The sequence below is a fragment of the Manis pentadactyla genome, chromosome 5 (genome assembly GCF_030020395.1).
Source record: "Manis pentadactyla isolate mManPen7 chromosome 5, mManPen7.hap1, whole genome shotgun sequence".
NCBI lineage: Eukaryota > Metazoa > Chordata > Mammalia > Pholidota > Manidae > Manis > Manis pentadactyla.
This window is the reverse complement of record NC_080023.1, coordinates 163360799-163432558: the sequence shown is the minus strand read 5'-3', so window position 1 is coordinate 163432558 and position 71760 is coordinate 163360799. Positions and strand designations below refer to the sequence as shown.

The 71760-nt window shown below is 47.3% G+C and overlaps 2 protein-coding genes across 4 annotated transcripts; one reads left to right on the top strand and one right to left on the bottom strand.

The window, feature by feature from the left end:
* The first annotated feature begins 26899 nt into the window (after positions 1-26899).
* GTSF1L (gametocyte specific factor 1 like) lies at positions 26900-28020 on the top strand. Its single transcript, XM_036900576.2, is given in 2 exon segments — positions 26900-27916; positions 27918-28020. Coding segments are annotated over 2 exon segments (486 nt in total). The 5' UTR covers positions 26900-27533.
* Positions 28021-34425: 6405 nt separating this feature from the next.
* Positions 34426-69661, bottom strand: MYBL2 (MYB proto-oncogene like 2). 3 transcript variants are annotated; one of them, XM_057503009.1, is made up of 14 exons: positions 69453-69661; positions 58195-58288; positions 54166-54237; positions 53103-53195; positions 52675-52895; positions 50520-50682; positions 48813-49100; positions 45710-46123; positions 43544-43683; positions 39137-39236; positions 37760-37873; positions 36900-37004; positions 35524-35670; positions 34426-34963 (listed from the first exon to the last, which is right to left on the bottom strand). In XM_057503009.1, the coding sequence occupies exons 1-14, from the start codon at positions 69644-69646 to the stop codon at positions 34835-34837; spliced, it is 2274 nt and encodes a 757-aa protein (XP_057358992.1). In that variant the 5' UTR covers positions 69647-69661; the 3' UTR covers positions 34426-34834. The 3 variants fall into 3 exon arrangements, with proteins under 3 accessions (XP_057358992.1, XP_036758120.2, XP_057358993.1); XM_036902225.2 differs by lacking the exon at positions 69453-69661 and adding an exon at positions 61929-62098; XM_057503010.1 differs by lacking the exons at positions 34426-34963; positions 35524-35670; positions 36900-37004 and having other exon boundaries at positions 37800-37927.
* Positions 69662-71760: the final 2099 nt, after the last annotated feature.

The following is a 71760-nucleotide window of genomic DNA, read 5'->3' as shown; positions in this document are numbered from 1 at the left end:
CCTTAAAAGCATGCGCTGCACATCAAAGGGGAATGGGAGCTCATTATTTTTACATTATTTTGCAGGCAAATAGATATTTTCCAATACACATTTCTTTTCTAAGTTGATTTTCTTGTTCAGTGGAAATGCACAATTCTTCCTTAACACTTTCCTGCCTGCAGGATTCAGGGACTAGAAACCTAAGTTCCTCAAAGCAGGAGGGAGAAAGCATTTCTCTGCTGGGCTAACCATCCCTCAGCTCCCAAGGCTGTTGCAGCTCCTGAAAGGTGGTTTGCTCTAATTCCCAATTTAACTGCACCCAGAAGTTCTAGAAGAGGCAGAAATTCTCACTGTAGCATAGATACACCTTCATTGGTCTGCCTTTATTCTAACCAAGATTTCATAACAAGTGAAGCTAATTATTTAAGGAACCAAATAAAATCCAAACCAAACAAAAATGTTAACCATTTGGGACAGAGATGTTTCTCAGGGTTTTGTTTTCTAAATCAGAGGGAACTATCGGAATTTAATAGGTCCCTTTAAGTGAATGTCTAGCATGCCTTTCTCCTCTTACTAGCTCGTGAGCCCCATGATTTCTGTCTTTTGGCCTCACTGCTTTATCACCAGCACCCAGAACAGTGCCCCAGCCTGTAGGTGCCAGTAAGTATTTGGACCAATGAATGAATGTACTGTAAGCACTGCCTCGTATAACAATTCTGCAAAGAAAAGGATTATCATCTCCAATATACAGATGAAGAGCTCAAGGCCCAAAGAAGCTAATACAATAGTAATATTAATAAAAATAATAATAGCTAACATCTTAAACTTTTTATGGACATATGCCTAGAGAAAGGTATACCTATTAAGTACCCAGCTCCCTGACTTCTTAAATTGCACCCCCTTGAGTAACACCCAGACCAAGAAACAAAACAGTTGGCAGGAAGGAGACCATGAGACTGTTCTCTGGTGGCCTTATGATAACCTACTACTAAGCTGCAGCACATCTATCTTATGTGGATTTCTGTATCCATTCTATTTTACAATGAAAAGGTCAAAGCCCTCTTGAGTTACTACCCCTCATAACCACTATCATGACTTCCAGTGTAGTAAATTAGTTTTGCCTGTATTTCTGTAAACAGAACTACAAGTGGGTCCCCTCTTATGCCTGACTTCTTTCCTTCATCATCCTGTTTTTGAGATTTGTCCATGTTGTGGCATATGGGTGACCATCAGTCACGTCTCTTTGAGTAGCAGTGAATTTTAATGAGCATTTATTCCTGTAAGCTCATTGAATCCTCCCAGAATGCTTGGATAAATATAGTTGCAGGCAAATGAGTAGAGAATTGAACCCAGAGCTTTATAGCCCCCAGATTCCTGTGGTCAGAAACCTCTTTCCTGGATGACTCAAGGCTACCACTAAGCTGATGGCTGGGCTGCGCCAGGGGTGAGTGGAGAGCTCCTTGCTCCAGTGTGACATGGCCCCAGCATGCTATGTCTCAGCCTCTTCTAACTTCTTTTATATTTCTCCAGCTTCTGACCTAGCAGGCTCTGGGCTGCTCCCTTCTGCTGGTGTTAACATGCCCACCAACAGCCCCACCAACAGCATTTCTGTTAAATCTAATCCCCTATGACCAGGAAGCCAAAAATACCAGGGTTATTAGAATCATGGGCAAAGCAAGGGATAATGGCTATGATCAAGGGCTTGCCAGCACATGAGTTTATAGGAAATCGTATCTGTGATAGTTGCACTTCTGTTTGTTTCCCTGGGTCCAGATCGGTGAAGTTTCTAGATAAGCCAAGTGCCATTCCAGTGAAGTTTTTCACTTTTTGACTGCTTCAAGAAACAGCTTCTTGGTTTGGGGTTTGAGAACTTCACTCTTGTAGTATTCCTGTGGCTAGTGCCAATGGTCAGTACCTGACATGCTAACGCAGATGCTTGGAGTCCTAAAGTGCCGCTGGACAAAGGAGCTAGGAGAAACAAAGGCCCTTTGCAGGCCTCAGGTCTGAGGCAGAAGTGGGCACTGAAGCGCTGTGTGCTGCTGGTTTCTGGCCCCTTGGCAGAGCGGGTGTCCTGTAATCCTGGACTTTCACCGGCCTGCTCCAATTCCACTGTCTTGGGAGCTGGCCTCCCATCCCCTCATGTCCCAAGGTCAGTGGTGCACTTACCCCTGATTCTGGGCCTGTGCTGGGTGCTGGGGACACTGACACAAGCAGGAGAGGACCCCCCCAGCCTCATGCCCTCATGGCTTCCTGCCGCTCTGCTGTGCAGCCCTCCTGAATGGACACCAGGTAGCATGGTCCCACTCTAGTCCCCCAATCCCAGCCATTTATCCCTCCATTGGAGCACAGATCTCCCCTGGGCACTTGTCATTTTTTTTTTTTTAATGAAAAACTGAACCTTCTCTCCACCTGCCTTACCCACCTCAGAAGAAGCCAATTTTGCATCCATTAATCAACTCATTTCCACCTTCCCGATTATCTGTATTTATGTCTGCTTTCTGGATTCTCTTTTGAGCCAGTCCTTAACACCCTAGTGTGTCCTTCAGTAATTAATGGGTAAAAAAAAAATCATTGACATGTTTTAAAAAAAGAAGCAAAAGAAATCTGTCCCTTTGGGCTACCACCATGAGTGTAAGCATTCAGTTTTCCTGAGTTTCACACTCCCCTAAATCCAGGACCTGACACCAAAGAGTTCCCTCTTCACAGACAAGGACAGCCATTCGCTTGTTTTCTGACACTTTTTGCAGATGCCTTGATGGCTGTGCTGTAAAAAGCCACTCTACCTTGGGCCCACAGCTCACATTTGGCAACTGTGTCCCTTTAATGGATGCACACGTGTCTATTGTGAGTACAAACATAATGGTTACCATGGACACATGGTCACAATGACTAATTAGACAAAAGAGTGTTTTTCAAAACCCTGAAAGACATCCTGGATGTAACAAATGAACCTCATCTTATTCAACTGATGTATTCCTTCTCATTTCTCCCTAGAAACATCAATAAATGGTCCCAGGTGACTCAACCCTATTACGGACTTGGGCAAGCTCAGCCACCCTGTGAGAGACTTCAGATGCTCCGCCACAGGACGCTGGTCCTGGCACGCATTCCAAGCAGCCACAGGGGCATTCATCCACTGCTGGCATTTCCAGACTGGGTCGTCCCACTCCAGTCCCACCTGCTCACTCATATCATGGCCATTAAGGAGGCAAGGGATGCTTGCCTTTGGGGACCTTGTCTAACCCCCTCGTCACAGCAGCCTGACAGCCATCAGCCGCCCCATGGGGCTTCCCCTACCACCTTCATGTACTTGTTTCAGGATGTTGGATGTGACTTTTCTTTTTGCCACCCCAACAATGTTGGGGGCAATGAGTTGAGTATCAACTATCCGACATTCTAAAGAGAAGTTATCCTTCTCCCCAAGGCAATACACCCTAGCATAATGTACTGACAAAATCTCAGACGTGAGAGAGAGAGCAGCCCCAGGTGTTTCTTCCAGTGACTGTACGCTGATCTGAATGAGCTTTTCTGTTCTCCTGCCCCTCCTCCCACCATGACCCCAGGCTAAAGAAAAAATGTGCAGAATACAAAATACCCAGGCCTCGGACTATCGCTTGGCAGGGAAAACACCTGTCCCTGATGTCCTGAGAAATGAGTCCAGAATCATACTATGTAACAGCAAAAAAGAATATCTGGATAGAAATGCCTGAGAGCAAGTAAGAAACAGATGGTAACTATGCAAATATATTCCAACACCTCAAGAAAAAAATCACCCACAAAGAATCCAGTCTAGAAGTAAATATAACCCCAAAACCAGAAGAAAATTTCACACAAGTGCTTTCTGCTATACAACTACAGAATGAAACTGAGTATTTTTAAATCTTAAGTTCTCAAGAACAAATAGAAGAGATGACAGCAAAGAAGAGATGTCATCAAAATTTGGAATATAAAATGTGAATGAATGAGTGGTAATTGACCCAGAAACAGAGAAAATGGAGACCTATGTGCACCTGCAGGGTAGAGAACCTGCAAAGACAAAACTGATTGGAGCCAAAGAACTCTGCATCAACCCAACTAAGGTTACAGTACAAGAGATGCTGAGATAGAAGTGATCTAGAGTCTGTTTGATGAGCACTTAGAACTCCAGATCCCCTTTCTTGACCTTGCAGAGTCAGGTAATGGTGCCTACCACCCAGGAGAAGGTGGAAAGTTTACTCCCTAGAAAATTTGAAGCCAGGGGCTCAAAATTGAACATCCATCACCGCCAATGATCTGTACAAAGTGCCCAGAATTAAGTGCAAGTCTGTGCACTAAACAGCGGGACACATAAGTCTTTTCCCTATTTAACCCCCAAAACAGGCTAACTCCTTAATGCAGGAAAGCAAAGGGCTCCTCTGGCCCAAGAGAAACTAGCCCAAGTGAAAAAATACTTAGAGATATTGACATTGGAGGTCTCCCAGTGGCACACCGTGACCCCTGCCTCTTGACCCCGAAGTGAAGCCTACCAGCCAACAAGCCTACCAGCCAGCAAGCGCCTCCCAAACTCACTCAGAGTGTCCAGTGAGCCTTGTAGTGCCTCATTCTAAAATATAATCAGACAGCCGGGGATCCCCAGATCCTTGGAGGAAACTTGAATTGTGAAAAAGAACAAAACAAACAGAAAATGGCCCCCAAAAACCCAACCTGACACACAGATAAGGAGGAAAAAGATGAATGTAGGTATAACTCAACAGAGGATTCCAAAATGGAAAAAAAATTAACATACAGCAATGTAACCCTGTTATTTAGAAATACAGAGGTAAAACTGAAAGAAACAACTTAAGGATTTGAAAGATGTTATCAAGAATGAAGAAAGGTAGGTAGGAGAAAGTTGATTTTCCTTATAAGCCTGAAGGGTACAATATGACTTTTTTAACTACATGCATTTATATATTTTTAAACATAGAAATCGTTTTTTGAAAAACAAACTTTGAGTTAATAGATTTCCAGGCATTCCAGAAGAAAAAGCAAATAATCTACAAATGACAAAAAACATCTGGACTCAGACTTCTCCTCAGCAATGGTCAAAACCAGAAGATCTTGGGAAAAGAATGCTTTAGTTCAAGAGCCAAGATCGGTGAGCCAAGATCAGTCTATCCTGCATGAATGTTGTTCAAGTATAAAGGCAATAGAAAGACATTAGCTAATGAACATTTGCAAACATAGCTAACTCCGAGTGTACCTTGCTTATGAATCTTTCTTGGAAAAACTACTTGATAATAAAATCCAGCCAAGGAAGAGATAAATAAAAAGATAGAAACCTCAGTGAGGGAGACACCGTGGCAAAAGGACGGGGCATGAGCAACGAGTCCATCTAAAATTAGAGTTTATGCCAAAAAATATATTCAGATTGCTACTTCATATAGATATAAATGCTTTAAAACTTAACAATGTAAAAATAATAACGAAGATAAGAAATGACATGAGAGGAAGCAGGAGAAGATTGATGTCCTGTTCTTTAAAACAAGGAGCTCATCCATACTGCCTAACATGTAAGCATGTCATTTACACAATTCCCAGGGAAATGCAAATGAAAACTACAATGACATACTAACATATATCTACTAGAATGATCAAATTTTTTTTAACTGGCAATGCCCAGCGTTGGCAAAGACACAGAGCTGGACCCCTCCTACTCTACTAGTGGGAATGCAAAATGCTACAGCCACTTAACAATTTGGCAGTTCTTATAAAGTCCAACATTTACTATAAAATCCAACAATCCCAATCTTAGTTACCTAAAACAATGAAAGCTTATGACCTCAAAAAACACTAAATGCAGCTGTGTAGAGCATCTTTACTCATAACTGTCCCAAACTGGAAACAACCCAAATGTCTTTTATCTGGTGAGCAGATAAACTATGGTACGTCTATACAATGGACTTAGCAATCAAAACCATGTAACATGCTTCATCTCAAATGCATTAAGCTAAGTGAAAAAAAGTCAAATTGGAAAGGCTGTCTTCTGTATGAGTTGTATGATTTTCTGGAAAAGGTACAGAAAAGAGCTCAGTGGTGGCTAAGGTCCAGGAGTAGAAGTGGTAGGTTGACTACAAATGGGCACAGAGAATGTGGGGGGTCATGGAACCATCATGCATCTTGACTGATTGTGGGGTGATTATGTGAGTATGCATTTGTCAAAAGTCACAGAACTGACTGTGAAAAAAGCATTAGGAAAGGAAGGAAAAGGTTAGTTACAGACGTCACACACAATATGCCCATGTCTTTTGATTTAATGGACAACTTTGTGCTGCGCTCTCAAAAATTACATTGTTGGATTAATTTAACTATTTTATCTGACAATAATACCATTTTTAACTGTGCTTATAATAAAATACATGGAATTTTTTAAACCATGTAACTCTAACCACAAAGTTTCCCCTAATCTCTTGTTAAACTTGGAGAGATCTTTTAGGATACAAGCCCATTAGTGATGATGTAATATTTATTGGAGGTTCAGAAATTCCTTCGGCTTTGTTGGTTTCCTTTCCTTCTGTTAATGTCGAATAGAATTACATTAATGACTTTTACTTTCAAAAGTACTCCATTTTACAAAAGTATTCCTGTCTATCTCTAGAGTTAGAAACGCCACACAGAAACATAGTTTGAAGGACGGTTTTTCAGAGGGCCTTCGTTTCGTCTTATTATTGCATCTTTCTGTATTCTTTTGCATTTTAATGCACATGCACTTTTACAGACAGAGTAAATCATTCCCTGACCCCACCTTGGCTACAGTCACGGATCCCTCTCTTTTCTCCCATCATACACGTCACTCTCCTTACTCCAGAGAGGTCTGCTGTGCCTGGCCCACCCACCTTGTACACTGCACATTTTTGAGTAGCAAGAGCTTGCTTGTGCTCATGTCTCACTCATCCTTACATCCCATGCAGTGCCCCAGTCCACACAGTAGGTCCTCAATACATGCAGCCAGAATAAAGGAGACCACTTATCAAGGAGGCCAGAGGAGACATCCTTCATGAGTTTGAAAAATAAAATACATCTCAGAGTATTCCATCCTGACCTCAGGCAATAGATTCCCATTATCTACTTCCTACAACGCGAGAGAGGAAACCAGGAAGAGCATACATGGCTGCAAGTTTAGCTCAAGGACACTGGGAGACCAAACATGGCCATCTCACTGCCTAACATCTACTGACATCTCTCTCCTCCTAGAGAGAGATGGAGCCTTTCACAGAAACCCACTGATTAGGATCCTAGAACCATGAGTAAACAAAGAGAACTTAAGAATGTTATGTTGCCATGGAAGCGTACAAGACACCGAAGTGAAGCAGAGATTGAGTAGATGAATCCAGCAGACTCCTTCGCATTTCTGAAATCAGTGTTAATCATTTGTAAGCCAACCTCAAACACCATGGCATGAGATCATTCATTATTTCATTGAGGAATGAATTCAAATTATGTGCACTGCAGACCTGGAGAAGGTATCGAAGGTGAATACCTAAGCCAGTGCATGAGCCAAGTCCACCACCCAAAACATCTTCACAGGCCTCTGCTGTTTTTCCTTGATCCTTACGTGTCTCCAGTACTCCCAAGGAGTGATGGAACTTTGCTTTTTGTAAGAAATGGTGCCAAAAATAAATCCAACTGCTGATGTTGGTAATGGAAGTGAAGAGGAAGTGAAGAAAAATGAACACATCTAAGAAAGTGGTGATGTAGAGCTCCATACTAAAAAGCAAGATCAAATTCTACTGTAGCTCAAATCTACCATGTGAATGACTTCAAGATATACAATACAGAAAATCAGAAAATGTGACTTTCAGCAAATGCTCCCATCAAAGGCAAAAATGCTTTTCAAATGAAAGCTCAGTTCATCCTTCTGTTAATTCTTCATTTACATCACATTTGAGATAACCGATATCCTACAACGGCCAGAGCACTGGTCTTGTCCCTGCGGATGTAACAGTCTGCAAAGTCAGCTCCCCGCTTTCATGGAGCTTACAGTCCAGGTGGAGAAAGACAATAAATAAATACATCCTATGTCAAGTGGAGACAAAATATGAAGAAAAGCCCACAGGCAGAGGGATAGAGTGAAGGAAGCTGATATTTCTGAGAGTGGCCAATTAAGTGCCTGCAATTGAACGGAAACCTGAAAGAGGCAAGGGAGGGACCCACACAGGTATCTGGGGAAAGAGCTCTCCAAGCAGAGGGAACAGCAAATGCAAAGGCCCTGCGGTGGGAATGAGCCTGAAGGAATAGAAAGGAGGCCAGAGAGGCTGGAACAAGGTGAACAAAAGGAGAAGCAGCAGGATATGAGTTCAGAAAGGAAGGAGGACAGACCTGTAAAGCCATGCAGGCCACCGTTAAGGACCTTGGCTTTGACTCTGAGTGAAAAGGAATTCTTTCAAATGTGAGCAGCATCGATATGACTTGACTTGTTTTTAATAGGATCCTTCAGCTGCTGTGTGGAGACCCTGCAGGAAGAGCAGGCTCAGTGGAAGGAGAGCAGTAAGGAAGCTACCGCAATGATCCATGTCCTTCACTGGAGCTTGGCTAAAGGCAGTAAAGTGGAAGTGATGAGAAGTGGTCAGATTTGGGATTCAGCTTGCAAAATCACATTCACATGTCAGGGGACCTTTGGGTCCATCCCTAGAAGGTGTCAAGGGTCTACTTGGAGCAAGAATCTTTTACTTGTGTTGAGTTATTTATTTAAATATTGCTTTAAATTATGCATTATATATATTTTTATGAAAGTATTATTGATATACAATCTTATGAAGGTTTCACATGAACATTGTGGTTTCAACACTCACCCATATGATCAAGTCCTCACTGCCCCCCATTGCAGTCACTCTCTATCAGTGCAGTAAGATGCTATAGAGTCATTACTTATCTTCTCCATATGTATTATATTCTTAAATAAAATGGTGATAATTAATAGTGGCTTAAGCAATCTCATTTGGGTAAGAATGACCAGTGAGGATGCTGTTATCTCTGACATCAATAACTGACCCATGGGCATCCCAACTGCACCCCAGTGGAATCCTGAACCTCCAGATCAACCACTGCCCCACAGGGAAGGACCAAGGGTGACTTGTTCTCAGTGGAGACTTGCATGGGATCAGAGTCACTACACTTCAAAGGTGGGGGCATCCACTGGGGAGTAAGATGAATCAATCCTCTTAGGGAACTTTGAAATAATCAAAAGGAAACTGAAGCCCAAAGAGGTAAAGGTGACATCTACAGTCACATCATCAGCAAATGTCATACAACAAACTGGAAAGACACTTAAAAATCATCTGGTCTGGAAATGACAGCCTCTTCAACAACTGATGTTGGCAAAACTGGACAGCTACCTGTAAGAGAATGAAACTGGATTACTGTCTAACCCCACACACAAAGTGAACTCCAAATGAACCAAAGACCTGAATTTAAGTCATGAAACCATAAAACTCTTAGAAGAAAGCATAGGCAAAACTCTCTTCAATATAAACATGAACAACTTTTTCCTGAACACTTCTCCTTGGGCAAGGGAAACAAAAGCAAAAATGAACAAATGGGACTACATCAAAGTAAAAATCTTCTGTACAGCAAAGTACACCATCAGCAGAACAAAAAGGAATCCTACAGTATGGGAGAATATACTCATAAATGACATCCAACAAGGAGTTAACATCCAAAATATATAAAGAACTTACACACCTCAATACACAGAAAGCAAACAACCTGATTAAAAAATAGGCAAAGGATCTAAACAGACACTTCTCTAAAGAAGAAATTCAGATGGCCAACAGGTGCATGAAAAGATGCTCCACATTGTTAATTATCTGGGAAATGCAAATCAAAACCACAATGAGATATCGCCTCACACTAGTTGGGTTGGTCAACATTCGAAAGACAAGAAACAACAAATGCTGGTGAGGATGTGGAGAAAGGGGAACCTACCTACACTGTTGATGGGAATGTAAATTAGTTGAACCATTTTGGAAAGCAATGTGTTTCCTCAAAAAACTAAAAACAGAAATACCATTTGACCCAGGAATTCCACTCCCAGGAATTTATCCAAAGAAAATAAGATCCCTGATTAAAAAGACATATGCACCCCTATGTTTATCACAGCACTATTTACACTAGCCAAGATATGGAAGCAACCTAAGTGTCCATCAGTAGATGAATAGATAAAGAAGAGGTGGTACATATACACAATGGAATATTATTCAGCCATAAGAAGAAAACAAATCCTACCATTTGCAACAACATGGATGGAGCTGGAGGATATTATGCTCAGTGAAATAAGCCAGGTGGAAAAAGACAAGTACCAAATGATTTCACTTATTTGTGGAGTATAACAACAAAGCAAAACTGAAGGAAGAAAACAGCAGCAGACTCATGGACTCCAAGAAAGGACTAGCAATTACCAAAGGGGAGGGATGGGTAAGAAGGAAGGGATAAGGGGATTAAGGGGCATTATGATCAGCACACATAATGTAGGTAGTCACGGGGAAGGCAGTATAGCCCAAAGAAGAGAACTAGTGACTCTGTGGCATCTTACTACACTGATGAACAGTGACTGCAATGGGGGAGCGGGGGTACTCAATAATACGGGTGAATGTCACAACCAAAATGTTGCTCATGTGAAACCTTATAAGATTATATATTTTTGGTACCTTAACAAAAAAAATCATCTGGTCTGGCCCTTCTTTTTCCAGATAGGCAGACTAAGCCCCAAATAAAGGAGGGAGAAGGCCAAGGTCATATGGTCACTAAGTGTCAAAGCCATAGCTAGGACTTGGAGTCTGGTGCTCCCTCCCCCCACACTGCTGTGTCCCGCTTTCACACCCTTCAGGGTTTGGCAGAGATCCCCTCAGGTCCTGCCACAGATACCCCAAGATGCTCTTTGGAGCTCATGCAAAACATTTTGTTTTGTATCACACCTGTGGTGACAGCTGAGTGAAACTGAATGTTCACAGTCATTATGCTCAGAAACCGCGCACGAGTTCCATCTATTGGGGTTTCAGAATGAATCAGGTTTCCAAACTCTCCCCTCTCCTCCTAATCTCATGTCTGTATATGGTAACCTTTAGAGTATGAGTCGAATAATTAGTCATCTTGGCTGAATTCAACACAACAGTATGTTCTCTAATTTCACTTTATTTTCAACAAGAGAATGATGCCAACGGTAATTTTCACCCTGGTTAAAATATGCTTCTCAGCTGGTGCCTGCAGTCAACTGAGACAGTGCAGGGCTTCCCTACGGCTCACTGTTTAAGCAGGCTGTACCCCTAGCCCAGATGCCCTCCCTAGCACTCATTCACATCTATCACCAGTTGTGTACCAGGCATTATACTAGATGTTCTGGACCCATCATTACTTTTAATCATCTTTGCAAGACAAAGCTTATTGCCCCTTCTGAAGATGAGAAATTTGAGAACCCAAGGGTACTAGCCCCTGCCTACTGTCCAGACACCAGGTCCAGCCACTCGGCCCCTTCTCCCTGCACTCCAGCCATGGTGCCTGCCTACAGTTCCTCAGAGGCATTGAGCTAGTTCTCACCTCAGGGCCTTTGCATGTGCAGAGTCCTCCACCTGAAACACCCTTCCCCCGACTCTGTGCCTTGTTAATTCCTATTCACCCTTCAATTCAAGCATAATTTTCTAAGGGAGGACTTCTCCCCACACACATGTTCCTAGAGTTCTTTACTCACATCCTCTTCCTTTAAAGGAACTGTTAAAATTTGTAATTTCATATTTATGGGCTTAGGTGCTGACTCCCCCACAAAGCATGAACTCCAGGAAGGCAGGATGGTGTCTGTCTCATCCATCACTGCATCCTGTGTCCCACACCTAGGAAGGCCACACAAGTAAGAAGACTATTTACTGTACTGGATGAGTGATGGATGATGGATGGTTGAGAAATACTAAAAACAAAACAAAACAAACAAAACGTGTACCCATTCAGGTAAAGGATGGGACCAAAATGCAAGCCTATCCCTCTTGCTCTGTTCTGTATGATAGTCTTCTGCAAGCCCCACCTCACAGACAGACGCACACACACAACCCCAAACTGCCCCCCTCGAAGCGTGTGCCCACTTCCTTGTAGATACAGTTCTCAAATCTCCCCGGGCCATAACCTTGCACTCCAAACTCCCACACCCCAACGCAGGGCCCCCAAATCTGCATTAACAATCGCCCGGGTAATTCTGAAGGAAGTGTGTCCCGGTCCCCCGTCATGGATCCCTAGCCTCTGGTGAATGCAGAGAAGCCCGAATCCCGGGGACTGAGCCGCCCCGCCCTCCGCCCTCGCAGCCCGCACCAGTAGCGGCGAGAGCGTCCGAAGCTGGGGCCGTGCTGCCCTCTGGTGGTCGCTGAGGCGCTGCAGCTGCCCGCCTCCGAAGGCCGCCAGCGCAGTGCCTCCCGCGCCGCCCTTGGCCTAAGCGGGGCGCCGCCCCTGCGTGCAGGTCTCTCGACTCCAGAACTTGTTTCCCTTCCTAACTAGAACGCAGTCAGTGTTCCCCAAACTTCGGTTCTTTGGGTAATGTCACCCTTTTGCCCATCTCATATGCTACCTGAACCCCTACTCCATTTTTTCTCTAAATATATGTATGTAAAGTAACTCATTGTAAGAAGATTTGAATCACTGGAGTAGATGAGAAAAACAACCAGTTTCACTTACAATAAATGGGGGTGGGGGTGGCGGGGAGATGCGGAGCGGTGAAAAAGGAAAACAAGGATTATCGAAAATTTCTGTTAAATAAAGTTACCATTTTACTAACAAAGTTAAACAATGACCAGCCCAGGCCAAGGAACTATAAAGAACAGCACCGGAAGTACCGTGGAAGTCAGGACATGGATGAGCATCTCTGGGTGAAGGCGGAGGCTGCAACTGGGAAAGGATGGTGGGGGTCCTGGGAACCCATTTCTCCTTAACGTGGGGACTAGTCACAGCTGTGTGTTAACCTGTACATATGAGATTTATGTATTTTTTTCCTGTAATTTTATCTCAATAAAAAAATGCTAAAGAAAGAAAAAATAAGCAGCGAAATACAGGTAATTTACAAATGCACACCTGAAAATAAGGGAGGTGACACTGAGCTCTAGGATGCTAGGAAAGGTCCTTGGTCTCCACAGCTGAGCAGGGCCAGGAACCCGCCTGGATAAACGCCCCAGAAACAGGCTGATACAAGGGGCCTCCCGTGTGGTCTGGCTCCAGACAGCAGCCCCCAGGCGCACCCCAACCCTCCTTTGTTCCAACCCACCCTCCCTGGGACCTCCATGAATGAAGCTCAAAGCTTGGAGTGCGACTGTGGGGCCAGGGCGGTTGTCGGAGTGCCTTGTGGCTCCTGTGAAAACAGCGTGAACCACTCTCAAGGGACCACAGCACCCCAGTCACCAGGTAGGTGGGGAAAATCAGGCAGCTGGAGTTTAGTTATTGGGCAACTGGAAACATTCACAGGTTATTGCCTGCCACCGTCCCTTCTGATTGGTTGGTGTCTGCTCTATACTAGTTGTCAACTACACTTACGATCAGTATTGTTCACAGTCATTAAAGCACGTACATAATTATTAGTAAAAATTGCCCATCGAAACACCATCAAAGATCACTCACATACCTCCAGTCGGGTATGTACCACAAGTTGCAGGACGTACTAGTAGGACTTATCTCCCCCCACCCCCCAAACCCCGGGCCGCTCGACTGACCCAAACATCACAGCTCGGCAGTCCCCAGCGCTGAGCCTGGCTCGGAGGAACGTGGTTGTGGATAAAATGAGAGTTCTTGTGGCCAGCATTCTCACCTGACTGTGGTTGACTAGCTCACTGCACGCCTGTGGGCACTACATGGCTGTTGACTCTATAAAAAGAGCTCCGCCCAGTGCTCTGGGCGCCACACGGTGGCAGGGGCTGCAAGGCTGCAGGAGAGCAGAGCAGAGGCTAGAGTGGTGGTAGCGCCAAGGACAGAGGCCCAGAGGACAGCTGTGCAGGACGACTGTGCAGAGAGGCCCAGAGGACGGCTGTGCGGACAGAGGGGCCCAGAGGCAGAGACTGGCCTGCTGCATATTACAGACTCGCTCTGAGTGAATGGGATTCTAGTGACTGACCTGCCACCTGGAAATAAAGTTGGGTATAACGCTTTCACCCCAAGAATGTTTTGCTGTTGATTTCTTTGGTGACACTGAAACCATAGCGAACTTGCCCGGGGCTGAAACCCATTGGCAAGACAGTGGTGAACACGGGCACTTTCTCGTGCAGACACCGTGGCGCGGGCACATTCCCAGGACAGACGAGAACGCTGAGGCGCAGCGGGTGGAAGGAACTCCCAGAGGCTCTGCCGGTTGCGTGTCTCTCGTTTAATCCCCACACCCACCCTGCCGAGGGGCAGCTGGGGAATCAGGCCGGCCAGAGACCCCCGCCCCCGCCCCGGCTTCGCATTTCCTCTTTTCCGAGCGTTCCTGGGCAGCCTGCTGCTGACTCGCCTGTGCCGGCCCCTCTCTCCCACCTTCTAAAGCCAATTCCCATTTTAATTAAATGTGTGTGTCCCTGCATGGAGTGGCAGTCTGGAAGAATACATACTACATGTTATTTTCTTCTTTATGCTTTTTTGCATTTTCTGGCTTCTTTTTGTAGTAAGGTTTGAAAAGGAGAAAATACAGACTTGTGTTAATAAAGCAGCACCGTTTGGGGACAAGTAGTTCTCGCAGGAGAGTGAGGCTGCCTGAGGGTGAGTCCTCACCCTGCCCCTCAATGGCTACGTGACCTTAGGCAAGTCCAACCCCTGCCTAGCCTCAGTTTCCCCACCTATTCAATCAGAAGGGTATGCTGGTATTCATCCCCAACCCCTCCCGCACCCATTCCCGTGCCCTGGAAGGTTAGCCCCTGAGGGCTGTACCACCCAGACACCCGGGCTGGCTGGCTTCTGGGTGCTGGAGGACAGAGGGGAGAGGAGTGGGGATATTTCTTCCCTCTTTGGGTCTCATTTCTGGCAGTAGCTCAGCCCCTGCACAACGACATCTCCTGTGGGGTGGCCCCTGCTATGCCTCTAGTTCTCGGCGGACCCCAGTAGCGCAGTCCCCTTCTCCTACCCTCCGTCTTCCCAGGGCTGTAGCCTCTGGGAGCTTGAGCGCTTTGCCCCCACGCCATCTTCTGTCCGGGCCCCTCATCGACTCCAGCTGAGCTGGATTCTGTTCCCTGCCTTAACCTCAAGTAATCCAGGGGCTCCGACTATGCAGCCAGTATAAACGTCCCCCACCACATCTTCAGAGATAATAAACCTATTAATTTCTCTATTTCTTCATATTTAAACTCATCCTGGCTTTTAAACTCCCATTTCCACTGAAGGTAGACAACAAAGTGACAAGCATAAAACATAACAGGCACTTCACACAGCTTATCTTTCAGCGAACACCTGTTGTATTCAGATTTCGCACACTTGGCTGCACAGAAACCACCCAGAAAGGACCCAAGCCCATGGGGAGCTGGGGGGAGTGCCATGCTACACCTGCACCTGGGGAGAGGCATCCAGCAGGGACTGGTCCTCAGCCCTCAATAGCCTCCCTGGGGTTTGGGTCACCCCGACCCCCGCTGCTGCTGTAGAGATGACGAGTCTGCCATGCCCCCCATAATTCACTGCTGGGACCCTGAAGCCCGCTCAGGACAGAATCCACCCCATGCTTCTGGGGGTTTGAGGACTCTGGTCTGCTCCCCTGCACTACACTGGGGTCCCCAGCAGCGCTGATGCTGGCCTCGGGCCACTCCCTTCCGAAATCTCCCTTGACCACCGCTGCTGCATGTCTTCTAGATAAGGCCCCTTCTGGGACCCCTCCAACCTTAACTGGTTTGCTCTCACCTCGGAGGAAAGGGTACCAGATTCATTCTCGGGAAACCAGCAACTCTAAACGCTACCTACACCCCGTCCATCTGGTCCTTCCACACACACTGATTGACTCATCTCCTTTTGAGTAAGAAAACACCCATTCTTGCCCCACCCTGTGGTTTGTGGCATAAATTGTGTGCTCTGGGTCCCTTTGGCTTTGTGTGTGATACGCTAAGCCAAGCTTTGAGAACTAAAAAACCAAGCGCAAAGAAAGGTTGTTCTCTCTCCAGCATCTGGCTCTTGCAGTCAAAAGCCATAACTTTCAAGAGCACATGGAACTCAAACCTCTGAAGTTTAACTCTCACTGCCCAAGAATCTCAGGGGTTCTCCCTTCCCTGGGATCTCAGCCTCAAGATCCACTGGAATGATCATAGTGATCCTCAGTGTCGCTTCCAGCTGAACCAGCTCTAAGTCATGCATGCTCATCCCATTAGCAAATATTTTGGGGTACCTACGAGGCTTGGGTACCAGGTGCTATGCTGGACACTGGAGAGACAGTCTGGAAATGAAACACCATGCCTTTAGGAGCCTGGGGTCTACTGGAAGAGGCAGGCGCTCAACTGGAGACGGACAGAAATGAATGTAAAGTGATAACTGGCATGATTTCTATGATGGCATGTAGGGCCAGGAGAGCAATGAATAAAGGAATATAACCTAGTAGAGAGATCAGGGGAGGCTGAGGTCCCAGGGGCAAGTAGGAGCTTAGCCACACAGAGAAAGAAGAGCAAGCAGGAGATGCCAAGGCTCTGTGCTGGCAGAGAGCAGAGCCCACACAGGCTGAGAGTGGTCAGTGTAGCTGCAGTGCAGAGAGCGGTGGAAGCCCATGCCACACACGGCCAGGTGTGGGCAGCCCTCGGACAGTACAGGATCCTGCAGAATCCTAAGTCTTAATAGCAATGGGAAGCCGAGGGGACAGTGTATCTGCATGTGCAGATGTTCCCTCTGGGTCTGGTCCAGGCAAAGGCTGGGGAGTTGGGGAGGCCATGTACAAGACTACCTCAGACCAGGCAGTAGTCCTGGGATTAGTTCAGTGCTGACGGGAGGAAGAAAATACAGAGGACTCAAAGTTGTCCCAAAGTAAAGATTGGCAGCACTTAGTGATACATTGGGAAAAGGGGCAGGGAGCGAGGGGAAGAAAGGAAGCAGGGCTTACCCCGCTCAGCAGGAGTGGATGGCAGTGGACAGGCCCCAGTGGCAGTGTCCTATGTCAGTGCTGTACCAGCCTATTGTGACCAGTTAGGGTAGGAGGGTCGTTTTCAGACTGGTTTAACGAAGGGTACCAGTGAGGCACCCAAAGATGTCCACGAGGAGAAATCACATAGCAAAGTGGATAATTTGCACTCAGCAGGTGGTTTAGATCTTGAACTGCTTTTTGGGGAGCTGTCTGCACACAGACAGGAAGAACGAGGAGAAAACCGAGCCCAGAGGACCCCAGTTTTCCATGGCCTGGTAGCAGAGAAGATTAAGGAATCCAAATGCAAAAATAGGGAAGAGACAGTACACAGAAAATAGAAACTAACAACCAGAATGCAAAAACACAAGGCTGACTACAAGCAATGAGGCATAAAACTCATTGCAAATGTCAGAAATAAATATTAAAGCTGAAGATCTACAACATGTTAAAACCAATTAATTATGACTATGACCATAATCATCTGGTTCTAAAAACTCCCTATTTCTTCCCCCAAAATGAGATATGTGAAAGGAAGGGAAAGCATATGATGGAAATCAAGATGTTTGTATTTAAAAATAACCTCTGTTATTTGAAAACAAAATGCATGACTTCTAACCCACCAAAGAAAACCAATTCAAGAAAACATGGCTCACTAAAAACAGATAGCAGAAACAAAATGACAGAAGTAAGACCAAATATAACAGGTGTCACAATAAATGTGCACAGAGTAAATTCATCAAGACCCAGGTTGCATTCAAAACTAAAATCCAAATTGTTAGGCCTCAAAGTGAGATTTTTTCCAGGTATTTGATGGCAACTTGCTGGAGGACGGATGGGAAATACCAAATCCTGCCCTGCCACCCACTCTCCCTCTTGAAGTTCCCAAGGGACAAACTCTCAAAAAAAGAAAAGAAAAAGGGGAAAAAACACCCACATTATTATGGTTGGGCTTGAGCCCTCACTATAGGCTCCATGGAAACCCCAGTCCAGACCTGCTGGCTCACTATTCTAGGGAACCCCCAGAACAAAGTTGCCAGCACACAGGTAGCCAGAGATAGCAAGTGAAAATACAGGATGCCCATTGACATTCAAATTTCAGATAAACACTAAATAATTATTTAGCGTATGTCCCAGGCAATTTTGGGGACATCCTTGCATTATAAAAGTATTGTTGTTTATCTGAAATTCAAGTTTAACTGGGCATTCTATATTTCGTGTAGCCACTCAGTACAACACAGCAGGTGAATTGGAAATTGAGGGCAAAGGAGAGAAAGGTGGCACGAACTCAGCCACCTGGGGGGCCATGGAAGAGGAGGAGACCCTCCCACTATTAAAAGTGGGCTCATCGGGATCAAAGTACATCATGGAGAACATAGTCAGGAAGTCTGTAACATCTTTTTATGTTGACAGGTAGTAACTACACTACTAACTGGGGTGAGTGTTTAATAATGTAGTTAAACATCAAATCACCACATTGTATACCTGAAACCAATAATACTGTGTATCAACTACAGTTCAGTTTTTAAAAACTAGGATGATTTCTGCTCTAGGTAATAGAAAACCCAATTCGAACTGATTTTTTTAAAAAAGGGTTTATTGTTTGTAACCAGAAATCTATAGAGTATGGGAAGTTTCAGGACTGACTTCAAGGACACAAGCTCCTCCCTCTTTTGTGCTCTGTCATCCTCAGCTTACTGGCTCTGTCCTTAGCGCTGTCTCCTTATAGTCACTTTAGCTGCCACAGTTCCAGAAGTCAAGTGCAGACGCAATGGTGTCAGACTGAAAGCAGACAAGCATTTCCTCCCAAAGTCTCTTCTTGTCTATTATTACATGTCAAGCCATCCAAAAACTTGGTGGCTTAAAACAATAGTTTACTATTATCTCTCATAATTTTGTTAGCTGACTGGATGCAGCTGGGCATTTCTGGGGGCTCTCATATGGCTCCAACTGGATTATGCCTGGGGCTGGATTCTTCTGAAGGTTCCAGGGGCTGGATGTTCCTCAAGACGGTTTCCCTGCTCACACATCTGGTCCTCAGGACTCTTCGACGTGACTTTTCTCTCTAGCAGAGCAGCCTAAACTTCTTACATGGCAGCCACAAAAGAAGACAGGATGCAGAAACTGCAGGTCCCTTTTAATGCTAAGTTTGGAACTAGTGATATTTTGTTATGTCATATTCTTCTGCCATATTCTGTGGGTCAAACCAGTCCAGCCCAGATTCTAGTCTGCACTCTTCATGTGTGTACAGGGAGGGAAGGAATTCAGGGCAGTCGTCTTTAGAGTCAAATTACCACAGGATTTCTGACCAACATTCTAATAAATTGGGATTGTGTTAACAACAAAAAAGAGTTGACTCATCAGTCTGCAGGTGGCCAGTGAGGTCAGCAGCTCCTGGGGAGAAGTCAGACTGAGTGAAGGGCAGCAGCTTTCACTCCCATACTCAAATAAATGCTGTTTATGAAAAGCTCACATCCATTCAAATGCCACATAAAGGTTAAAAGTGAAGGGATTTCCAGGTGACTGACAGCAGTATACACTTAACTGCCTCTTGCCAGCTGCCTGCTGAAATGGTCAAAGGGAAAACACAGAAAAATCTATGTTGGTATATAAACCAAGGAGAACCCAGACCACACGCTGGATACCTTGTGGTGAAAGGTAATCCCAGGGAAGCCCAACTGAGCAAAGGACTGACCAGCGATGTGCAGACGGAGTTTGTACTGACTCACAAGAGCCGAAGTTTCCAAGCTGGTTGTTAAAACATTAGTAGCTTGAAATTGGCCATGGTGGGTGTGTTTACACCATGGAAATGGCAGATGGTACAAATCAGGGACTTTCTTTTTTGAAAGATGGACTGACTACTCTGTAAGTCACCAAATAAGAAGAAACACATCTCTCTGAGTTGAAGGGACCCCGTGGCAGAAGTGGCCAGTACCCCACCTTATCCGTGGGACCTTTCAGTGTGTCCTAACTTCTACCCCTAGTCTCTGCATCTGTGTGTGAGGGCTCTTGTTGGAAGTGCCAAGGAGCTTACAAACCCCCCAAAATGGCCCTCAAACGAGTCTCTAAGAAGTTGGTATATAAATGCCCAGCTCCCTCACCCCTTGGGTGGGGCGATTCTGAGTTGTATGTTTCATACTAGTTCCCACTGCTTCCCCAAATGCCTTCAGTTGCCCACCAAAGTAGCTAACTTAATTACTCAATTTTAACCTTTGCAAGTCTTTACTAGTTTCCACACATGTTTTTCTAAGTATAATTTATGCTTGGTTTTTCTTATTATGGAAAAATACATGCATTGGAAGTTTTAGAAAGAATAGAAAATACACTATTGCATAGAACAAAAAGGTATCCTACAGTATGGGAGAATATATTCATAAATGACAGAACCAATAAAGGATTGACATCCAAAATATACAAAGAGCTCACACACCTCAACAAACAAAAAGCAAATAATCCAATTAAAAAATGGGCAGAGGAGCTGAATAGACAGTTCTCTAAAGAAGAAATCCAGATGGCCAACAGACCCATGAAAAGATGCTCCACATTGCTTGACATCAGAGAAATGCAAATTAAAACCACAATGAGATATCACCTCACACCAGTAAGGATCGCCATGATCGAAAAGACAAACAACCACAGATGTTGGCGAGGTTGTGGAGAAAGGGGAACCCTCCTACACTGCTGGTGGGAATGTAAATTAGTTCAACCAATGTGGAAAGCAGTATGGAGGTTCCTCAGAATGCTCAAGATGGAAATACCATTTGACCCAGGAATCCCACTTCTGGGAATTTACCCTAAGAATGCAGCACTTCAGTTTGAAAAAGACAGATGCACCCCTATGTTTATCGCAGCACTATTTACAATAGCCAAGATATGGAAGCAACCTAAATGTCCATCAGTAGATGAATGGATAAAGAAGATGTGGTACATATACACAATGGAATATTACTCAGCCATAAGAAAAAAACAGATCCTACCATTCACAACAACATGGATGGAGCTACAGGGTATTATGCTCAGTGAAATAAGCCAGGCAGAGAAAGACAAGTACCAAATGATTTCACTCACATGTGGAGTATAAGAACAAAGGAAAACTGAAGGAACAAAACAGCAGCAGAATCACAGAACCCAAGAATGGACTAACAGTTACCAAAGGGAAAGGGACTGGGGAGGAAGGGTGGGGAGGGATAAGGGCAGGGAAAAAGAAAGAGGGCATTACGATTAGCATGTATAGTGGGGGGGGGGGCATGGGGAGGGCCGTGCAACACAGAGAAGACAAGTAGTGATTTTACAGCATCTTACTATGATGGACAGTGACTGTGAAGGGGTATGTGGGGGGGACTTGGTGAAGGGGGGAGCCTAGTAAACAATGTTCTTCATGTAATTGTAGATTAATGATACCAAAATAAAAATTAAAAAAAAAAGAACACCTAGAGATGAATAAAATAAAACAAAAACAAGTTCAATGCATGACAGAACTAGGAAGCCAGAAAGGGAAATCCTAGTGTGAGAGCCAGAACAGTGATGAGCGTGTGGGGTCAGCAAGTGACTGGAGTCTAGCAACTTGCATTTAAATGTCCATGCAGGGACGGAAGACCGGGCCTAAGGTGAGGACTGGAAAGAAGACTTAAGCAACCCAGTTGTTCTCACAGAAGAGGAAAGCTTGTCACATTAATTTAGAAAACACACAAGCAGACCATACATGGTGAGTCAGTAAATGCAACAAACAGAAGATAGAATTAAAAGGAGAAATTGGCAAATCCATAATTGGAGTGGAAGTGTTAGGCAGAAAGACACATATGAGCGGTTGAAAAGAAGGAGTTAATTTCTGAATCTGAGCTGACCTTGAGACTTGCTGTAGCTAATGCAGGTGAGATAGGGCAGAGACAAGGGACAAGCATCATGATTAACTTTCCCCCCAAAATGCCGGGATTAGCATAGGAACAGGGGAGACTTATTTTAAGGCTGAAGAACTATTCCCTGAAATGGCCAGCCTGAGAAACAAAGGGGTTTTCTGCTCTTTTTTTTTGACTCATTAAAACCTTTGCTGGTGCCTCTGTAAAAAATTTTTAAAAAAAGAAAATATACTATTGCAATGTTCTTCTTATTCCTTTTTAATATTCGTATGTGAGTGTATACACAAATGGATCTCACCTCTCCACTCTCCTACAAGTTTACCTGCACTTCCCAAATAAACTACTTGCATCTGAATCCTTGTCTCAGGCTCTGCTTCTAGAAAACCCCAAGTGAGCCACTTCCCCAGTAGGACCCCATAAAACTGATGCACTCAAAGCAGGGAGCAGGGATGCTGACACCACAGGGCAGCTGTAGGGGGCTAAGGCTTGGTGCTGAGGTTACCCTGGTGCAGAGGGGCTGGCTCATGGTGCTGCAGGCTGTGACTCCACTTCATGCCCTCAACATGTACTGATGTTGGAATGAGGTGTGGGTTGTTCCTGTGGCCAGGAATGGAAAGGGGATCCGGCCAACTTCAGCAGAGAACCCTGAGCACAGCAGTGAAGTCACTGCCATGTAACTCCAGTCTTCGTTTGGGTCCCTCAGACAATGAGGCCTCCATGATGACAAAGCAAAACCACACCAATATCTGAACTGACACTGGCTCAGCATCCTTCAGAGACTACACACACATTCTCCACTGCAGCCATTCCTTCCAGGAAAATGAGCAGAGAAGCACCTCAGGACTCATGGATGGGCCCCAAGGTCCAAAAGGAGGGATCATACCTGAGGAATCAGCATTATGACCCTTAGCTGTCCCCAAGAAGTAAGAGAAAACCTTACACCAGAATTTTCTGTAATAAGTTCCATGGAAAACTAGCTGCTCAAGGAGGAATGAAGTGCTAAGGAGAAAAGGCACACTCATAAAACCCTGAGCTAAGCAAAGGCACATGGGTGGTTCACCTTAGGACTTCTTAGGTCTATACTGAAGGGCATGTGATTCCCCAGGAGTGGGATACTGGCTCCCTAGGTGACGTGTAGGAACGTGTTCCCAGGAATGTCAGCTTGGAAAAATAAGCTTCATCTAATAAATACAAACATAAAAGACATTTAATTCAAACATCTGTAAGAAAATGACTGAAACTGATGACATTCTAGGCTACAAAGAAAACCTCAGTGGTACTAATGAGCAATCATCTTCCAGGCCACATTACCTGGCCACAAGCCAATAAAAACAGAAATTAAAAACAAAAGGATAGACAAAAAAGTTACATCACTTGGAAATTTATTCCTAAATAACTCAAGTCAAAGAAGGAAACAAAACTTCAATTCCAGGCTATTCAGAACAAACTCATGGGATGTAACCAAAGACTCCCCATAGCTCTTAATGTTTTTGGTATTAAACAAGGAACACTGAAAGTAAATGAAACATCCAACTGAAGAAGCTAGAATATAAGCAACAATTAAACCTGGGGAGAGAATTAAAAGTAAAGGGAGAACTTAATGAAATAGAAAACATAAGAATCAGTAGAACTGGTAAATCTAGGACTCAGCTACTAGTAAACAGCTGTAAGATATGTATACTTGTAAAAACCTGATAAAGGGAGCAGGCAGGAAGCAAGTGAGAGAAAGAATTTTTTGCTTAATTAGAAAAGTAAAGGAAATTTAGCCAAAGATGCAGAGAAGAGCTTTCAAATTACAAGAGTATATGAAATACCTATGGCTTGCTAGTTAATTTGGAGTGTTCGATGGAGAATGCGTATGTATCAGTCTGCTCCAGCTGCCATAACAAAACACCACAGACTGGGGCCTTAAACAGCAGAAGTTTGCTTTCTCACAATTCTGCAGGCTAGAAGTCCAACATCAAGGTGTTGGCAGGGTTGGTTTCTGGTGGGAGCTCTATTTCTGGCTTTCAGACAGCTGCAGACCTTTTCTCTGTGCTCCTGTGAGGAGATCCATCTCCACTGTCTCTTTTTATAAGGTCACCAGTCCTACTGGATGAGGGCCCCACCCTCATGATCTCACTTAACCTTCCTTACTTCCTTAAAGGCCCAATCTCCAAATGGGTACAGGGGTGAGAGCTCCATCGTATGAACTGGGGTAGGGGGACACAATTCAGTACACAACAGCATGCTTTTCTAGAAAAATGGGAATTGCCCAAAGAAGTAGTATACGTGGAAACCGATTTGAAAACTGACAGAAATATTTCCCCAAATAGTATCAGTCAGAGAAACTTTGTTAGTAAAGTTCTTTCATATTTTCAGAGAATGTTTCTAGGCTATTTAAGCCATCCAGAAAACAGATAGAAGACATTCTGATTCATTTTACAAATCTAACACAGCAGTGACATATAAACCTGACACAGATAACCAAAATTTCACCTCGTCTAGCATCTTAACAAGATTCCAGGTGACTCAAGAGCCTTTTGGAGAAGCATTACATAATACGACACTGAGAGTTTTCAAAATAAGGTCCTCAGACCAAAGGGGCTAGCAGGAGACCAAGTGGGTGGAGACCAGGGTTGCTCTGAACAAGGATTGGAGGGCAGCGTGGGGAAGCTCTGGGCCAGGGCTCCAGTGCTCAGAGGAGCTCCCTAGACTGTCCACACCTGTCTCCTGGACATGCGAGGAGATACAAGGAGCCAGAAATGGAGTGGACACCCCCACCCCAGTGCCATGTCCACACAGCCTGAGTTTGGGGTGCTTGGGATAGCCTTCCATCCCAGAGGATGTTCTTGAAGCAGAAGGAGCAGAGTTCACATAACTGCAAGAGGGTGTAAGCCACCCAGTCAGCTCAGCTCGGTGTAAGAACCCTACCCACGGAACTCTCTTGGTTGGTGGGGAGCTCCTACATCTGGCGGAATAGGACCATCGCCTGGGGATGCTCTGCATGGGCCGCCAGCCCTGGGAGAGAAGCTGGCCTTCATGTCAGAAGTCTCTCCACGCTTGAAGGATTCAGACTCACACTGAGTTTGATCTCCCAACGGCCCCATCCCACCCCATACTGATCATTGCTGACTTGGCTGGCCAGGACACACGATTTTTCCTTTTCAGTAAACATGGTTTCTGCACACTCTGTGCTGCCCTTCTCCTCTCCACATCTGCATTACCACCTGTTGGCAGCATCTCTCAAGCTGCTCAGTGTGTAGGGGCATGAGTGAAAAGTGGAACTGGCCTCTTGTGTGTTATTGGTCATGTGCAAGTAGGCAGGCAGAAGTGCCACCTGGACAGGTGCACCTGCCCCCTTCGCTGCCCTCGTGTTGCTATGGTGAGTGGCCTGTCAGGCCCCAGGCTTGGAGCAGATCCCGGGGAAGTCTGCAGGCTTGAGGACCATCCAGGATGCCCAATTAGAAGCATTAACAAGCCTGCCTTCCCTCTACATAATGCGCTCACTGGGGCCTCCTGCACTAATGGCTTCTTGGCCACAGAGAAACCTGCAGCAGCGAACGTCCTGCTCCTTATTATGTGGATCTCAGTGGCAAACGAAGTCCCTTCATTATCATCTCCATTCAGAGACATACAACTGCCTAAATTACTCAGGCCTGGGCCACCCTGGTCATGAGTGTGAAAAGGCTATGAGCCTGGGAATTTTAAGAGCATTGTCGGCATCATTGAGCTTTGGGGGGCTGTAAGAGCAGAGGCCCAGCCACCTGTCAACGCCCAGGAGACCAGGGTCAAAGTTCCTTCAGTCCTGGGTTGCAGCTTGGAGGAACGGGCACGCTGAGCCATAGATGAAAGGAAGTTACAATCTACCAAGGACACCTTCTCAGCAGCACCAGGAGATATCCCTGGGGTGGGCTGGGGCTGGGGATACACTGAGCCCGACTCCACGGGACTCTCATCCTTCACAGTGGACAGCTTGGTTTGAGGCCCTGGAATTTCCACCAGCCTAAAGAAGCCCCCAGTGAGTGCTAACCAAGCTGCTTACCCCTGCACTCTACACTGGGGTTTTGGGTTTTCTTTCCTGAAGAGCAGGGGGTGTGTACAGAAAAAGAAAACAAATATTGGTGTCAAGAAGGACAGACTGGGGCCATTTAACACTCCTGACAAATTTTCTGATCTCTGAGCACATGATAGGACTATACCTCCTTGACGCTTGAAGCTGGTGTGGCCATGGACTCACTTGGGACAATGAAATGTCAGTGGAAGTGACATTTCGCATTTTGGTGGAAGTGACAGAATAGGGTAGAAATAATCTTTGAAGAGACAAATGGCTGAACACTTTCCAAAACTAATGAAAAGACACTAATCCCAAGTCCAGAGTTCTAACAAATAAGCAAAAAGAACAAATAAACTAAAAGAAACCCACAGGTCAGTGTCATAGTAAACACACAGAAAAACCAAAGATAAAGACAAATTCCTTAAAAATAGGCACAAGACAAGAAATACCTTACTGGCAAACGAAGTTAGGTAACAGTAGGATTCTGAATTCTCGACCCCGGACTGGAAGCTGGACGGAACTGGACTCTGCTTCAATGCGAAGAAAACAACACGACTACACTCAGCAAAAAGTATCTGTCAAGAATGAGGGCGATGTAGAGATACTGTCAGATAAACGAAACCATCCGAGTTTGGCAAAAAGAAATTCTAAAAGGTGACCTTCTGCCAGAAACAAAGTGAGCCCCCGTGGTAGGTCTGAGGTCCGAGCAGCAGAGAGGCAATGGCACAAGGATCCGAGCAAAACTGATAATGTAAAATGGTGATGGCAAGGCTGATGTTTTTAAAAATAAGTTTTAAAACACAAGGAACAACAATGTAAGAAGTCAGGAAGGGAGTGAACGAAGGAAAAGCCATGTAATATCCAGGAAGAGGGTGATACTTTTATTAACTTTAAACCTTGAATGAAAGTTATCTATAATGTTTTCATTTGCACAGTAACCACCAAACAATTAGGATTAGAGAACAGGTAACTTACAAAGTAGTGGGGGAAATGGAAAGATTTTTCTTTAAACTCTCTATTTAAAATAAAGGAAGAAAGGAGAAAAGACAAACCAAAGAATAGTTCAGGAAGAACGAAATAAGATGGTAGATTTAAACCCAAATACATCAATAATTATATTAAGCGTATGAGTTGAAAGACAGGCCAGGGCCAATTCTGAAAGGCAGCTTTCCCCAAAGGCATCCAGCCCCTGAAAGCAGTGGACAGCAAGTAGCCTTCTGTTGATGACTTGCTGCCCATTGGGACACCCCGTGACTGCCCCTCGCATCACACACCTCTCAGTCAAGGGAGGCTGGCACATACCTTCTGCACCTTCCTGTGGGGCTACCGTGTTTTTTTGGCTCCAGTGTCCACCTTACATAGTTCTTCTGTCTCATGTGCTATTTGATAGCTCTGTGACCTGAGCAGCTGCTCCTGACAGCCCCTTGTCCTTCTCCCAACCCACCACTCGTGGTCTCACAGCACAAGGAATGCGGGCTGTTAAGACCTTTGCCTACACAGTTCCGAGGGTCAACACTGGGCTGAGGCCAGCTCCATCCTCCATCCTCCTTACCAAAGGGCTTTTCCACGAGGGGCATTTCCTTTTGACTCTGGGCAGCGAACTACTCTCCTTGAAGAACAATTTTGCATGGAGCCAGAAGCCTTAAAAATTTGCCCTTACAACCCTCACCACCGAATCCCACTCAGCAGGTTTCAGTACCACCTGGCATTGTGCAAGAGAAAGAACCCCAAGAGAGCCAAAACGATGGCCAGCTGCAAATACAACGCCCGCCTCGTGGTCCCCATCAAAAAGCTGGAGGAGCACAAAGCTGCCTGTGCCAACAGAAGCGCGGCGGAGGGCAGCTCGAGCCCTGGGACAGTCAGCCTTCCAAGCTCAGGGCAGAACAGAAGCACCTCTGCAGCATCATCCTGGCTCCCCAGCCCCGAGGTCTGGAATGTTGATGGTACTATTTGCCACCCCATGTTTGTCCTTAATACTTCTGTTTCCCAAAAACTTGTTTGTGAAAGCGACACGGGAGTCTGAAAGAGCATCATGCCCCACCCCTGGCCATCCCCCAGAAGATCCTCAGACCAGGAGAGTAAATTGCCAGCAACAGAAAGACCTCGCCTCTTAACTACAGGAAAGGAGAGGCAATTCACCAGAATAAAAGGTGTGCAAACTAAGCTATCCTGGAGTACCTTTTTTTTTTTTCACCTAGCAGATTAGTAAAGACCAAAAGGCTTAAGAATGTTCTACTGGCAAAGGTGGAGCAAAACAGACACTCTCACAACATTGATGAGATGTAAGTTCATAAAGTGCCATGGAGGGCTACTTGAAAATAGCTATACTGATAAGAGCTATAAAAAACATGTTATGCTTCAATAGAGTGATTCCACTTCTAGAAATTCTTCCTGTAAATGTTTACACATGTGAAAAATGAATTAAGTACAAGGTTATTCACTCTAGCGTCTTTGCTAGCAGGAAAGGGTCAGAAACTAAATAGCCTTCGGAAGGGTTTGATTACATGGAATTTTGGTGCTGTCAGACAACAAAATAGTATGCTGCCATAAACCAGAGTGGAAAAGCTTTCAGTACTCACATGCAAAGGTTATGACATATTGTTTAACTCAGAGACCAGCAAAATTTGTCTCTAAAGGGCCAGAGAGTAAATATCTTGGGCTTTGTAAGTTTTATGGTCTCTCATGCAACTATTCAGCTGTCCTGGTAGCAAGAAAGCAGCCACAGACAATATGTGGGCAAATGAATACAGGTTCCAGTAAAACTATTTACAGAACCTGGTGACAGGCTAGATCTGGCTTGTGGATCATAGTTTGCCAACTTAAGAAAAAACCTTCCTGGAGACCTAGAGGCAAACCAGCCAAGGGAGGAATGTCTGCTCTAAATTCCTGAGCTGGATCTCAGCTAGCTGCTCCCTCTCCACCTTAGTCCTCCTTCCTTGCCTCTACTGGGCTTGTCTCTGGAGAGCATCTGCTGCGAGCCACACTCCTAGAGGGACTTGACGGGAGTGACAGTGGCCACAGCAAGCTGGTACCAGACTGGGTGCCAGTGACTGAATCACAAAGGAGAGCCAGCAAATGGCCTGAGGAACGGCAGTCCTGCCAGCCCTGGGTAGCAGGCAAGTTACCAAGTTCATGTTGAGGATTCCTGCAAAGGAGCCTGGCAGGAAACCCGTATGCCGGGCAGAGAGGGCTCTGGCATGGCAGAGGAAGGAGGAAAGAAAGGGGAGCTTCATCTGGCCAGGTGCTTTGTAGATATTATTAAGTCCTGGCCACGAGACTGAGGGGCAAGTATTTTTATTTCCAATAGAGAAATATGAAAAGAAGCTGAATCATTTGTCTTAGTTTACAAAGCCAGTAAGTTGTATGTGGCCTAATGAAACTGAACCCCGCCCCAACAATATGCATAAACCAGAAATATGCACACGAGGTCACCAAAAGATGAGGACAAGCTGTTCATAACAGCACTATGTGTAACAGCCCATCTGAAAATGCTCCACATGTCCTTCAGGAGAAGGGATAAATTGTGCAAAAGCTTTGCAAAGGAGTCCTACACAGTCATGAGAATAAGCTAACGATAAGGCATAAGTCTTATAATATATGAAGTCAAGTTCACACAACATATAAAAAAAGGCAACACAAATCTATAATGTTAGAAGTCAGGAAGGTGTAAGGGTGCCGTGGGTGGAGTGCAGAGGGGGTTTCCAGAGCGCTGGTCATGTTCTATTTCTTATTCTGGCCACTGGTTACATGAGTGTATTCACTGTGGGAAACTCACCCAGCTGTGTACTTGGAATTTGTACACTTTCCAGTATGTACGATGAACCTCCATGGAAAGTCTTTAAGAATTTAACCTATTCCAAATGCTTATGCTTTCTCTACTGCGCCACACAGCTTCCCCAGCTGATAACTATGAATCCCACATGACATGGAACGGGGAGCACTGAGGCATCAGCCTGTGTGTCACACCGGGGCTCAAGTCCCAGTGTGACCACTCCCCAGTAACCCTCCCTCAGAGCATCCCCTGCAACACGGACACGAACCTCCCCTTTGTGGGGTTTACTGTATGTAAGATACGAATGAGAAAGCATTTTGTAATAACATCGTAAGAGCCCATATTTTTTGAGCCCCAAGTGTGTGCCAGTGTTTTCTCCAGTCCCTTCAGCGACTCTAAAAGGTTAATGATTTCTCCCCATTTTATAGTTGAGGATCCACAGCTCAGAGCAGGAAAGACACAACTAGTAACAGCCAAGCTGAGATATACACCCAGGTCCGATCCAAAGTCAGAGCTTTTTACGTGGCTGCCACAAGAGCCATAGAAAGCTTGCCAGCTGTCCTGGGGGAAAATCAAGACAGGCATAAGCACAACGGCTCTAGATTCCAGACTCGTTCACCCACTCACTTGCAGCAAAGTCTGGGAACTCTGCCTCATAAATTCCTCCTCCACCCTTGTTAAACCCAAGGTCTGCTGTCCATTTTCCTCAGGACTCTCTAGTGAACACAAGTCTACCATGTGTATCAGCTAGTTATTGCCACAATAATGCTGGAACATTCAGTGGCTTCAAACAACACTGTGCCTTTTGGAGGTTGGCTAATCTAGGTCCATAAAAAGATGCAGATAAAAACCAGGGGATTGGATATTTGGACAAGAGGATGGGCATAGGACAGAATTGGATGTTGCCCCCAATGCCTGCACATTACACAGTCTTCTCAGACGCATGAGGAACAGTTACACAATTGATCATATGCTCAACCATAAAGCAAGTCTGAGCAAATTTCAAAGATTTGAAACCACACAGACCATGTCCCGTGACCATAGGAGAATAAATGTAGAGATCAACACTAAAAAATGGTAACACCTTCCCCACCCTTCTGGGTCTAGCTGCCCAGGGCTTTGCTACCATATGACTTCACAGCAGGAAGAGACATGGACTGAGCACCTACTGAGTGCCAGGCCAGGCTGTTCTCTGGCCAGGGTGCAGGGGCTATTTCTCAGAGAGGAGACAGATATCCCCTCACCTACGCTTTTTTGAAGGGCATTTGAGACTCAGGTTCTACACCTGTTCCTTGTCAGACTGTCCCATCTGCTGTGTACTTTAACCTCTATGCCTACAGGTCAGCCCCTATTAATATATTGACCAGCTGAGGCCGCTGTTCTGCATCAGTGAAAAGCTAGCTTCTCAACTCATAACAAAATTCAGCTTTAATTACTTTCAAACACTTCTGGCTGAAGGTGGGAACATTACATTAAACCAATCCCAGAGGAGGTTAAATCACTGTCATTACTCAGTCAGAGCCTTGGGTGATCTCTAGAAACAGAACACAGAGTTGATTCATGCTGGGGTTGGCTGAGAGTGACTACTTCAGGCAGTCAGACTCTCAAACTAATCCTGACCTATCAATTACCTCTCCTGGGACCCTGATTTCCCTACAAAGCTTCCCATGAACCCCACAAAGCTTCTGAGATAGTCATTCCTATTTTAATACTACAAAGGGGATAATTTTTTCCTCTGAATAAAGTATCATTTTCTTCACAGTTGGATCCAAAAATGGAGCTGGCTGCCGAATAAGTCACGTCTCCCCATCAGTGGATGTGTTCAAGCAGAGGTCAGACAAGCAGCTTGATGAGGAGGCTGAAGAAGGGGACTGAAATTCAGAAAAATGCTTCCAGGACCTTCCAAGACCTTCCAGAAACCTCTATGGCCCACTTTACCTGCTGCTGCAAACACACCAAAGGCCACCCGGTGGGGCTAGAGTTGCATCATCATTGCAAAGGCTTTACTAGCCCTGCACACACAGCTTTTCTTGAAAATACCAAAAACCTAATTGAAACAAATATAAACAATTAAAAATAAGGTTACCATATGGTTCATCAATCCCCCTGCTGGGTATATAGCCAAAAAAACTGAAAGCAGGATCTCAAGATATTTGTATACCCCTGGTCACAAGCAGCATTATTCACAATAGCCAAGAGGTGGAAGCGACCCAGTGTCTATCGACACATGACTGGATAAGCAAATTGTGGTGACACATACAATGGAATATCAGCCAGCCTTAAAAAGGAAAATTGACACGTGATACATCAGAGATAAACCTTGAGGACATCAGATAAGGTGCCACAGAAAGACAAATACTGTATGATTCCACTTATGTAAGATACATAGTTAGTCAAACTTTAGAAAACAGAATGATGGTTGATGGTTTCCAAGGACTAGGACAAGGGGAAGATGAGTTGTTTAATGGGTACAGAGCTTCAATTTTGCCAACTGAAAAAGTTCTAGAGCTCTATTGCAATGTGAATATAGCAACCACCACTGAGCTGTACAGTAGAAAAGGTTAAGATGGTAATCTTTGTTCTGTATTTTTACAACTGAAACAGACCAACCATAAACAGCCGAGTCTGGCATGTAAGTTTCTGAGGTTATCAGTCATGAGCAGAGACTGTGAATCAGGTTAGGCCATGGGCACCCCGGACAGGTGGAATTTGATGGCAGACATGGTCTGATTTGGAGGCCTACATTTGGGAGGGGGTAAGCATGAGGCAAGAGGCCTCTGGGCTCTTGAGGAGGCTGTGTCCAGAGCAGCTGGCGCGGAAGTGGGACAGGCTGTCAAGATGCAGGTGCAGCTCTCAGACCCTGGACACATTTCGGTTAGACCCTGTGGTCAAGCAGAAAGTCAGGTCTTCCCTTGGTCTCGGCAAAACTCCACCCTGAGTAGTCCAACATGGAGATCCTTAGCTCATGAACGCACAGAAGTGGCCAGTGTTGTTCATCTCTCGTTTTTCATTATTCATTCGAGAAATATTTGTTGAGCACCTACTATGTGCCAGGCACTCATCAGACGGTGGGGATAAAGCAGTGAACACAACAGGTTATCTTCCTTGCTCTCGAGAAGCTACATGCAAGTGGGAGGAGCACATGTGTAACTGTAGCCGGACCTAATCCTCTCCTGCACTTTCACTGCCTAAAATGTGAGACATATGGGGTGGGGGTGAGGATGTGCAGCAGCCAATTACCATGGAAACCACAGGGAGGCGCTGCCCTGAATCTGCCAGGACTGCAACTGAGCTCTGGGATTAGTGGAGCTCTAGGAGATACTGTGAACACTCAGGAAGAACAGCCTACTTCATTGATTTTGATCAACTGAATTTGATGAATAGCAGCCAAATAACATTGTATTTGATTAATAAAAAATATGGGATCTTATTTTTACCCCAAGTGGGTGAATACATCAGTTACATCCTTGCTACTCGGAAGTGCAGTCCCCACCCAACTCAGCATTTGCCAGGAAACACAGTGCCTCAGGTCACCTGACAACCTCCTGCAGTTGGCACTTTAACAGCACCCTAATTCATGTGCACCTGAGATTTGAGAAGTACTTTATTAGACCATAAACAACGGTTACATCTGGGGAAAGAAATTAAACTTATGAATTCTACTACTTCTATGTTGTCTAATTTTGTGTGGTTTAACCAATGCTGGCCGCCCAGCAGGCAGCACTAACAGCCTGGGTCCTGCACGTGACCAGGGGAAGGAGTATGGGGGAGGGAGGTTGGTGGGAACTTGGCAGAAGCATAGGCATGAGGCAGACTCGGCCGGGGCCACAGCACCTGCTGGAGCGTCCAGCTTGGCCACATGGGCTGCGGGAGTCGGGGTGGGAAGAGGGAACCCTGTCCCCAGAGTCTCTGCACCACAGATCTCGAGCAGGAACTAGGATACAGCCAGGACCAAAGCACAACTGCTGTGAAGCGATGGGGGTGACCTGGGTAGGGTTCTGCCATGCTGACAGGACCCCATAAGCAACCTGCACATGGGATGAGTGTCTGAGTCAGACAGGTTTAAATCCTGGAGTCCTCCGTCTTCCTACTGGAGGATGGGGCCGCAGGTAAGAGGACCTGCCCCCACGTGTCCCTGAGGAACCAGAGGCACTCAAGTGGAGTCTAGCAGTGAGTGTGGCCCAGGGAGCTCCCCATGCAGTAAACTGTGACCTCCCTCGGACCCTGGAATGGCACAGGGCCCCTCCCATGAACTCCAGCTGGAAACACGACTTCCCATCTAGACCTTTTCAGACCTGGCATCTGCCCATCAATCCCCAATGACCAGCAAAGTGCCGTCTGCCGATGGAGCCATGACCAGGGCAGGCCAAAGCCCAGGCTGCAACTCCACGGCCTAGGGAAGTTAGGGCCACTGACACCAGACAGTGCTGCCCATCACTCCTCCTTGCTTCCTGCTCTGACCTGAGGGCCGGGCTCATCACAGGACAGTTCAGCCACCCATGGCAAGGAGTAGGCAAGGCCTCAATTCATCTCCCACTCACCTCCCAACAGCCAGGAGTCCCGAGCTCTGAGCTGCCCCCAGCACACTGGGCCCCTGGGGGCAGGAGGTCCAGAGCCCTAGACCTGGGCTATGCATACAAGGCTGCACTCTGAGGACCCAGGTCCCCATATTCCTTGGGGCCCCGGGGTCACCAGCGAACCACAGTGAACCACAAGCAGGGCCCAGGAGAAAGGTGGAGTCTACAGCCGCACAAGAAAGGCAGTTTTATTTTTTCAAAAAAATGTTACCAACAGGTTCAGGGAAGGAAGGAGAGCGCTGGCCATGCCCCCTGCCTAAAGCAGGGTATGAGATGAGGCCAGGCCTGACCAGGGCTTTGGGAGAAGCTAATGGGACTTCCTATGGCACCCAGGAGGGGGCAGGGCAGGCCCAGGGGTGGGACTTTGTTCTGTTAGCACCAGAAACCGTCTGCAGCCATACACCGAGACAGGACAGTGGGTGGCTCTGCTCTGTCTTCACCTGAGCAGTCTGGGGAGGGGCTGGTGGCAGAAGGCTCCCTGCAGGTGGTCATCGGAGTGTGGCTCTCAAATTCACACCCACCTTGGTCTCCCCAGCCCCCTGTAAACATGAGAATGGGCTCTCGTGACAGCCAAGCAAGTCAGGACAAGATGAGGGTCCGGGATGTGTGGCTGGGCTTTGAGCGGCCCAGGAGCTGCCGGGCTTTCTCCTGCATGAAGAGCTGGTCCCTGGTCCCCCCACAGGCCACCGTCTTCCAGGCACTGGTCATCTGGGAGCAGGCAAAAGAATTAGCACCCAGGTGGGGGAAGCATGCTGCCTGGCTATGGAGGAGTGGGGGACATGTCTATGACTCTCCCTCCCTCTAGAAGCGACAAGTCTTCATGTGCTCACACCACCTTTCTGGTGGCCCTGAGGCAACCACTCTTGAGCTCCCTGATCTAGAGCAAGGAGGCTGGACCAGGCAACATGGCAACAGCTTCCACGAGAGCAAATGCTACAGCCATGCAGGCACCGCGGTGGGAAGGGGCAGCCAGGGACTCATACATGCATATGCTGGCATATGAGCAACCAGGGCAGCCCCTGCTGTCAGAGACAGACTTTTGCTAAGCAGCAAAATAGAATGACTTAATTACAAGTGAGCCCACCAAAGAGTGGTTTGGAGGCGGAGGTTGCTGGTACAGAGTTCCCTGAGAGTGGTGTCCAAGTTAATCAGGCAAACAGAACCACAGAAGAGCATTCAGAATAGCCTGTGCAAAGGCCCTGAGGTGAGAAGGGCAGCAAAGCAAGTCCCCAAGGATGATGCCACATTTGTGGCCAGCAAGCACTCACAGGGGCAGGTGCTGGCAAGTGGTTCCGGGGCCTCTGGGCCCCCGCTGGCTTCTCGGGCTTGGCCTGCAGGAAGCCCTCATTGAGCAGGCTGTTGTCCTCTTTGATGCCTGGCAGGAGGCTGGAGGAGCCTGATGGGACATTTGTCGGCTGAAATAAAAATCAAACTGCAACTCATTCTTGTGCCACCAGCTCTTAGTGGGAAGAAAAAGAACACAGCCACCCCAGGACTACCACCTCCCAGCTGTGGAGATCTCTCAGGTAGGGCATTCAGTCCTGAGCCTCCGTTTCCTCTTCCAGGTGGGTTCTCCGTTCAAAGATTAAGGACATATTTGTAAAGTGCCTGTTTCAGGGCCTGGCACCTCGTGGATGGCAACAATGCTGGTTCCTCTGACCCGAAGCACTGTGAGACCAGTATACGTGCTGCACAAAATGTCCCGATGTGTGCCCAGCCTCCACACCCTCCAGGCCACCACCTCTTGACAGTCTGCTGGACTCTGCTCTTATCACAGGCAAAAACCTGAGGCTCTTGGAACCTAGGGATCCCAGACAGTAAATGCTGGTGGCAGGACTCAACCAAGGTCCACCCCACTCCACACCCTCATCTTAACCACTTGCCATAGGTCTTTTCTTTTGGTAATTATTTCACATGCCTGAGGCAGCCTTCTGCAGGTCTGGCTGGAGGGCACTGGGTGCCCAGCCTGCAGGAACCCCAGGGCAGGCTGAGGTTTCTCTGCAAAGACTGTGGGCACAGTAGTCTTCCTTGTAAGACCTGGATAAGGAATCTGTCTCGCCCCACCTGCCTCCTGCTGTCTCCCCTGGGAAGCCAGGGAAAGATGGAGCCACACCATTATCAGCTGTGAGGATCAAGTGTGGCATGGTTTCTGGGGACCTAGGCTCTGCACAGGCCAACAGCCCCCTCCTGCAGGTCAGCCTTGGGAACTAGACAGCACCCCATCCCAGGGCTGATGTGCCCCAACCACCTGGCTGTGCCTTGAGACAGGACACGGACCTTCTCCAGGGTCATCCCCACAGGAAGGGAAGATGCTGGGACCCAGAGCCATGTTTTCAAATGTGTTCTAGCAATGCAACTCTTGCCAACAAAAACCCTCCTGTGGAAGACTTGAGCGGAGCTGTCATCAATGGATGCAGGGCTGGGTGCTTGCCCTACCTTCCCCATCAGCCCCCTCCCTGCTGAGCAGGGAACCCAGACACTCAGTCCAAGAACCCCCAGACCAGCTGACCTCCAGGTTCCTCTCCACAGCTGAAGGGTTCAAGGCAGAAGCCTCCAGGGAGACTCCCCTTCCCTGGGGTAGAAGAGCCCCTGCAGTCCCTGGGGAGGGTGGCTGAGACGGTGCTCCCCCCCTCAGGCCCCTTACCAAGGACAGAGCCTTGGGCAGCGTGGACATCATCAGCTTCACATCCTCGTCCACGATGTCAAGCGCCAGGGACTTGCGAACTTTCTTGATGGGGCTCCGCCGCAGCTGGAGATGCGGAGGATGAGGCCGTTAGGGCAGGGCAGGGGTCTGAGGTTTCCCCTGGTGCCCATCAGCACCTCGAGGATACCTGCCCCAGCCACCCCCCCACCGCTCACAGAACCAGGGCACTTTGGCCCCATCAGACTCTGCACCCATCAGACTGTCCTGGCAAATGCTGCAACACAAACACCAACCTCCACCCTGGGAAACTACACACAGTGTGGGACAGAGGCCAACCTAGAAGTGTGGCTTCTGGGCTAGCCCCTGCCCTGCCCTTAGCACCACCCGTGTCCATAACCAGTGTCCCCTGCCAGTTCTCCACCTCACCTGAACTAACTGTCCCCCGCTGGCTCAAAGCTCAGAAACCAGGCCATGCCTGAAGGATTTCCCTGGGAATTGGCTCTGTGCCTTCCTACTCCCTTAGTGCCATGTGTATGCAGTTTCTGATGTTTGTCCAGTGTCTGAGTCGGCCCACTCAACTCCAGGAGGAAGCGACCCCATCTGGGTCTCTGTCCACCCACCCAGCCCAGACCCACTTCAGAAGGGTCCAGACATGTTAAATAACTAAGAGACTGGTTCAAAGAGATGAGGGGAAGGTCTCGAGCACCAGGGATAACCACACAGGGAGCAGCTAGCCAGGGGCCACGGCTCCACCCTCCCCGGTGCCTCAGTTGTACCAGCTGTCCCCTCCCCTCCCCGTGGCCCCACTGTCCCCTGCCCAAGCCGCCCTACGGGCTCTCCTGCCCTGGCTAGCCACTTACCCCAGTCTTCCTCTTCTGCTTCTCAGGCCTCCCTTCATCCTCGATGAGCAGTTCGATGCCGGCCTCGGAGCGCAGCACCTCCTTCAAGTCCTCCTCCAGGTGAGGGGTCTGGGGCTAGGGGCAGGGCAGCCCAGGTGAGGCTCTGCACCCAGCCACAGGGAGGCTGTCCTGCACAATGCAGCAGAGGCCCATGCCAGGGAACTGGATTCACATGCATTATTTATAAACTTTAAGTGTCCTGCCTTGGACAGCAGACAGACCTCAACTCAGAGGGCTGCCGTGGGCCAGGCCTCCACCACAGCAAACCCTCACACAGCTGTGCAACAGCTGCCATCTTCTGCAGAATAGAAATAGAGGCTGGGAGAGAGCAAGAGCCTGGCGCAAGGCTACACAGCTGTTGAGTTAGAACCTGGACATGCTCAGAGCCCACATTCCTCACCCCTTGATCCTGCACTAATGGAGATACTTGGATGCATTTCTCTGGGGACTCCAAGAGACCTCCCGGGCTTCAGATGGCAGAGAACCTGAGAAGTCCATCTAAAAGCCCCTATGCCCTTTACTGCAGGTGCCAGCATCAGGTGCACCCCCTGACCGTGCACAGAGCACACTGGTGTTTCAGTGCCTGGGTACCAAAGCCCCATCGGGACATGGAAGGGCAGTGCCGACTAGTACCCTGCCAGGCCCCCATGGTCTGAGGCTTTCACATGGGGCTCCACGTAGAAGGGGGACATGCTGCAGACACAGGCTGGATGCTTCTCTGCCACCTGCCTTTCACCACCTCCAACTGGTTTCCAAAATGCCTGCCTGACCCAAGGTGTCAGCTTGTTCCCGGGAGCCAGGGTATGGAAGGGCAGTCCCATGGTGCTGAGGTGCTCCTTCACCGGCCACCTCCAGCCCTCCATCGAGGGGCTTTCCCGGCTTTGTAAAGAACTAGCAGTTAGTCAAAAGGCTTTGGTTTGAAGAGCAAGTTGCCTTTTCACCAAATTAGCCACAGCACCCAAGCAAGTCCATCTCCATCCATCCCCATTCCAACACCTGCCCATTTTTTCCCAGTATGTAAGATGTGCTGAAAGCACGCATTCACGTGTTTAATGTCAGTCTCCGCCAGCCCAGTCTGCAATTCACCAGGATGCCAGCCACTAGCTGTCCAGCACCAACCAGCCAGTGCCTGCCTGGTACAGTGCAGGTGCTCAGGAAAAGTCTGATTAATTAAAAGTAACTCAGCCTCAGTCTACCCATTTATAAAATTAGGATATCTGCAACTTCTCAAGGCTGTTGGGAGAATCCAGTGAGGTCTCAGAGCGGGAGGGCTCTGTGCACTGTAAGTGGCTGGATGTGAGACCCCACTGCACAGATCCAGCTGGCCACACCACATACCAGGGGCTTTAGTGGTCCATACTTCTCCAGGGCATTCTTGAATGGGGTGGGTGTGTGGGGCGTGTTATCCATGGAGTACTTCTGATCTGGGGTTACAAACCTGCCAGGGACAGAGGAGGAGGCTTAGTGATGATGGGGTTGGGGACAGACACCAGCTGCTCTGCTGCAGGCCATCCATGACTCCCACTTTCCCCCCACCTGGCCTTTGGCCTTGGCAGCAGGGAGGAAACCCTGGCTCAAGGTTTCTTCCCATGGCACTCATCCACCCACCCACCTCCTCAACCCCCAGGTGTCTTAACAGCTTAGACGAAGGGTACCCTCAGAAACAGGGAAGAGTAGGAAATAGTGTCAGAGGGTCCTGGTCCCAGGAGGGTATAAGCTGAGAATGCTGCTCAGTCATTAGTCTATAGCTAGGACTTTTCACAAAAAAAAGTGGGTCGGAGGCCACATTTCAGGTCAAGTGAGAGAGGGGCAGGGGAGCAAAGCGGAACTGCAGGAAGACCAAGGCCCTCCCCCCTAAGCTCTCTCCGGAGAGCACAAAGTCGCAGCGTTTTTAAAGAATGGCACAGCTGACAGCAGGTGAGTGATGGGGAGGCCAGAGCATGTGCTTCACTTATCTTCTTCCCAAGTCTCCTCCAATGACCACAGTGGGGACAGAAGCATGGAGGGGAAGCTATAGCAAAGAGAGACTTGGGAAGGTCTAGTCCTCAAACAGAAATACTAGGAAGCTACTATCAGATGTGGCCCCACCAGTGGGTCATTTCTGCCTGTGCTGGAAAAACCCTCTGGGAAGAGACAGACGGGGCACCTCGCAGCCAAGACCAGAGATACAGGGCCAGGACCCAGCCAGCTGGCCATGGGCAGATGTCGGATCTGATGGTGGGCACCAGACTCCCCTTGCAGCAGGCCCATGTGACCTCAGTCACCCAGAGGTGCCCCACCACAGCTGACTGCTGAAGCCTTACTGTGTCAGAGGATGTGAGAAACACCCAGGTGGTCAAGGACTCAGTGCAGAGTCAACTCCTGGACTTGGCCGCTTCCCTCAGCCTGTCAGCCCTTCCATGGGGAGATGAAAAGCCGGAGAAAGTGCAAACCTTTTTCTCTTGTCCCTCAGGACTGAGAAATCAGACAGAGATCCACACAGTCCCTTCACGAACCCTTGCTATCTCCCACATGGACACACACAGACCCCACTCTGCACAAAGAGAACATGGGCAAGCATCTCACAGTTCAAACAGATGACTGAGCCTCAGGACCAGACATACATCTCTATGGGACACGGAGCTTTTACAGCCAACATGAGAAAACTCTAGAACCTTTCTAATCCATGGTGTCAGCAAGAACTGGGAATACAGATGTTAGAAAACTGAGGGAGGCCCACTTGAAAAGGGAACACCGACAAATCCATAAGCTAGAGGACTCGGCACATGGGCAGCTGCAGAACGCAGCTGGTGAATCGGAAGACAATCCGTGACATCCTCGTAGAGTTCGAAGTGGCTTAAGGTGAACAAGGATATGAAGATGAGAACAGATGTAGATACAGAGGAGACTCTGTAGGAAAGGAAGCCTGAGGCGGAGGAAAAAGGGACAAATACTAGAGAAACAATTAAAAGAAAACACAGCACATTTTCTCAGCTCAAAGTCCGAGTCTTGAGTTTGAAATGAAAATTCGGAGGAAAAAGTTAATAGAGATAAGCACACCAGTAAGTAGCCTGGCAAATTTCAGGAATAACTAAAAAAAGCACACAAGGAAACAAACAAACCCAAAAACACCCCTATAAGGATCCAGGGAGGGGAAAAAAGGGTGTATACAGAGGAATAAGGGCTGGATAGGTATCAGAATTTGCTGTCCCTGACCAGGGGCCATCCCTGATGTCCTACTAAGTTAAAAACCCCTCACCGTTACTCTGTGCTCCCCGGGCCCATGTAATTTCCCCCCATAGTTTCTATCACCATCTGAAATCCTATATACTGACTGGGTTTTATTTAATGAAAACTGAAAAAGTCTTTTGTGACCACAATCTGGATTTAAAAATAAAGCAGATCTTCACTTCTGGCCAAAATGGGACACAAGGTACCAGACTTATTGTCCTGCCTAAAACAACAAAACACAGGATAAACTACAGGTTTCAAGACACTGGACATCAGGCAACAAAGGCAGTGACCCCTGAGCGGCGGGAGGCCAAGGAGATGAGCCGCCTGCTCTGGGCACAGCACCGGGAGGGGAGAGCTGCTGATGCGGGGCAGGCTCCTGGGCTCAGAGACCGCAGTGAGTGTCCAGGGAGACTTGGGCAGCTGGAGTTGGCAAGAGCACCAGAAAGCAGAGAACCCCAGACTTGTCACGTATTCAGCAGGGCACTAACAACGTACATACACCTGAGGAGGTTGCCTGAGACAAGGGAAGAACCACACAAAAAGATCAGAGGCAAACAGTCCTCAACACACAGGGCTGGAGAGAGCGCTCATTCCCGCCAGCAGACTGGGAAGCCTTATTCACAGGACACTGGGTTCAGGCGGGTCCTGAATATACTGCTGATCTGGTCCCATCCATACATCTTAAAAGATACAAAAGGATCAAACTATTTCCTAGCAGCTTAACTGCATCCCAGAACAAACCTCAAAAAACTTCACAGGAGTACAAAAATATATAGCACACAACAACGGAGAATTCACATCTGGCACCCAATCTGATGTAAAAAGCAGCAGAAAATAACCCCAGCAAGATACCAAACAAAAGCCCCCATCAGCTGAAATGGACTTTGAACTGATACACAGGCTAAATAAAATCAGCAGACAAGGACACTAAAGTTATTGTTTCATGTGGCTGAAAAGTGAAGTAGAGATGGACTAAATATTCATTCAGACAGATCCAGCTGAATTTGTAGAAATGGGAGACCATAATACCTGAGATTAAAAATGCACTAGCTGGCGTGACCACAGATTAGATGCGGCAGAGGAAAACATTAGTACACTTGAAGACATTACAGTAGAAAGTAGCAAAATGAAACAAATAAAAAAAACCCATACATATATATACATAAAATGATGTCAGTAAGCTGTGGGACAACTCCAAGTAGCTGAACAAATGTGCAACCGTGGCGTCCCTCAAGAGCACTGGAGGCAGGAGGCCCCCCAAAAATATTCAAAGATAGAGTGGCTGAAATGTTTCCAAATTTGATGAAAAACTCAAAGATCCAAGAAGCTCAGCGAACACCAACCTAAGAAACATAAGAAATTCACATCACGGCATATCACAATCAAATTGTTCAAAACCGATGATAAAACAGTACAAGCCAGATGATGGGGAGCAACATCTTTAAGGCTGAAAGAAAAAAATCTGTCAACCTGGAGGTCTAGCCTCAGTAAAAACACTGAGGATAGTTACCTTTTCAAAACTTAAGGTAACTTTTTCAGCTACACAAAAAGCTGTAACTCGTCACCTGCAGACCCACTGCAGGTCTTCTGAAGGATGACCTTCAAAGAAAAGGAACAAACTACCACATGGCAGCGGGGAGCTGGAGAGCAAGTGAGGGCACGGGAAACGCTGCTTCCTGTGGAAGAAAACAGGGAAGCTGGAGCAGCAGATTAGGAACATGGCTGAGAAGGAAAAGGAGAAAGAGAAGTACCAATGCTTTTGGGTTCCAGCATATCTGAAGGGTTTGATTTAATGCTCAGGACGCTGGCTTGACTAGAGAATCATTTCTCATGACATGTATTTATGTTAAATTCTAGGTCAGCTGTCGATTTCTGACCACAGGAGTCATCTGTCTTCTCTGAAGTTATGCATCAGTACGAGGACTCTAATTGCTGATCTGATCCCTCAGTTACGTACCTTACTGGAGAAGTAACAAAGAGCAGTGCTTCTCCTGCAGCAAATGCAAATAGCAGACGCAGTTAAGCAACTCTCCCTCCCTGAAATTCAGTCTGGCCGAAAAAAGGAAGCACAATATGGGAAGGCACTTTTGTAAAAGCATGCAGGTAGGCAGCCTGTACACGCTCCAGAGGGCAAGACCCCGGGCTTTGAGGGCTCACGGCCTTCCCTCCCCACCAGGCTCCACAGAGATGGAGAACCAGGCAGCGACCCACTGTCCCGCTCACATGGCTCCTCAATCACAGTGCATTTGCACTTGAAACTCCTAAGAGTTGGAGAGATTTAAGTTTGAAGTGGCATTTTGGACTCTCTCCATTCCTGAGATTAGAAGCCCATCAAACTAAAAAACAAAAATGATAAAAGAACAGAGGTGAAGGACCAGACCATACTGACAAAAATGAAGGACGCAGTGACGTGATGGAGGTGGCTTCCCGGAAACAAGAGTCCCAGGTCTTTTTCCAAGGGGGCCCCTCCCCCAGGGCCAGTCCCACCAGGCTAGCCTCGCTGTGCCAGCAGGGGGCTGGCAGAGCACTCACGCAGCATGTTTCTGGTGCAGGGGTGTCTTATCCCGGTGCAGGGGTGTGGTGACCACCACCTTCTGGCTGCACACCGGGGTGGACGTCAGCGAGGGGCTCTCCAGCTCCAGTGTCTCCTGTTTGTTCCAGAAATTCAGAAACTGCCACAGAAGAGAAAGGAAACAGGACAACGTGACAGCCGGGGGTGGTGAGAGAAGTTCCCTCGTGACCTAGGAGCAGCCCCCCTCCGTCAGACACCTGAGAACAGAGACCAGGTCAGATCAGCTGGGCTCATGCAGACCCCTCGGCTTGTCATGCCCCCCAGTCCTCGCCTTGCCAGGCTGGGGGAAAGCTGTCTCCCGCTCCATGCCAAGACGCAGACAGCACAGGTAGGGCAAAAGAAAGTGAGAGCAGCACTTAGGAGGGGGAGCTCTTAAATGGCCTGGGGCTAGGAGACAGAAGGATTAAGGTTGGTGATGGGGACATTTAAGAGCAGCTTCTCAGGCCAATGATCAGCACTTTACACCAGGAATTGACTAGTTTTCAGATTTTCCAGGACCTACATACTATTATGACCCTATTTAGAGATTAGAGGCTTAGGGTTAGATTCTTGTGCTGAGTACTGGAGACAGGACTCAAACCCAGGTCTGAGCCAGTCTGCAGCACCTTCTGCCCCATCCCAGTGGCCCTGGTAGCTCCAGGCCACCTGCAGCCCTCAAGTCCAGTACAAGCATGCCCTCCATCACCTGGCTTTGTTAGTGCAGCTCAGGGCTCTGCTGCCTACCTTCTCTAGCAGGCAGTGCTCACCTGGGGCGTTATGGGCTGACTGGTGCCACCCCCCTACATACATACGCTGAAGCCCTAACCCACAGGGCCTCAGAGTGTGACTATTTGGAGACAAGGCCTTTAAAGAGGTGATTATGGCAAAATGACATCATATTGTTGGGCCCTAAACCAACACAGCTGCTGTCCTTCTAAGATCACACAGTGTAAATGAGGACACAGACACAGAGAGAAGACTGCATGAAGACACAGAAAGGAGACGGCCGTCTACAAGCCAGAGGGAGGCCTCAGAGGAAACCGACTCTGCCCACACCTTGATTTCAACTTCCAGGCCTGTGAGGCAGTTTCTGTGGGTTAAGCCCCACCCCAGTCTGTGGTATTTGTAATGGCAGTCCTAGGAGACTAAGACAGGGCCTCTCAGCAAACACCACTGGTCTCCCAATGAGCAGACCTGGCCTCACTTGCTCAGGATCCTACACTGGGCTTTGGGGTTGACAGCCTGAACCTGTGCCACCTCCGGGCCTCCCATCCTCACGGATGGGAGCAGACCAAGAGACACCCCAAGCCTCTCACCCACCTCCCAGTCCATCCTCCTGGACCCTACCCCACCCGTCCTCCCACTGCCCCCACTCCCCACCCCCATCAGGTCCAGCTCTGGATCTCACACCTGCACTCTGTTCTCCCCATCTCCACACCTTTGCTCCAGCCCACTGACTAACAAAACCCAGCTCAGATATCTCGAAGCAGCCCAAGCACATCCCCGACATCTAGGAAAGACAGGGCACCTCCTCAGCCCTCTGTGGGATGTATATATACAGAGCCCCAGGAAGCAGGACCTGGGATCTCAACAACTTAGTAATGGCCATTCCCAATTCCATCCTGGTCAGCCCTGTTATAAGCCTGTCCCCAATATGGCCATCCTTGGCAAGGGCAGGGATATCATCTTCACCTCTGCACCCCAGTGCCTGTTAGTCTGGCATGAAATAGATGCTCAATGAATTGATTTTTTTAACAAACAGGCCATGCAGTGCCTTCCCTTTTTTGCTGATTATAATCTACTGTTCCCCAGCTCAAGCAATTCTTCCTCCTCACAGAAGCCCTCCTGGATGACAACCTCCCCAGACTAGATTGTCATCATCTGTGAGCCTTCTCCTTCATACCAGATTTCGTATCTATTTGCCTTTTATTAACTGGTATTCCTACCAAAGTGTAAGCTTTGTGAGAGCAGAACCAGGTCTAGTTTTGCTCACCCCATGTCCCCAACACGTAGTACAGAGCCTCACACACAGCAGATGCTCAGCGAACACTAGCTGAGTGGCACATGCCTGTGCACCAGGCCCCAGTACTGGGCACTGGCAGTCCGCAAACCAAACCCAGTGAGCAACCGGGGTGAGGCCCACACACCTGGGATGGAGAAAAGGGCAGGGTCTTGACGGGAGTGCTCTTGGGGGTGAGGCTGTTGCAGGAGTCCAGGAAGGACAGGCTGGCATTCTTTTCCGTGACGGGGGACAAGGCGACACGCCTCTTCTTCTGCCGCTTGAGCACCGAGGGTGGCGTGCTGATGCCAAAGCCCCCCACTTCAGTGCTGGGGGAAATGGGGATCAGCTCGCCTCGGCTGCTCCGGCTCAGGTCTGAAATGGTGTGGCCATCCAGGCGGTACTCGGTCACACTGGGCACCGGAGCGACAAGCTGGCGGTGCAGGGGAGCCTGCTGCGGCTGGGGTGGCTGAGGCGGCACCGGGCTGTTGCCAAAGCTGCCATCGGCGGAAGGCTCCTCGGGGAGGTCAAATTTACTCAGGTCACACCAAGCATCAGGGTCCTGCCCAGAGGGGGTGTAGGAAGAGCTGCAATGGCTCTGCTTTTCTACCCGCTGATGCAAAAAAAACCTCACTCATTAAAGGAAAATACATGAGTGCCAAGCGTGATCCCAAAGTCCAGGAATGACCATCATTAACATTTTCTTGCATTTCCTTGTCTTGCATTTCCTTGAAGACCCTTCTATGTCTGTGTATCTATATTGGTAACTATAACTGAAGTCATATTGTGCATATGGTTGCTTGCTGTTATTTTTAAAAATGTTCTAAGCAACACATATACAAGAGGCACAAATAAATAGACAAAAGAGGAATCACATCCCCATCAATAAGTCTAGAAATAAAACCTCATCACTGACACCCTTTTCCACCTCCTGCTCACATCCTCTCCCTGAAAATAGGAGACCACTGCCTGAATTGTGTTTACCATTCTCATGCATGTCTTTACCATTTTACCACTTACATGTGTCTGTGTTATCTAGAATTTTGCATGTTTTTAACCTGAGTATAAATCATTTCTACATCCTGCTTTTCCCACTTAAATTATAATAGTACCTAATTCTATTACCTATGAGTTAAATGTTTACTATTAGTAAATACTAGTTATTATGGTAAAAAAATTTTCAACTTCTTTAACAGTTTTTATGACTGCGAAATATTCCGTCATGTGATTATATCAGTTACTTAACTATCCCCTTTCTGTTGGACATTGAGGTTTGTTCCCCTAATTTTTTAAAATTAAAAATAACATCTTTATTAACATAGATTACCAGAAGTGGGCACCTGAGGCCCAAGACTGTGTGACCAGGCTTAAGGGTCTTGATTTGCTGGCCACACTCCTGGAGAGGAGGCACCACCCCACTAGCCTGTCAATTGTGGGTGCCTCCTTGACCATCTCAGCTAAGTTGCTTCCAATCCCACAACAACCCTGCCAGGGAAGCATTACTCTCCTCCTTTCATAATGGAGGAACACAGGCCAGAGAGGTACAATCAGGCCAAAGTCACTAAATTTCTAAAACCCACACTGAGAAGCATAACCAGGTGTTCCCACCTCTGCCCAATAAATTATAGCCCAGCCAAGGGCTTCTGGAGACAGAAGCTTCCACTCTGGTCCCTGGAGGTTTGACCCTGAGTGGACCCAGATCCTCATGGTGATTTCTGTTCCTTGGCATCGGCAGGAGCCTGGGCAGTAGCACTGACTTCAGGCCCACACTCCCAGCAGTAATCTCTAACTTGAGATGGCCCCAGACAGCATGTACTAGACCAGAAGCACCTCCTAAAAGGACTGCCTAGAGGTGCTGCAGGAAGGACAGATAGCATTTCTGCAATTGCAATTAACTGCACAATTAGCCACTGAAGGTCATCATGGAAAGAGCTTGAGCTTAGAGCTGGACAAGGCCTGATTCTTGAAATAAGCACTCACCAGCTGTGTGATGTTGGACAAATCTCCTAACCTCTCTGAGTGTGGGATTCCCTCACTAGTGATGAACTACCACCCACTTCACAGCGCTGGAACTAACAGGACTAACAGAGCATGTATTTTAAGTACCAAGTAATGAGCCTGCCACACAGCAGGCACTCAAATGTTAGATATGGAATTAATGAAGCATTGGACACAGCATACAGTGGGTGCCAGATAAGAGTGAGCTCCCCTGTCCTATTCTCTGTGCCTACCAAGTAGAAGAAGATAAAGAACAGCCTGAGGACGAAGGGAGATAACTCCATGAAATGCCAACAGTGTTGAGCACAGAGCAGACCCCGAGGGACCACACAGCATCAGAGCTTGCTGAACAACAGATCTGCTTCTCAATCTACTCTGCAATCCCTTCAGCGTTGAGACCCAGAGCCAGAGGGGCCTGGAGACTGTACCATCCAACTTCTCATTGGACAAGACAGTGAGAGCACAGCACAACGGTCAAGGCCACCAAGCTTACTTGGCTGTGTGACCTTGGGTATACTACTTAACTTCTCTGAGCCTCCACCTCACCTACAAAACACAAAGAAAGGACACCACTCACATGATAGTGTGTGCACTGTACAGTAAAGTCAGAGCCTAGTATTTCGTAGTATTCAATAATAGTGCCGTTTTAGCAAGGGGAGGGAAGCCCACCTGGGAAGCCTCTCAGTGATCTCCACTCCTCCTGAATGGCAGGCCCCTTGCCCATCACTTCCTGAAAGCCACCCCTCACCACAGGCCTGACTGATGTAGCTGCAGATGTGACACTAAGAGGTGCAGTGCAGCCCCCACGAAGGAGCTCTCCTGCAAGGGGCACAACCCACAGCTAGTGCGGCCTGGAGGGCTGTTCCACTGAGTTATCAGACCTGCTGACCACTTCGGCTGCAGGCACTTCCCAGGCCCTGAGAGCCATCTGCGGTGATCAAAGATCCTGCTGTCCTGTGCTGTTATAGCCTGACACCCTCCCCTTGCTCTCTTGGTACAGCACCACCTCTAGGGAGCCCTCCCACCCAACCCTGCACCAGTCAGCATGAGTCTGGAGCTCCCTGGAGCCAGGGACTACATGGCAACTATCTTGGTGTCTGTCCCCAGGCCCTGGCTCCAGGCCAGGCACTCAGCATCAGCTTGGTAAATGTCAGCAGGACAACAGAGCAAACAGAGGGATGCTCAGCCATGACACAGGTACTCCCTGCTAGCGGTGCTTTGGGCCCACTGTAAAGTGCTCTGGTCAACATTACCGACTCGATCAAGTCCAGGGCTTCAGAAAGGCTGTTCCCCACAGCAGGGATGAGGAGGTTTGCGGCCTCCACCACCCACTTATAGGGCAGGCTGGTTTCCGGCGAGGAGCCCTCCCGGTCTTCACGCTTGGGGAAGTCCTCCAAGGGCTCTGGTGTTTGCACCCTGTCCAGCTCCGCAGGGACAGGCTCCTGCTCCTTAGAAGCAGTGGCTGCTGTGGCCTCCTCCTCACTGCTCTCCTCTTCCTTCATGGCAGGGAGCCCTTGGGGCCAGTCAGTCACAAGACTTCCCTGTTGGACACAGGGCACACCATTTGGTATTTGTTAGGAGACAGAGTTTGCGGGCATCCCAGCTAAGACGAACAACCTGCATCTGATTCTAAAGAAAAGTGCCAGGCAACGAAAGCCTAGTAAACAAACTGACCTCCAGCCTAGCGGGATTTTCAGAGACTAAGGAAGGACGGTCCACTCTGCCTATCCTGAAAGGCAACTTCTCCGTGTTTGCTGATGCCCAGTTTTTTGGTGGAATGTATGCTTTCTCACAATCAGCAGTAAAAGGTTTTGAAATCATATCACTTATATACACAAGAAAGCATCAGAAGTAAATTCCTCTGATTAGGAGATGTGTTGGGGATCCAGACTGGAAGAAGTCATTTTAATTTTCACTTTATACTGCAATTTGCTACCCCATAGGTACATCCTACCAGGGGATCAAGAGATATTCTCTCAAGTTGAAAAATCAAGAAACAAGCAAAAACATAATGTAATGCTCCAGTGAGGCATTATAGAACTGGAGCAGTGAACAAGATTTATCTGACTGGTAAGAAAAGGGAAGGGGAAGCATTACAAATTATTCAATAGTTCATGATTACAGAAGATTGGAAACCAGTGAAAAGAAGTATCACCTACCACATAACCAGTATTGTCAAATCTTCTTACCTCGAAACGCTTGCTTCAAATCTTTATTTTTTAAGAATAATCATTAGAGGTGCAGCTTAGAGCTGCAAGCAAGAAGTTGCTTTGGCATGGGGGGTGGGAGATGTTAACACCTGCATACTGGTTTCATTTTTATAGCAGCAGAATACCATAGATTTCACTTACATGATTTTTTAAGGAACACCATATATTATGAAGACAGAAAACAAATGAGGTGCCAGGAACTAAGGGAGGGAGATGGGCTAATGGAGAAGGGCACAAGGGTATTTGGGGGTGATAGTAATGTCCTATATGCTGCCTGTGGTGGTTACATGACAGTAGTTTTTGTTATGGCTCCAAACTATATACACTAAACAACGAATTTTACCATGTGTGAGTTATAGTTGATAAACCTGTCTTTTCTTTTTTAATTGCAAATACATTTTTAGTATAAAAAGCCTGCAAGGGGAACAACAGGTAGAAGAAAGCTGTTGATGAGAACAGGACCTTTTCAACCTAATCTTCAATTTTACTTGTCAGCTTGCTGTCATTCTTCACCTGCAGCAGATAAGGGCCAGGTATGTACAGAAGTTGAGTGACAAGTAAAGGTCCTAGTGAGGGACTCACAGCCCACAAGGAGACCCTGTGGCAGAACTAGTGAACAGCTGTGGATAAGGTGACAGCTGTGGATAAGAACAGGTATTACATGAGACAGTGTCAGATACAAGTGCAATATCCTAAGAGACCTGGAGCCAAGTGCTATCAGTGGCCCAGCACCTTGGACAGCCGCCTCACCTGGCCTTCCCGGGGGTGGGCACTAGCACAGCCGTCCTTGTCCTCAAGCTCCAGCAGCACATACACAGGGGGCTTGCAGTCTCTGGCCTCACTCAGGAAGCCTCCGGTGTCCACCTTCCTTTTGATGGTGGAATTCCAGTGATTCTTCACAGCATTGTCTGTCCTGCAAGGGCCAACAGGGAACATTTGAACCCAGCTCCATGGCCCAGTTGCCACCAGGCATAACATGACCATCCCGGAGTTGAGCTTCCACTCTGTAAATGAGGATTCAACCTGATGAACAACATCCAGGTCTCTTAGCACTAAGATCAAGTCGCACATGTTTCTGGCCCTTAAGGTTTATAGAGCATTTCCACTCACCTCGGCAAAATAGGCCAAGGTTTTATTCACCCTATGGGGAAATCACAGGACAGAAATGTTTTTGGAACCTCACTCCCTTCCCTACTCACTCTGCAGCTGTCAAAACCACAGCACATCGCTGGCCTCTCACCCCCAGCCTGAGGCTCATTGGCCTAGAATGCAAGCCCTGTTCACCTCCCAGAGAGCAAGGCTAGATGACACAGGAGGGGGCGGCTACTGCTCACTCTGAGCCTAGGCTTCTCTGCCAATCAGAGGACTAGTCCCTATTCCATTACTTGCTGAAGACTAATAGAGACACGCATGTATATAAAGCACGAGTACAGTGGTACAGAAATGCAGAGAAGTACAGGAGGGGAGCAGATGGCACAGTAGTACAAAATGATGGAGAGTCAAGTAGGTACAGTGTATGACATATATAGCATGGTAGCCCAGAAATGCAGTGCACAGAAGCATGTGGTGCTCTATATGCACAGGCGGGGCAGAGCGCTATGGAAGCCCAAGCAGCCCTCGGCAGGACAGCTGTGCAGGCCACAGCAACAGGGTAGTTTAGAAGTGGGACACACAGCAGGTACCTCTGTCTTTGGGACTCCAAGCAGACTACTTACTTTTCCCTCTGTGAACAGAGAGTAACAGCTTGACTAAGCCACCAGCCTAAGAAGAGGGTCTGTATCTCCAGTCATGCCCACCGCAAGCTGTCGGGACAAGCTGACCTGCAGCTAACCGGGCAGGGGCAGGGTCTGGACTTACTACAGGGAGGTTGCTGGGGACCATTCACAGTCTGGAAGGACAGGCAACAGCCCCAGTGAGCACGAAGGGAGCACACTGGCCACACAAGAGACACAAGCAGAGTGTTCGGGAGCAACAGCACAGCACAGGGAATCCTCAGAAAAGAGCACAGTCTGCCTGAGGGACTGAGTGAGGAGCAAGCAGTGGCGAAGCCCAGCAAGGGAGCAAGGGGGGCTGTGTGTCAAAACGAGGCTGGTGGCATCAGCTGAGCCAAGCAGGCCATGCCAAGAGAGGCTGGAGTCAACTAGTCAGAAGTGCCCAAAGGATGACACGCTCAGGTTCGAGTTTTGAAAATAAGAACACTGCAGACTTCAGGGGAAATGCACCACTTGGCATTTTTTTTTACCTCCTCTCCTTCCCAGGACCGCTCTGCCACGACAAAGAGGATTAAAAATAAAGCAAGGGAAGGAGAAAGGCACAAAGACATAAAGAATAGGGGAGACAAATATATTTTTTTATAAGCTTCCAGGAAACGGACAGCAGTTTAGGGAGCCATAAGCAACTCCAGGAGACGGGGAATTGACCCGGAGATTCTCGCAGGAATGGGGCCCAGTCTTCCCAATGCTGCCCACAGAACCCCAGGGTTTGCAGGGACCAGGCCCAGCCAGGAGAGAACAGAGCATGGTTCAGACGCCCAGATCCTGGCCCTGACTTTATAGGCAACAGCAGAAGTTTATTCTCTAGAAAAAGTGAGCAGGCAACCCTGGCTGCAGCAGAGACCAAGGGATAGATAAGGCAGGGAGCTGAAATACAGAGCAAGTGAAAATCTGCATACTGAACGGGAGGCCCACAGGCCCCTTCTCCCTGCCTGCCCTGCTTCAGAAGTCCCTACAGAGATGCCTAGGCAACCCCAGGCAGGAATCCAAAAGGATTCATTCATTTCTGTGCAAAGCGAACAGCCCCAGAGAGATGAGTGACTCGGGAATATCCCCCCGACAGCTAGCAGGTGCCCTTAGGCCCTGGGAACAGCACCGACCACTCCAGCCTCCAGCTCCAAGAGGCAGCTCACCTCCCAGGCAGCATCTTGGCAATCTCAGCCCAGCGGTTGCCCAGCACCTTGTGGGCCTCACAGATGATGCGGTCCTCCTCCTCAGTCCAGCAGGACTTCTTTACCTCAGGGTTCAGGTGGTTGTGCCAGCGCTCACGGCACTGCTTCCCCAGCCGGCCCTTCAAGTTCTTGGCAATAAGGGTCCAATGCTTTGTGCCGTACTTCTTGACCAGCTCGATGACCTTGGAGGAAGGCCCGTGTGAAGCCAGCGGGGCAGGCCACCCTAGCACCTTCACTCTGCGAAGGCTGTGATGCAGCCCTGCGAGGTGCAACTCACCAGCCAGCAGGCTGACACGTGCCCCCACTGCCCCCCAGGGCAGCCTCACGATCCCTTGATGCGCTGTGGGGGGCAATGGCCCACTGAGTGTGCAGCTATGTCCCAGGATTACCTTTTGGTCTTCCTCTTTGGTCCATGGCCCCTTGACGAGGTCTGGATTCAAGACCCTCAGCCACCGGTACTGGCACTGTTGGTCAGTGCGGTTCTGGGGAGGGAAAAGGAATCTGTGGGATCTCTGGGTGGCGGCCTTAGGTCCTGGGACCAGGCACACCTCACATGGGTTCTGTCTTGTTCTCTGCTCCCATCACACACTACAAACATGCAAAAACACGCATGGTTTCCCTGTGGGAAGATGCCTAATGCCACCCTAACCCAAGCAGGGGCCACCACTGGGAGATACAGCAGGCAGCAGCTGAGCTGTCCCAACCTTGTGGGACTTAGGGTCTAGTAGGAGGCAGATGTTAATCAGAGGCTCCCACGAACAGATGTAGACCCGTCCGTGCTGGGGGCGTGGAGAGGTACATGGCAATTGCCTGTTTTTACTTTAAACCCCTGTAAAAAGCTTGTCAGGTATGTTGGGGATCCTTGCTTGCCTTTGGAAGGGTGTTACTTCACTGAAGGTTTCAGGTCCCATGGAAGGGGAATGGGGATGGAGCAGAAGGGGTCAGGAACCTGGTCTCTGAGCTGCCTGAGTGACCCAGGAAGTGAGACAGCAGCTCCTGCCACTTCCCCTCTCCACAAGATAACAGCTGTCCTGGGGTGGGGAATCTGAGAGGGACCTGCATCCCCAGGAGGCTCTAACACTGCTCTGTGGGGTCCTCCCCATGAAGCCTGCTGACACTATCATTTCCCCTCAGTTTTATCTGTCAAGAAACAGTACAATTCGATCCTGACATTCAGGAAGAAATGCAAATATACCGCTATTCACACGCTGCAAATATCACAGAGCTTCAAGGCATGGGGCTTCCGGAAGCTGCTGAGTGCACCGGCTTCAGTCCCTGTGCCTCGAGTTCTGGCTTGGGAAGAAAGGGCCTAAGAAAAGTGTTTTGTTGGACCAAGGTGGGGCTTGGTAAGGACTCCCTTTCCTTCTCCTTGGCAGGTCTGTCCCAGGCACACTGTCTGGTCACCCTGAACCTTTGTCCCTGGGGGAGGGGCCTCAAGGGGGCGGCACTCACAGGAAAGTGGCTAGCCAGGAACTTCCAGTCTTGCTGTCCAAACTGCCTCACCAGGGTCCTCAGCTGCTCATCCTGCCAACAACAGAAAGAAAGGGGGTTCAGTCCCACAAGTGCAAAAAGCAGACATTTGTGTAAGAGACCTCTCCAAAAGGAACAGCCTCATTCACTCAGTCATAAAGTGAGCACTTACTATGTGCATGCCAGGTACTAAAGACATGCAACAGGCAGCAGCTCAGCTGCCCCAGCCTTGTGGGACTTAGGATTTAGAGGAGGACAGATGCTAATCAGAGGCTCCCACAAACAGAAGTAGAGCCACCTGTGCTGGGGGCTTGGAGAGGTATGTGGTGACTGCCTACTCAGGGAGACCAAGGTACATAGGCTCAAAGGAAGCCAAGTGTCTAGAGTGCAGGAAGCACGTGCAAGAGGATTCTGGGGGCAGGGGCCGGGGGGCAGCAGGGGACACACCACACGCAGGCTGGAAAGCCACTGATGCATTTGAACAGTGGGTGGCCACAGTCCAATGAGCATATTATGCAGTTCACTTGGGGAGCTGCAAGGAAAAGGGGCTGCAAGAGGGCAGAACGGACAGGAGGCAGTATAGGCACCCAGGTCAGAGATGACAGTGACTCAGCACTGGAGATAGGCAGACATGGCAGAATCCACTATCTATTAAAACAATCTCCTGAGAATGACTACTGATTTTGGCAGAGCAACACAAAAATCTCATCATTATGAGTGAAAGAAGTCAGCAAAAAGCACACACTGTCTGATTCCACGCATATGAAATTCTAGAAAATGTAAACTAAGCTATAGGGACCAAACATAGTTAGTGGGTGTGTGAGGTCAGGAGTCTAAGACAGTTCAACCAATTCAGAAACAGGTCTGACAGTCTCTATAAAACTTAACATACACCCATGCCACAACCCTACTCAAATGTCCTCCCTAGGGAAATGAAAACAATCCTCAAAAAGGATCACGTAAGAACCCTCCTAGCAGCTCCATCCACACTAGCCAGAAACTGGAAAGAGCCCAGTGCCCACTGACAAGTGAAGTACACTGTGGTATACCCATTCAGCAATAAAAATGAACAAATGATTGACTCATGCAGCATTTTGCTGAGCAAAGGGGGCCAGTGAAAAAATTGTACAGCCATATGAGTTCATTTACAGGCATTCAAGAACAGGCAAAACAAACCAAACCAGAGACCCATCAGTGATTGCCTGGAGCTGAGGAAGATGGGACAAAGTAATCAGGGGAAGTTTCAACATTTGCTGAAACTGTTAGGACTGTTGGCTTTTAAAAGGTGCATTTATTATTTACAAATTGTACTTCCATTAGGTTGACTGAAAAATAAAATCAATTCGTGGCTTTTTAAAATAACAAAGAGGTGACAGATTTGGCCAAACCTCCTAGTAGTTAAAAGGACAAGAAGCACAAGGAATCTACTCCAAAACTACTAGTTCTAATATCTGAATTCAGCAAAGTTGCAGGATACAAAATATGCAGAAATATGTGGCATTCCTATATACTAACAATGAACTAGCAGAAAGAGAAACCAGGAAAAACAATTCCATTCAGTTGCATCAAAAAGAATAAAATACCTAGGAATAAACCTAACCAAAGAAGTGAAAGACCTATACCCTGAAAACTACAAGACACTCATGAGAGAAATTAAAGAGACGAATAAATGGATACACATCCCGTGCTCATGGATAGGAAGAATTAATATCGTCAAAATGACCATCCTGCCTAAAGCAATCTACAGATTCATTGCAATTCCTATCAAAATACCAACAGCATTCTTCAACTAGAGAAAATCGTTCAAAAATTCATATGGAACCACAAAAGACCCCGAAGAGCCAAAGCAATCCTGAGAAGGAAGAATAAAGCTGGGGGGATTATGCTCCCCAACTTCAAGCTCTACTGCAAGGCCACCATAATCAAGACAATTTGGTACTGGCAGAAGAACAGACCCATAGACCAATGGAACAGACTAGAGAGCCCTGATATAAACCCAAGCATATATGGTCGATTAGTATATGATAAAGGAGCCATGGACATACAATGGGAAAATGACAGCCTCTGCAACAATTGGTGTTGCTAAACTGGACAGCTACATGCAAGAGAATGAAAGTGGACTACTGTCTAACACCACACACAAAAATAAACTCAAAATGAATCAAAGACCCGAGTGTAAGTCATGAAACCATAAAACTCTTAGAAGACAATATAGGCAAAAATATCCTGAAAATAAGCATGAACAACTTCTTCTGAACGCATCTCCTCGAGCAAGGGGAACAAAAGCAAAAATAGGAGTGCACAGGGAGGGCTGTGCAACACAGAGAAGATGGGTAGTGATTCTATAGCATCTTATTACACTGATGGACAGTGACTGTAACGGTATTTGTGGGGGGGACTTGGTGAAGGGGGGAGTTCAGTAAACATAATGTTCTTCATGTAATTGTAGATTAATGGCAACAAAATGAATTTTAAAAATTATGTATAAAAAAATCATCTACATGGAAAAAAAAGCAAAAATGAACTCATGGAACTACATCAAACTAAAAAGTTTTTGTACAGCAAAGGACACCATCAACAGAAAAAGTCATCCTCCAGTATGGGAGAATATATTTGTAAATGACATATCCAACAAGGGGTGAACATCCAAAACATATAAAGAACTCACACGCCTCAACACCCAAAAAGCAAAGAACCCGATAAAAAAATGGGCAGAGAACATGAAGAGACAGTTCTCCAAAGAAATTCAAATGGCCAACAGACACATGAAAAGATGCTCCACATTGCTAATCATCAGGGAAATGCAAATTAAAACCATAATGAGATATCACCACACACCAGTAAGGATGGCCAGCATCGAAAAGACTTAAGAACAAATGCTGGCAAGGATGCGGAGAAAGGGGAACCCTCCTACACTGCTGGTAGGAATGTAAGCTAGTTCAACGATTGTGGAAAGCAACATGGAGGTTCCTCAAAAAAACTAAAAATAGAAATACCATTTGACCCGGGAATCCCACTCCTTGGAATTTACCCAAATCATACAACTTCTCAGATAGATTCAAAGACACATGCACGCGTTGGTGGTATAGTGGTGAGCATAGCTGCCTTCCAAAGACACAGGCACCCCTATGTTTATCACAGCACTTTTTACAATATTAATAGCCAAGAAATGGAAGCAACCTAAGTGTCCATCAGTACATGGATAAAGAGGTGGTACACATACACAGTGGAATACTATTCAGCCATAACAAACAAATCCTACCATTTGCAACAACATGGATGGAGCTGGAGGATATTATGCTCAGTGAAATAAGCCAGGCAGAAAAAGACAAGCATCAAATGATTTCTTTCCCTCATTTGTGGAGTGTAACAATGAAGCAAAACTGAAGGAACAAAATAGCAGCAGACTCAGATACTACAAGAAGGGACTGTGGTTACCAAAGGGGAGGGATGTGGGAGGGCGGTGATTGAGGGGTATTATGTTTAGTACACATGGTGCGGGGGATCACGGGAATTAACAGTGTAGCACAGAGAAAGCAAATAATCAATCTGTGGCATCTTGCTGCACTGATGGACAGTGCCTGCACTGGGGTATGGGTGGGGACTTGATAATATGGGTAAATGTAGTAACCACATTGTTTTTTCATGTGAAACCTTCATAAGAGTGTATATCAATACCTTGAAAAAAAATAGAAAAAAAAAAAAGGACAAGAAGCACTCTAGTGTTCACCATGTAAGTGTAGAACATACCAGCTTCCAAGAGAAAAAACAGCAAACTGCTGGCCCACAGGTCTGAGTGACAGGTCACCCCCAAGTCCTCAATACTGAGTTCTCCCAGGGTGCTGAGAAGAGGCCTGGGGAGAACAAGAGGACCATCCGCTTCTTTCCCCAGTTCCTCCTCAACATACCGGTCAGGGCATCAGGCAGACACATCTCAGGCTGAGCTCCCATTCTGGACCCCCACCTGCCAGCACCCTCCCCCCACCCCCCAGATGAGTCAGTGTCCCTCACCTCCTCATGGGTCCACTTGACCTTGCACTTGCTGTCCCTCTGCTCTGGCACATCTGAATCTGTGTCCTGGTAGTGCAGCTCATCCAGCTCCTGACTGCAGGGAAAGCAAACTAAGGGTCAAGGACATCTCTCCACATGCTGCTGCATGGACAGGATGGAAGGATGAACAGGGAGTAGGCAGTGGCCAGTGACCTCTAGGGAAAGGTTTGGGGAGACAGGCTTTTACTCTGTTTTTAAAAATGTAGGTGCCTCCCCCTATGTTTATCGCAGCACTATTTACAATAGCCAAGATATGGAAGCAACCTAAGTGTCCATCAGTAGATGAATGGATAAAGAAGATGTGGTACATATACACAATGGAATATTACGTAGCCATAAGAAAAAAAACAAATCCTACCATTCGCAACAACATGGACGGAGCTAGAGGGTATTATGCTCAGTGAAATAAGCCAGGCGGAGAAAGACAAGTACCAAATGATTTCACTCATATGTGGAGTATAAGAACAAAAGAAAACTGAAGGAACAAAACAGCAGCAGAAGCACAGAACCCAAGAATGGATTAATAGTTACCAAAGGGAAAGGGACTGGGGAGGACAGGTGGGAAGGGAAGGATGAGGGCGGGAAGAAAAGAAAGGGGGCATTACAGTTAGCATGTATGGTGTTGGGGGGGCACGGGGAGGGCTGTGCAACACTGAGAAGACCGGTAGTAATTTTACAGCATCTTACTGTGTTGATGGACAGTGACTGTGAATGGGGATGTAGGGGGGACTTGGTGAAGGGGGGGAGCCTAGTAAACATAATGTCCTTCATGTAATTGTAGATTAATGATACCAAAATAAAATTAAAAAAATAAAATAAAATAAAATAAAAATGTAGGTGCCTCCACCCTCTTTTAATTATTTAAGCAAATGGCGCTATAGGCTATTTTTATTTTCTTCTGTATTTTTTAAATTTCTGTAACACTCTAATGATTTCATAAAGCCATGAGAAAAAAGGGGTTAAGATTTCACCAAGAATATTGTGATATTTAAAACCAGACACCCACTTAATATTTTCTATAACAAAACCTTTTAAATTTGCAGATATTTTGAGGATTAAAGCTGAACGTATTTGTACTCATCAGAAGCCATATATTAATACAAGTTATTTGGGAATAACACTGTACATCTATTATCTCATAACTGTCCACTTGTGCACGCCCCCTTCTCAATCCTTGCCTACACACAGGCACAGATAGCTTATGGAGAAAAAAATCAAAAGTACAAGCGGGTTTGAATTCTGGATGTTTTTAGTAATAGATCATTTTCCCAGTCGCTCCAAAAGTCTTATTTACTATTTACTAAGTTCAATATTTATGAAAATGGAGCTCATACTATCCACCTCCAGGGATGCCAGGTGCTCACCAAAGGTTCCTAGCTGCCCAACTCCACATGGTGGGACCTGCATCATGTCACCTATCAGGTACATCCCTAAGTCAGGCATTTTTAAGTGGGAAACACTTATACATCTCCACACAAGCAAGCCATCCACAGGCCTTGTACCAGAACAAGGAAGTGGACTTTCTGTCTACTTTCCTTTCTTCTTGTCCAGAACTCAGCATCTTCCCAGTTACTACTCAGCATCTTCCCAGTTACTATGCCCCCAAGGCACTTTGGAAATCCTCCAGTCTCAGAATTTAGACCCTTAGGCTACTATGGCCAAGGACATCAACACAGGTCAGCTCCACCACCACGTCAGTAGGGCCTTTGGGGGTCGGCACCACAGACCTTAGGAAATGTGTGCTCAGGAAATGACCAAATACACAAATGAACACAGAAGCAAAGCTACTACTCCCTATTAGTAAGAAATGCTAATTAATTTTATTAGTAGCAAAGGAACAGCAAGTGTCTAAACTTAGCAATACATTAAGGCACAGGAGCTGGAATTAATCTTTGTCTTGTCATTCCTGACACAGTCCATGGGGTCCTCCACCATCACAAAATGGGAGGCAAAAATTGCAGATACTAACAAAATGAAGCTGGCCAAAAATCAACCGTCCCGACCTCTTCCTGACAGAAACCACCTCCAGTTGTCAGGCACCCAGCTTCTAATAGAAACTCAGTAAATAAAAGTTCCTTCAAGGATGAAAATGTGTGAACCTGTGTTAACACTCTGATGCTCCAAGACTATTTAAACATAGACAGCAAATTCAGAAAGCTGGGAGAATTCTAGGATAACATATTTCTATCCCCAACATGGTGCAGACTGGTTCACATCACTCTCATTCAATAGATGTGAAAAATGAGGCTCACGGGGGTTGCCTCAGATACCCAGTCCACAAAACCAGGCTCCAAACCTTCACCTTCTCGTCCTCACCTCACTATCCCAGCAGAAAAAGCAGAAGCCAAGTCAGTGGTGGCAACCACGTGTAGGTTCAACACACCCTTCATGTGCTCTCTAGTGTTCTGGGCTTTGCTCCAGGTGGGGTGAGTCAGAAGCTGAGCGGGAAGTGGAGCACTGATGCAGCAGGGAGTTACAGTGAACGAAGAACCGACCTGTTGTACACGGGGTGCAGGGTGCAACCGTCCCTCACATATGGCAGGATTCTTCCACTTGACCCCAGGGGAGAAGTGGCAGAGGACCTGAGAGTTTTCTAGGGACTCTGTCGTGGCCTGGAGTAACATTTCCTGAGCCAAAAATCAGACGGGCTGACAAGTGCCGTAACAGAAAACATCCCCTGGGAATGTAGGTGCCCTGGGAAATTGCAGCCTGTGGAAGACAGAACCTGAGCCAGGCACCCCAACCATTGCCCAGGGCGCTTCCTGGAGAGGAACTCTAAGGAAAACCAGCAATGAGTGGTGCCCTAGTCAAACACCGCCTGAAGATAGGTTAAAGGTTATCTGGGCTGCATGAGTCCCCGGGGAGAACAGGGCCTCAGGACCCCACTGTCCTCCCCAACTCCCAGACTGACTGAAAAGCCCCGAACTCAAGACACCATGTGCACAGTTTTAAGACAGACCTAAAGCCCAGAGTAATGGTTCCAGGTTCCACTCTACCACTTACTCTCTGGGGTAAGTAAAATGGAGACTGCAGTTCCGGCCTCGGCCCCAGGGACTGCTGACAGAGGGGTCTGTGACACCCATCAGCCTCTCTTCCTCCTCACCTTCAACCCCGCTGTCCAGAACTCACGTGGATCAGGACAGGCCTCTGAAACTAAACCGAGCGAGGGCTGGGACAAAAGAGCCTCCTGCCCCCGCACACTTCTCAGGCCGGGGGCGAGGGCGTGGGGTACCGTGTTTCCCCAGTGTTCACAAATGCCCACCAGCAAAACTGAACCCAAACGGGCTTGATCGACAAGTGTCTTCCAGGCCGCTCGCTGGGACTAGGAGAATCACGTTCCCTCTCCAGGGGTCGCCTCCCTCCCTGGTAGAGGCCCTTCCAGCTGACACCGCCTTCCCACCCCCACCCCGCAATTAGGCGGGAGGCAAAAATGACATCAAGCAGGGCTTGGCGCGGGTCCCAGGAGACCCGCCCGCCCCAGCACCGAGGCCCGGCAGGCCCGGGAAGGGAAGCGAGGGACGCCCCAGCGGCCCCCGGCTCCGTGCGCGCCCTGCCCCGGGAGACCCACGAAGCGGCGACTCCCGCAGAACCAACACCCAGCCCCCGCCTCGCTCCGAGGGGTCCGGGTGCGGTGGAGGGGGATGGGACTTGGGAAGGCGGGAGGGGAAAGGCCCTTGGCGCCCAGCTGCGCTTACCCGCGCGTCCGCCGAGACATCCCCCCGGCCCGGGCCGCGGCGCGCTCGCCCGCCCGCCGGCTGAGCCCGGAGCGGCAGCCGGGCCGGGGTCAGGGCGCAGGTGCTCGGGCCGCTCCGGGCCCCGGGGCCGCTCCGGGAGGAGTCGGCGCGTCGCAGCGCCCGCCGCAGCCCGTAGAGAGCTCCGCCGCGGCCGGCGCGCGCAGAGGCACTTTTCTATCTCCCGCCAAGCGCGTCGGCGCCGCCCGGGCCTGGCGCGCGGGCTCGGGGGCGGACCCTGCGGGCGGCTGGGGGCAGGGCCGAGGGCGGGGCGGGCCTGCGGGCGGGGGCCGCCCGAGAGCCTGAAGCCGGAGGGCAGGGAGCGCCGGAGGTGGAGGGGTGTCCTGCGAGACGCGGCTCGGAACGGGCCACCGGTGACTGGGGCCCGGCCCAGGACTAGCCCGTAGGGCGTAGACTGAGGAAAGAACATGAGACGCAAGTGTGGGAGAGTCAGGTCAGGGAAACCCCCGCGCCTTCCAAGCTGCCGCACCCTAAAGCGGCCCCCTCACCCTTACTTAGACCAGACCTGCGACTTGGAACCGTCTCGTTGTTTCTTTTCAGCCTCAAATTCAATGATTTGAGTGAGCTTCCGAAAATGTAAACTTAAACTTAGCTCTTCAGAATTTAAAATTTATCACCTCTCCCTCAGGGTAGGATACTCGATAATGAGATTCACATATTCTGCCAGATCACCACCCTGCCCTTAGCCCAAGGAAACTTCCTAGCCTCCTGGCTTGGGCCACGAACACTCCCTGCCCCTCCCACCTGACTAATCCTAGTTATCTTTGGGATTCACTGCGCACTGTTGGCTCGGTGACTTGGGTGTTTCTCCCTTTGAAATATTGGCATGCTGAGGTCCACGTGACTCGAGTCACTGCAGTTTCCCCAGGGACTACAATTCCACTGCTAAGTTGAATTCACTTCACAATTTTTTTCTAAAGAAACTCCTGGAGGCTTAGCAAGGATTTTAGGGTTTAAGTTGGCATTTACCTAGTTACCTCCCTGGTGTCACGCCACACTGGGCTCCCTGGGCAGAGTGCTGAGACAAAAGTAACTTTGCGAGGAGAGCCTGGGAAGACCTGGCTAGACCCCAGTGTCTTGGTTCCTGCTTATGCCTCAGATCCCTTTTCCAGAAACTGCTGGCCACCTGGGAATAGTCCACCCAGTTGCTGCAAACTTCATTTACTACATCAGAAGGAACTCTGACATCTTAAGTACTAGAAACTTCCACAACAATTAGTTCAGGGGTTCCACCACCTACTTCCCTCATAGTTATTCACACAGACATCCTTCATCACTAGAGCATATTGTACAGTCTCTGGACTTCTTCGGGTTCAATTCCCAGCTCCATCATTTACTAGTTGTATGATCTCAAGAAAATTACTTAACTGTTCTATGCCTCACTTTTCTCATCTGTAAAAATTAGCTTTATCAGGAGCCATGGACATACAATGGGGAAATGACAGCCTCTTCAACAGCTGGTGTTGGCAAAACTGGACAGCCACATGTAAGAGAATGAAACTGGATCATTGTCTAACCCCATACACAAAAGTAAATTCAAAGTGGATCAAAGACCTGAATGTAAATCATGAAACCATAAAACTCTTAGAAAAAAACATAGGCAAAAATCTCTTGGACATAAACATGAGCAACTTCTTCATGAACATATCTCCCCGGGCAAGGGAAACAAAAGCAAAAATGAACAAGTGGGATTATATCAAGCTGAAAAGCTTCTGTACAGCAAAGGACACCATCAACAGAACAAAAAGGTATCCTACAGTATGGGAAAATATATTCATAAATGACAGATCCGATAAATGGTTGACATCCAAAATATATAAAGAGCTCACGTACCTCAACAAACAAAAAGCGAACAATCCAATCAAAAAATGGGCAGAGGAGCTGAACAGACAGTTCTCCAAAAAAGAAATTCAGATGGCCAACAGACACATGAAAAGATGCTCCACATCGCTAGTCATCAGAGAAATGCAAATTAAAACCACAATGAGATATCAACTCACACCAGTAAGGATCGCCACCATCCAAAAGACAAACAACAACACATGTTGGCAAGGTTGTGGAGAAAGGGGAACCCTCCTACACTGCTGGTGGGAATGTAAATTAGTTAAACCATTGTGGAAAGCAGTATGGAGGTTCCTCAAAATGCTCAAAATAGAAATACCATTTGACCCAGGAATCCCACTTTTAGGAATTTACCCTAAGAATGCAGGAGTCCAGTTTTAAAAAGACAGATGCACCCCTATGTTTATCACAGCACTATTTACAATAGCCAAGAAATGGAAGCAACCTAAGTGTCCATCAGTAGATGAATGAATAAAGAAGATGTGGTACATATACACAATGGAATATTACTCAGCCATAAGAAGAAAACAAATCCTACCATTTGCAACAACATGGATGGAGCTAGAGGGTATTATGCTCAGTGAAATAAGCTAGGCGGAGAAAGACAAGTACCAAATGATTTCACTCATATCTGGAGTATAAGAACAAAGGAAAAACGGAAGGAACAAAACAGCAGCAGAATCACAGAACCCAAGAAAGGACTAACAGTTACCAAAGGGAAAGGGACTGGGGAGGATGTGTGGGAAGGGAGGGATAAGTGGGGGGAAGAAGAAAGGGGGCCTTACGATTAGCATGTATAATGTGGGGGGGTCACGGGGAGGACTGTGCAACACAGAGAAGACAAGTAGTGATTTTACAGCATCTTACTACACTGATGGACAGTGACTAATGGGGTATGTGGGGGGGACTTGGTGAAGGGGGGAGTCTAGTAAACATAATGTTCCTCATGTAATTGTAGATTAATGATACCAAGATAAAAAAATTTTTTAATTACAAAAAAACCTTTATAAAAAATGTAGATGGCTTTTACTATATGCCAGCCACTGCTCTGTATACTTCATAAATTTTAATACATTTAATCCTCCTAACAACCCTAGGAGATAGTATTAGGGGATTACTGAGGGAATTACTGGGGAAACTGAGACACAAGCTTCCCCTGGGTCACACGGCTAATAAATGGCAAACACAGATTCAAACCTGGGCTGTCCAGTTTTAGGATCTGTATTCTTAATCACTACACTGGTACCTACGTTTTAGGGTGATTGTAGGATTAAATAAGTTAATATGTATAAACCACTGAGAACAATCCTTATAAGTACTACATTGTTTATATATATTATTGTTACGATTCTTCAGCTGTCCTCATGCTTCTCTGAGTTCCAGGAAGCTACTTTGCACTCAGCACACACTCACACATAGATTATTAATCCCATTTCAGGAAAGAGACAGAACCTGGCAGCTTGAGCAAGGTGTTAAGGCAGGAAAATCGAAAATGAGCGGCGTATAGCCCCCTATAAAGGACTCAGTTAACCAGTTAAAACTAGAAAGCCAGAAAAGACTCAGAAAGTTAATCAGTTAAAGCTCAAAAGGTCAAGGGCAACTTGGCCTTGAATGTTTGAATATTCCCCAGATAAAAAGTATTTGAGCACGGCCCTTGTCTTCATTGTGTCAATTAGGTCATTGTAAGATTTACTCTAGCCTGCTTAAAGGCCCACCTATATACAGCTTAATAAAGACAGGGGGATCCCACCTTAAAGCCAAAATTGCATTTTGAAAAAAAAACAAAACAGGAAGTTCAAGAAGAAAGATTCTTAACATACTCTTTAGCAAACAAATTAACTCTGCCCACCTTGGGAGGGGACCAGAGCAGTACATTTCTTGTGTTAAGGTAATACCTAGAGGACTGATAAGAAACTTAATGTCTCATCAAAGATACTTGAGGCCACTTAACAAGTCCACACCCCTAGCCCTTTGTCATATACCTGAAAAATCCTAGGGGGATCCCCCAACCTTTCAGTGCGCTCCTCTCTCTGAGGTCGCCCACACTTTCTAAGTGTGTAACCTTTTAATCTTAAACTCTTTCTCTTCAACCTTTCTGGGCGCTCCTCTCTCTCTGAGGTCGCCTGCATTTTCTCTCTAAGTAACTTTCAATAAAACTTTCACTCCGCTTCACTACTGTGTCTCTGCCCTTCAATTATTTGTTGCAGCAGGGACAAGAACTGAGGAAAATATACAACACCTCTCCCCCAACAAAGGTACCTGCCCAAGGCAAGAAATGGAGCACCTGGAAAGTCCACCTGGAACCTGGAACTGGGAGCCAGTTGACCAATACACTAGAGCCTAAAAAGTCTAGAGTCAGTGTTGTGAGTCGTGGAACAAGGAGATCATAAAGACAAGTGGAACCTGGTAATCTCCATGAGTATGTCTTCTGCAGCTGTCATCATACCCCTGGAAAGAGGACTAAATGTCTTGGGAGTAGCCCCACTTAGGAGTGGTCCCTGGGCCCAGGACTGACAACATACAGACTGCACTCTACTGGCAAACTTCCTGGACATGCCCTCCAGACAGGAAAGCTCCAGTCATTGGGTCATTCCACAATCTGCCCCAGTCCAGGCTTGACACCCAGACTTCAGGAATACAGATTCAAATCTACTTATTCAATGCTCAGGGTCCAGCTCCAGGGTGATTCATACCAACTAAATGATCAATAGTGAGACAGGGACTGTGGGTGTAGTCAGAGTAGGGTGAGGACCTCAGGAAAAAGCAAGGCAAGATATTTGCAGTCAGAGCAATGTAACTGCATGCAAGGAAACCCCCTACTAAAACTCTGTGTAAACATTCAGGTCTAAAGTCATTCTTCAGTGAGATCAGTTAATATTCCCAGATAAAAAAGAGTAGCACATGTTTTTATTATGCTAATAATTTATAATCATGTGTGGGATTCACTTTAGCATGGTAAAAGGCCCAAGCCTATGTGCTGTCTTCCCTCCTTCAAGATCTGATGAGGTGATTTTGCAAACTGGGCAGCTAATTTAGCATGCAGGCCCAGCCATAACACAGCAAAAGGCAAGAATTCCACCTTAAAGATCAGATAGCATTTTAATACCCAAGAAGTTAAGACGTTAGAAATTCTACCTTGAGTGTTTGTGAAGCTCATTCTTTGGCTTCGTGAACAAGAACCCGGGCATCAATAGGATCACATGGCCTTTCTGCCTGGTGTCTTTCCCTCTACCTGCTGAGCACCTTCCTTAACATCCCTTCTCTTCCTACCATTCTTCCTCCACCCACAATTTCATTGTTCTCTCAAGAGCAGACAGTCCCACTTTCACACTTTTAGCTTCAAATCTTTACTATGTTTGGCTCCTAGCAGGTACTCACAGAATGAGTTTTACAAATTTTTTTTAACTCAATTAATGAAATGTTATAAAGTTTACATTTGGGCTGCAGAGTTAGGAAGGCACAGACCAGAACTGAGAGGACTTGGAATGCTAGTTTGAATTGTATCTTGGAAGATAGGGGATATCAGAGGAGATTTTGAAACAAAGGAATGTTTTTCAGATACATTCTGCCCAAGGGCATCAGTGCAGAGAACCGAGTCATAGCAGCAGGTAAGTGGCCATAGGTATGAGAGGCCAAAGGCCCAGGACTGGATATGGGACACGTTCTACAGTAGGGTAGATCCCAACACAGGAAAGCAGTTCAATTACCCAATTCAAGGAATCAAATGTCTACAGAGAAATTTACACCCACTTCTCAAAAGATTTACAATTTATAAATAACTGTGTAAAGCACCTATCTTTGAGTTCCAGGAAAGGACCAGCAACATATTCAGGTCAGAAAATAGCAATAGCTGGATTTTACTGGGGAAGTCACCATATGCCAGGTACCAGACTAAGACCTTTACATTCACTTTGCATGTAATCCTCATTACCTTGTGAGGCAGGTACTGATAAAGTCCCCATTTTAAAGATAAGAAAACCGAGGCACAAAGATGTTAAGCTGCTGTAGCAGCTGGTAGCTTGAAGCAAAGCACCCATAATATGCCATGTAAATTTGAAGAGTACTGTTTGTGAAAATATGCCAATGATTAAGGTTGGGCTGCAACCTGGGGCAGTCAGTCATCATGAGACAATCCAACCGTCCATACACTCAAGGCTCATCGGCTAATAGGACAGACAAGTAAACAGAAAATTAGATCTATAAGGGTGAAGATAAACTGCAGGGGCTGTGATTGAAGGCTCTTCAGAGCTGGCTGATTTAGGAAATTACAAGGTGGCCAATGTGGAGAACGGTTTTTCAGGAAGAGGGAACATCCAGGGTCTGTCAGGGAGAAGTATTAGGGAGTACTTGGGGATTAGTCAGAGTTGAAGTCATTCCTGACCCTTCTCTCACATCACTTATCTGATCCATCTACAAATCCTACCGGCTCTACCCTCAGACTATGTCTACTGCCAAAAGTGATGCCGGGTTTCTTGTTCACGAAGCCAAAGAATGAGCTTCACAAACACTCAAGGTAGAAGAGCAAGGTACAGGCTTTTATTTAGAGATAAAGTGAAAGGACAGAGCTGCTGGATCACGCCAGGAGGGGACAAGACAGTCCATAGTGGTGAGTTGTCTAGGGGTTTTATAGGCAGTTGAGGATTTGGGGGAAAGTGAAAAAAAAGGCTTAGGGGTATGGACTTAAGTGGTCCCTGAATATTTAGAATTAAGTTAACACAAGCAACTTCCTGCTCTGATGATTTCTCCCTGAGATACCAGCATCTTGATATGGGAACATATCAAAGGTGGCTGGCTGCCTACCCAGCCCCCAAGGTGGGCTGAGGTATTGTTTGCTAAAGAGTAAGTTGAGAATTTCTAACTTCTTGGGTATTAAAATGCTATCTTATCTTTAAAGTGGAATCCTTCTTGCCTTTTTACTATGTTGTTTATGCCTGGGCTTACCTGCTAAATTAGTTGCTCAGTTTGCAAAATCACCTCATCAGATCTGGACAAGGAAAGACAGCACATAGGCCTGGACCTTTTAACATGCTGAAGTGAATTTTACACATGATTATAAATGATTAGCATAATAAAACGTGCTACTCTTCTTTATCTGGGGAATATTAACTGATCTCACTTAAGAATGACTCTATAGCTTTATGTTTAACACAGTTTGGGCAGGTAAGGGGTTTCTTTGCATGCAGTTACATTGCTCTGACTGCAACTATCCTGCCTTGCTTTTTCCTGAGGCTCTCACCGTACTCTGACTACACCCACGGTCCCTGTCTCAACCAGGATCCTGGGCGGCTTTACGCACACATGTCCAGTCCACACCCGACCTCTACTCTGGGCCTTCTGGGGCGCCAGCTTTCTTAAACACTTCTTTTTTTGTAATATGGCCACCTACAATTCAACAATCAAGCATGGAAGGGTTAGGAGTTTAGGCACAAAGGCAAGGAGAGAACTGCCAGTGAACACCAAGGCCTTAGTAAAGGCGGGTAGAATTCACCTGCAGAGCCCAGCCGGCTTCAGGCGGCTCCTGGCGGTATCATCGCCCCTTTGTGAATAAAGAGTGCTTATATCAGGCCTTGGAGTCAACCCTAGCACCCTGTCGCCACCGCAGAGGACAGAGGCGAGTAATGTGACCTGCTTGGGGGCGCCCGTGAAGCAAATCGAGGCGGAAGTCTCCAGGCCGTCTGACCACCACACACTTCCAGTGCCGGTCTCCCGCCGAGCCAGCCGCGAAAGGCATCGCGGGAGTCGCACCGCCTGACGTCACTACGGGCCGCCTGCGCTCTGGTAAGCTTGGAGTTCCGCTGCTGCGCACGGTGTCTCCACATTGTTGTCCCGCGCCCCGTCGCCGCCTCACTCACCTGGCAGCCCCGCGCCCCCGGCGTTCTGTCGCTAGGACGCCTCCCTGAGGCCCGCACTTTTGGGTCGTGGGGAGGACTTATGAAAGAAAGGCCCAGGGCGTGAGGGAGCAGGGCTGGTTCATCTCTGGCCTCCAACATTATGGCTGTGTTGGGAGATCAGTTAGTAGCTGCCCAGGCTCAGTGCCTGTTTGACCGTCTTTTGCCCCAGCTTTCATTGAAACCCTCGGTCAGCCCCGGACAAGCTTCTAAAACTGCAGACTTCCCTCATGAAATTTTTCACTGTTGGGGAGGAAGAATTTTCCTCTACCTATTGAGGTTCTTCTAGCTGGTATAAGAATGAGGTTGACATGAGACAGATTAACAGAAAAGTAAGTACGGGGAATCCACAGACGTGAGATTCCAAAGAGAAAGTGAGTGAGGTATATAGGTCATCCTGAACTAAGAGAAGGGTAGGGGTGGGGGACTTAAAAGGAGGCAATTCACAGGAATATGAAAGAGTAAATGTTTGGTAAACAAATGTTTGCTGGGCCACTCAGAAACAATGGAACATAGGAATTGTAACAGACTTTTCCACAGTCCTTCCCGTCTACCACCCCTAGGTTATATTATAATGAATCTATGGTGATAGCTCTTTCTGGAGCAAGTCCTCAACCTAAATTCTTTTCATGCTGTTGGTGGGGAGGTCAGAGTTTCTTCCTGAGTCTTTTGGGACTTGTTTTCAGCTCTGAAATAATCTGCATACCAAAGGGCACATCTAGGGTTGTCGGACTCTTGGCCCCTACAGCACTATTCAACTCTTAAAAGGTTACTCTCCCAGGTTAGATTGTGAGCTGCAGGAGCTCAGCCCTAGAATGAAACATTAGTAGTTTCATGTTAAAATTTGGTATAAGCAAGTTTATACTTTTTAGAATATATGTTTCTGTCTTGCCAAGGCAGCAGAAGAAATTGGTGTTATTGGTTGCAGAAAGGGGAGCTGAATGGCTGAAGAGGGTGAAAATTCTTAACACCCTTCATTGCTGTGCTCAGGTATTATTACCTAGTTAAATTTCATTAAAGCATATGTAGCATGCTAGGACCTTTTAGGGGACAGAGTTTGTAAACCTCTTATATTTGGTTTTATAAATAGGAAGTGATTTAGCAAAAGCAACACAGATCTGTAAGATTCCACAAATTTCACTCTTGGGGAGATGTTTTGTCATGACACACATTTCCCTTTCTGATGTTATCTCATTATTTTGATACTAAAGTTTCTCTGATTAGACGTGCCTGTGTTAGGCAGGAAAATAGATATGAGCAGGGTGGAAAGAGAATATGGTCAGTAAAGCCCCCTGGAAAGGACTCAATTATCCAGTTAAAACGAAAGCCAGAAAAGATTCAGAGTTAATCAGTTAAGCTCAAAAGGTCAGGAGCAACTTGGCCTTGAATGTTTGAATATTCCTCAGATGAAAAGTATTTTGAGCACAGCCCTTGTCTCCATTGTGTCAATTAGATCATGTGATTGTGAGATTTACTCTAGCCTGCTAAAAGGCTCACCTATAAACAGCATAATAAAGACAGGAAGACCTCACCTTAAAGCCAGAATTGCATTTTTAAAAAATCCAGGAAGTTAAGAAGTAAGATTCTTAACATACCGTTTAGCAAACGAATACCTTGGTCCACCCTGCCAGGCAGGCCAAATGATCTTAAATTGATATGCCCCCAGACCAAACAGCTGCTATTCTGGGAAGAAATCAGCAGTAAATTTAGCTTAATTTTGCAAAATTACCTGGAAAACTAATCAAAAGAAAGATGTGATGACTCATCAAGGATGAACCTTCCGGACCACTTAACAAGTCCACACCCCTAGCCTTTTGAAAATCTTCAACTGCCTATGAAATCCCAGACCCTAAAACCTTAGGGGCGCCTCTTCTCTGAGGTAGCTTGCACTCGCCCTTCTCTGAGTGTGCATGCACCTTTTTGCTTTAAAATTCCCACTCAGCAACGTTTTGTCTCTGCTTTTCCAATGGTGTCTTTATTACTTTGCTTTTTCTTGGTGGGACAGGCCTGCGCCTTCCAAAGCACATTCTCGAGCTCGGCGTGTG

Bases quoted from the DNA above. Each gene is read 5' to 3' on its own strand.
- MYBL2 (XM_057503009.1), bottom strand. From the start codon at position 69,646: ATGTGGAGACACCGTGCGCAGCAGCGGAACTCCAAGCTTACCAGAGCG. The intron at 50,683-52,674 runs GTGAGCTGCCTC...TGGCCCTTGCAG, and splicing joins GCCAAGATGCTGCCTGGGAG to GACAGACAATGCTGTGAAGA. The intron at 39,237-43,543 runs GTGAGTGCTCTG...TGTCCCTGGCAG, and splicing joins CTGCACCAGAAACATGCTGC to GTTTGTAACCCCAGATCAGA.